The sequence below is a fragment of the Perna viridis genome, chromosome 4, assembly GCF_037379345.1.
Source record: "Perna viridis isolate PV_CMFRI_1.1 ecotype Kerala chromosome 4, ASM3737934v1, whole genome shotgun sequence".
Lineage (NCBI taxonomy): Eukaryota > Metazoa > Mollusca > Bivalvia > Mytilida > Mytilidae > Perna > Perna viridis.
Genome location: NC_142448.1, coordinates 24,644,484 through 24,716,572, shown reverse-complemented (window position 1 = coordinate 24,716,572; position 72,089 = coordinate 24,644,484). Strand labels below are relative to the sequence as shown.

The 72,089-nt window shown below is 34.7% G+C and overlaps 3 protein-coding genes across 3 annotated transcripts; all 3 read right to left on the bottom strand.

The window, feature by feature from the left end:
- Positions 1–19,891: 19,891 nt before the first annotated feature.
- LOC148619432 (chymotrypsin B-like) lies at positions 19,892–23,021 on the bottom strand. The gene is made up of 7 exons (XM_088576933.1): positions 22,963–23,021; positions 22,517–22,587; positions 21,909–22,066; positions 21,408–21,486; positions 20,861–21,035; positions 20,469–20,608; positions 19,892–20,094 (listed from the first exon to the last, which is right to left on the bottom strand). The coding sequence occupies exons 1-7, from the start codon at positions 22,994–22,996 to the stop codon at positions 19,945–19,947; spliced, it is 807 nt and encodes a 268-aa protein (XP_088433059.1). The 5' UTR covers positions 22,997–23,021; the 3' UTR covers positions 19,892–19,944.
- Positions 23,022–28,790: 5,769 nt separating this feature from the next.
- LOC148619431 (chymotrypsin B-like) lies at positions 28,791–31,955 on the bottom strand. The gene is made up of 7 exons (XM_088579301.1): positions 31,865–31,955; positions 31,416–31,486; positions 30,807–30,964; positions 30,307–30,385; positions 29,760–29,934; positions 29,368–29,507; positions 28,791–28,993 (listed from the first exon to the last, which is right to left on the bottom strand). The coding sequence occupies exons 1-7, from the start codon at positions 31,896–31,898 to the stop codon at positions 28,844–28,846; spliced, it is 807 nt and encodes a 268-aa protein (XP_088435427.1). The 5' UTR covers positions 31,899–31,955; the 3' UTR covers positions 28,791–28,843.
- Positions 31,956–42,248: 10,293 nt separating this feature from the next.
- LOC148619430 (aggrecan core protein-like) lies at positions 42,249–49,696 on the bottom strand. The gene is made up of 5 exons (XM_088579300.1): positions 49,483–49,696; positions 47,650–47,870; positions 43,417–43,638; positions 42,979–43,066; positions 42,249–42,484 (listed from the first exon to the last, which is right to left on the bottom strand). Exons 1-5 carry the CDS (start codon positions 49,613–49,615, stop codon positions 42,270–42,272), a joined length of 879 nt encoding a protein of 292 aa, XP_088435426.1. The 5' UTR covers positions 49,616–49,696; the 3' UTR covers positions 42,249–42,269.
- Positions 49,697–72,089: the final 22,393 nt, after the last annotated feature.

Genomic DNA, 72,089 nt, shown 5'->3' with positions numbered 1-72,089 from the left:
TATATTTCTATATGTACTTTCAAATGTGTACATTTGTATATAATCAAGTCTAACAAAAAAAATGCAAATATGTCTTTGTTTAGTTACAATGATTTGGTTTCTCGGATTCATTTTCCTTTTACTTCAACAGGTATTCTCGATAAGGTCATTTTGAATAAATTCTGGGGGTTAATTCTGAAACACGCACAAAGGCAAAAGTAATAAAAAAACACTAATGTCTGTATAGTACTAGGTACGCTTGTCACTACAAATAGGTGTTGAAGTATTTATTTTCAAATGGTATATCCAGAATAAAAATTTAAATTAAGACACAAAATTTAATAACTGTAGTGTCAATACCTTCAGTGTTTTTGCACACAGCATGGCTTTATTTTGCTTTTAAAGATTTGTAAATGTATAATAGTTACATTGTAAGACAAAATGTATCCATGGTTAACCGTTAAAATATAATTTATTCAATTCTAAAAGTGATATTAAAAATATGTTAGTTCGTGTACTAGTATAAAGACCCCATACATGTATTTGTTACAGGACAATGTCATCTATATTTAGCTGATCAACGGACAATTTGATAACGGTATCAAAGCTTTTATGTTTTATTACTGTCAAACGTGTTATTTTTCCGACAACTTTTGTGACTTTTGAGTTTATTACATTGCTTCAAGTGTTTGTTTGTTGGGGTTTAACGTCCGAGCAGCAATATTTCAGCTATATGCAGACAATGAACATGAAATGGATATGATAAAATGAACATGAAATGAAAAAAAAAGGATGGGTCACAAGGATAATAGGGTCGACAAATTTTGATTGCCACTGGAAAAAGGGGGATGGGTAAGGTCGGGCAATTTAGCCTCCTGTGGCGAAGCGCAAAGGTTCCTACTCCTATCGAATACCACAGCAGGGTTCTTTAACGTGCGAGGAACGTGGCATTTTTCCCAACACGGTGCACCACTATGGTTTGCGGTCAGGTTTTCCGTATTATAGCCTGACAACCCCAGCATATAACACGCCAGAGGTACCCCATTCCAGTTGCTCTGTGGGCAGAGCACCTAGCCCCCGGCTAGGTTTCTGAGCACTATTTAGTCGCCTTATACGACAAGCTTAGCGCTGCTGCAGGCCTATTCTTTTAACACCCGGACCTGCACGGGGCATTTAACCTTGGAACTAGATTCTAATAAAAGAGGAGGAAGTTCTCATAATAGCATTGAATGCAAAATATAGTGTTAGCATTGGAAGCACAGACTCGACAGCTGTCTTCAATTTGACAGGAAGCTAAATCCCGTTGAACATTTCATACAGAGCAAGTTAGTTTCGTATTTTATTCACCAAAATACATTTATTATGTGGCTTAATAACTAATACAATTCTAAAACTTTTTTCCCTGATACGTCAATGCAAAGTACGAAAACTAAGTAATACCGGTCGCACTTATTAGCATCAAGAAGTGACATGATGCGCCAATATGTCAACAAAAAGCAAAAAAGGCAAAAATAGATAGCGACAAAAATATGTTCTAAATTATACTATAGTTTCATTATTCATCTTCGTCCTCTTACTTGTTACATGTTTGTTTGTTTTGTTTGTTTGTTGGGGCTAGGTTTCTGAGCACTATTTAGTCGCCTTTTACGACAAGCTTAGCGCTGCTGCAGGCCTATTCTTTTAACACCCGGACCTGCACGGGGCCAGACCCTTAATGACATGCATCATTAATTTGATCCTCTATCATACATAAAAACACCTAAATGAACTGTCCCGTACTACCATACATCGTGTACTAAGTTACAACCCTTGATTAATCCTACGAGGAGGAATGACCCGACCAGCGAAAGCTATATTTTATATAGCCTAGCTGGCCGCGTGGTTTAGGGCGCTGGATTTCGTGCAGGCGGTGTTGCCATAGATGTCACAGCGGTACGAGTTCGAGTCCCGCGGAGGGAACGACCAAAAATTTGCATCGCAAATTTGACAGTTCTAACATCGTTGGGAATTTTTCAGACCTTTATATATATATATAAATTGTTAATGAATTTAATTTCTAAAATGATTGTTAAAATGGATATTCTTGTTAAATTTCAAATTTAAAATAGGGAAACACATTTCCAAAAGTATACATATTCAGTCCCAGTTCCACAAAATAACACATTCCTGCATATTGTTTGGGTGCAAACAAATTCAATTTCAATAATGGATTGATATTATTGTTTAAAATGTAAAAATTGTCAATATAAGTTTGATGTTGATGGCCAAATTCTTGAAAATGAAATATGTTTTGCAACTTGAATGAGTGCGAACACTTGAAATTACCTTTATGGTCTTATATTATTGTTTGAAATGTTAAAATTGTCAAAATGAGCGTCAGATGTGTGGCTGTGACACATTAATTTCAGTCCAATTTCCCAAAAATGACATTTCTGCAGATTGTAAGAGCGCGAACAATTCTAATTTCAATAATGGTCCAAAATTATTGTTTAAGATATTAAAAATGGCAATATTAGTATCCAGTGGATGGTTGCAACACTCATATTTCAGTCAAAAATCTTCAAAATGACATATTTTTGTAAAGTGTATGTATGCGAACACTTTTAATATACCTATTACTCTAAAATTATCTTTACAAAATGTAAAAATTGTCTATATCATTATAATGTTGATGGCTGTGATACATATATTTCAGACCAAATTCTTGAAAATGAGATATTTTTTTTGCAAATTGAATGAGTGCGAACACTTGAAATTACCTTTACGGTCTTATATTATTGATTAAAATGTTAACATTGTCAAAATAAGCATCATATGTATGGCTGTGACATATGAATTTTAGTTCAAGTTCTCAAAAATGACATATTTCTGCAGATTGTAAGTGTGCGAACAATTTTAATTTCAATAATGGTACAAAATGATTGTTTCAAAAATAATAAAAAAAAATAGCAATATTATTATCCTTTTCGAGGTTGCGACAAATGACATATTTCTGCCGATTGGAAGGGAATCGGCATTCATTTTTAATGGTCTTGTTAATATTGTTCAATATGTTTAATTGGTCAATATTAAAATCAGGCGAGTGTCTCCGAGACAAAATTATTTCAATCAAAATTTTCTAAAATGACATATGTTTAGAAATCGTATGAGCGAGAACATTTTAAATCTATGATGAGCAGAAATTAAATTTACTTCGCGTAATATTTAAAACAAAATGTCAATAAATAATGAACTGCATCACCTGTAATCATTTAAAATTACTCTAAAACAAGCTTTAAAAAGAAAAGAAAACAAAACAAAGAAACAAAATTAGTTAAATTGCTGTCATGAATTATGATAGGTACATTCTTGCGGAAAAAGGAAAAAAAAACAATTTTTTGATTGATTAATCAGAATTATTCCCTCACCGCATTCCCCATTGCCTTATTCATATATCCAATTCCCAATTGCCTCACGCCCCATTCCCATTGCCCCATACCCCATAAAAGTTCATCCGATACAGGTGAAAATGGACATGCCATCTCCCGAAAGAATAAAAGAAAGATACTTTGGCGAACTAAATGGTTGTCTTCATTGTTTATTCAGATGCAATAGTTGGTTTGCTATTTCATGTTTAAAGAACTTTTATTTCGATATTTTAGACAATAGTAAAATGAAGGAAATTTCAAGTTACCTGACTTGGTATAGATATTTCTAATGGAATTGGTGGGTTTAACCAGATCCAAAAGTGCCCTTATCTCCGACTTTCTTTACGATTAATTGTATTAGTAATATTGCAATACAAACAGACAGCATTAAATTTCCACCAGATATACATGTAGTTGGTAAAATTAGTTAACTTGCTAGCTATTATATACAGTGTAAGTGGCATGATTCGGAATGGTATATTTATCTTGATAGTTTTACAATAAGATCACTTTTGTCATACATGTATACACATTGTTTTTGCTCTAAATAAAAACTACGACAGTTAATGTCTATCCTCTGTATTTGTATGACATCACTTCATAGGTTGATACATTGTCAGTTTTTGTTACGATAAACTACAATTAAAAAAAAACAAAAAAACAAAACAAAAAAACCAAAAAAAAAAAAAAACTCCACGAAACCGATAAAATTTTCCTATTACATATGTAAAAGTATGCGAAATATTGGAGCGTTACTGATTTTAAATGTTTGTATGCATATATGGCCTTAACAAAGGAACATGTAGACTACAATACTAGTGGGAAAAAATCACAGAACTGCTCTACTTCGATCCTTTAATATATTATGACGCAAAATGTCGATACATCTTCATGCAATTGAGATATATGTACATGTAGATATACAAATGATTAGAGGTTGAAGTAGCTTCAGATGTTTGTAGGTATAGACAGGAACGCAGCTGCAGGAACGGTTGGCATCGAGCCAATATGTTTTGCTGGTATTGCACACTGTATCTAGTATGCTCTTTTTGCCGTACCAAACGAGGTTTGAGTGCTAAGTAACAGCTCTGGGTATACGTATATACAATGTAATACACCATCATTCATACCTTGAATGAAATTAAAAAAAAAAAAACAAGATACTATTAAATTGTCACAGGTGTAGCCATTAAAGTTCAAATTCACAATTTGAAAGGACTGTGCATCTATTTTTGTGACTCACAATCTTGCACAATATTGGTGACTCTGAAATGCTAAAATAGTGTCTAAAAAGTATTCTCAAGGAACAGCATATACTTTTAATGTCTATATGAACTCCAACGACTCCCTTTTTACTGCTTTAAAGATCATTGTAAATAACGTTGATCACAAATATTACTTCTACATATTAGGTTTATACAAACAAGATGTACTAAAATAATCTAAATTGAGAAACGTTAACGCGAAATGAAACTATATTGATCTAGGCCTTAATGACCTTTGAACCCCTTTGTTTTTGATTCCGTATAAATATTATCTGAAATATAAATAATAGTATAATTATTTAAAAACTTGAAATAAAAGTAGCATACATGCACAGTAAACAACAAGGCTAGGCTATATTTGTTTCGGCAATTGGTGGGGTATATAAACTTCTTCCTGAAAACTAGTTTATTACTCAACTATATTAAAGTGAAAAAATCTCCTCTAATAATTTGAAGGGGACAGTGTGATTTTGATATTACAGTCCCCGTATGGGATGAACTTCGCACTTGCCCCACACCCCACTGCCCCATCCTCTACTGCCTATAGCCCAATTCCCCATGGATCCATCCCCATTGCATCGACTTATTTTCCGTTGTCTAAAGCCTTTTCCCATTCCGAAAAGAAAAAGTAAAGTAAATGTTTTGTCAAGCAAATATAATGCATTGCGATGTAAAAAGTTTTGTGCAATCAATATTGATTTTAGAATCTCGCCAGCGATTTCGAGAATTACCAAAAACACACGATATTTGCATTGTTTGCATGTATTATCGCCACTCCGAGCTGCATGAAAAATAATCATGCAAAGTATTCTTAAAACTATGGACATATGTATAAATTGTGAATGAATTTCATTCTAAAATTATTCTTAAAAATGTTAAAATTGTCCATATAAGATTTTTGTTGATTGTTGTAATTCATGTACATATAATTCAAACAATATTCTTGAAAATGGGATATTTTTTTGCAAATTAAATGAGTGCGAACACTTAAAATATCCTTATTGGTCTTAAATTATTGTTTAAAAAGTTGATATTGTCAAAATAAAAGTATCATGTGTTTGGCTTTGACACATTAGTTTCATTGAAATTTCTAAAAAAAAAAAAAAAATACCCAATTCCCTACAGCCCAATTCCCCTTCGCTCCATCCCTCATTGCCTCGACTTATTTCCCGTTGTCCAAAGCCTTTTCCCATTCCGAAAAGAAAAAGTAAAGTAAATGCTTTGACAAACAAATATAGTGCATTAGGATGTAAAAAATGTTGTGCAATCAGTATTGATTTTAGAATCTCGCCAGCGATTTCGAGAATTACCAAAAACACACGATATTTGAATTGTTTACATGTATTATCGTCACTCTGAACTGCATGAGAAATAATCATGCAAAGTATTCTTAAAACTATAGACATATGTATAAACTCTCTGCGGGACTAATTTGCCATTCCATTTTCTTTATAATTTCAAAAATTACAAATGACATCTGATTTCTTTAGATTAATTTGTTTTAACCAAAGGTGGTAATTTTGTTACATTAAGAAAAGGGGAGATGATTTTGATGATTTGTTTTGTTTGTTGGGGTTTAACGTCCGAGCAGCAATATTTCAGCTATATTCAGTCAATGAACATGAAATGGATGATAAAATGAACATGAAATGAAAAAAAAAGGATGGGTCACAAGGACAACAGGGTCGACAAATTTTGATTGCCACTAGAAAAAGGGGGGATGGGTAAGATCGGGCAATTTAGCCTCCTGTGGCGGAGCGCAAAGGTTCCTACTCCTATCGAATACCACAGCAGGGTTCTTTAACGTGCGAGGAACGTGGCATCTTTCCCAACACGGTGCACCACTATGGTTTGCGGTCAGGTTTTCCGTATTATAGCCTGACAACCCCAGCATGTAACATGCCAGGGGTACCCCATTCCACCACTTGGGGCACACATCCCAGTTGCTCTGTGGGCAGAGCGCCTAACCCCCGGCTAGGTTTCTGAGATGTGTGCCCCAGGTGGTGTAAGGGGGTACTCCTGGCGTGTTACAAGCTGGGGTTGTCAGGTTATAATAGGGAAAATCTGACCGCAAACCAAAGTGGTGCACCGTGTTGGGAAAGATGCCACGTTCCTCGCACGTTAAAGAACTCTGCTGTGGTATTTGATAGTAGTAGGAACCTTTGCGCTCCGCCACAGGAGGCTAAATTGCCCGACCTTGCCCATCCCCCTTTTTTCTAGTGACAAACAAAATTTGTCGACCCAATTATCCTTGTGTCCCATCTTTTTTTGCATTTCATCATCTGAATATAGCTGAAATATTGCTGCTCGGACGTTAAACCCCAACAATCATTCAATCAATCTTATCCATGTTGAACATACTGGTACTATTATTATGGCAACACTAACTGCATGATCTCTGGCATCAGCTTTATAATACAGCAGATTTCAAGTTGATCTTAATCCATGTTATATACCTAAAGAAGAAAAAAAGGAGAAAAAATGAAAATTATCAATACGTGTGTAACATTACAGAAAATATAAAGCATATTATTAAGAGGAAAAGTAATATATATATATGTAAAAAACACATATACATTATATACTGAATATGTCAAAATCTGTATCACATATGGTATCAACCCTAAACCTTTGTCATCCCTTTGGCCGGTGTCTCTGGTTGACACTGCATGCGACACATATTTTGATTGTCATTTTCATTATATTCAGTATATATATTGTAAGATTTTTATTTGTGTGCTATCATATATGTCTACCAGTCCTTGTAATAATGTATCGACCATCTCTTTTTTTAAATTAAAAATGTGACTCTATTAGAAAAGTATGATACAACAATTAGTTCATGATATTTGATTCAAACTGCAGTATATGGACCTATTGGTTGCCGAAAAATATTCAAAAAATCTCAGCTGCACATGGCGCAGATTAATTTGGTTTGTTTGTTTGTTGGAGTTTAACGTCCGAGCAGCAATATTTCAGCTATATTCAGACGATGAACATGAAATTGATGACAAAATGAACATGAAATGATATAAAGAAAAAGGGATGGGACACAAGGACAATGGGGTCGACAAAATTTGATTGCCACTGGAAATAGGGAGAGGTGGGTAGAGTGGGGCAATTTAGCCTCCTGTGGCGGAGCCCATGGTTCCTACTCCGAAAGAATACCACAGTAGTGTTCTTTAACGTGCAAGGAACGTGGCATTTTTCCAAACACGGTGCACCACCATGGTTTGCGGTCAGGTTTTCCGTATTATAGCCTGACAACCCCAGCATGTAACACGGCAGGGGTACCCCATTCCACCACCTGGGGCACACATCCCAGTTGCTCTGTGGGCAGAGCGTCCTAGCCCCTGGCTAAGGTTCTGGGCACTATTTAGTCGCCTTTTACGACAAGCTTAGCGCTGCTGCAGGCCTATTCTTTTGTCACCCGGACCTGCACGGGTCCAGATTAATTTGGGGGCTATCCTCTAGTTTGTATATGGCTCTCAGCATCATGAACTATTTGCTAAACTGTATACATGCTTAAACGTAACAATATCAGGTATAGATCAAATGACAGGCATGTCTCGCATACACCTCCTGAAATGGGGGGAGGGGTGGTGGGGAATTGTGCAAGAAATCATAATTTTTCACAAATTGTACATCAAAAAACTTTTCTCACTTCAATCTGCATTTATTGCTATAAACACCCCCTCTCCCACTCCCTTCTAAAATCCTAAATCCACCCCTGAATATATTACTATTTTCTTACAAGAATACTGTAAATTAAAAAAAATATCATGATGTTTTATCATTTAAAAAAATATGACAGACTTAAATAAAATAATAAAGACTTGCATTATGTTTGTTATCAGGTCAGCATAATTACCACAATTTTCAATGGGGATTTGTTTCATATTGGATGAAATAAGGGTCTCAATTCTACCATATATACTCAAAAGCTACTGTTTAAGTGCTTCCATACACAAATGGTCATGTGGACATTTTTTTATAAAAATAAATTATTTCAGAGACATGCTTTTTTATCATTCAGTACACATCAAATAACCTCACTTTTTGCCATGCAATATTTCTGTGTTACAGTGCATCAGAGGAATAAAACAACAAAAGCCTTGATCAATGTTCTATTAATATCAGACATAATTGAAAACAAAATTCCAGAAAGAAGGGCAAAAAATCCAAGTTTGAGTTGAGTGAAAGTTGGATTTTTATCCAATTTTGGATTGTTTTTCCAAACATGAAAGTTAATCTGATGCTTGAACACACACCTTTCCTTGGGTCTTCTTTCGAGGCTAGAAAAAAATCAGGATGAGGATGAGGTTCTGCCTATTATTAGACCATTTAGCACGAAATCGAAAATCACAGCAGGAGATTTCAGCCCAGAACCCTTTTTTGAGTTGTGCCTCTGAAGTGTCTGGATTTTATTAATTACAGGCCTATGGACCAAGTTGGTAGCTATATCATTGGGATTTTATTATCATTCACACAAAATAGCTTTCATTTTTATTATACTTTTAGAATATCTTAATTTGAATGTAACTTTTGTATAGATTTCAGCAGGCGCCTTGTAGAAAATTAGAGAATGTGACGAACGAGCGAATTATCCGACATATGTGGTGTGGCAACTATAGAAATTGAAACTGACAGATACGAAGTTTTATCAATCGAAGATAGAATATGTTATGATTAAGTTTTTTTTATAGGAAACGAAAACACGTTTTACTTGTATGCCTTTTATATACCAAATTACGCAATGAGTTATTTAACAGAGCTTGTGATATTTGTCTGACATTACACAAGACATTACCCTCACACATTTTGTACCTTCTTTAATAAACTAATTAGGAAGTTAAATATCTTGTACAATGTATATGTACAAATTAACAGGTAATTTGACAGGTTGCAATTTTCTCAACTGACACACGCGAAAACAAACAAGTGCACACAAGTGATGATTAGGATGTATGGTTTAAGGAAAAGAACGTAGGACAAAAAGTAACAGGGAAGAAAGTCACATTCTGGTTTTATTGAAAATTAGGACAAAAGGTCTTACATAATTATATTTTTGGGAATTATCCACAAAATTATGTTATTTTATTAATTTTATTCAATACTTTTTCTTTCTTGAATGCATATAAACAAATGGTCGAAATAAATGATAATATTAATTTAACGGGGAAAGTTCTGTTAAAAAGATTATATGTTAAGCATGATTTTTTATAGATCAGGGTTCCGATCCCGAGGACACCCTCTGGACCCGCCACTGTGTTATTAAAATTAATTACAGGTATTGTATTACAGTACACAATCGAATGACACGTCCGTTAATTATAATTTAATAAACAGGAAATATGTACCGACCTATACCCGAGACTCTAATCAACAAATTTATACATGCGTGCACGTATTACAATAAACATTTTAGCATTCAATGTGAAATGGGTGTTTTTAAAATCATGATAGTTAGGATATTTGAGGGACTCCATGACTATGCATGTGTATGCATATGTGAGATTGGACATGGTCAGCTTCTGGCACATGGTATTCAGACTAATAAATTACAAATACCATATCAACATATTCGGATATTTTACATGTAATACACCCCATCGGAGTATAGTTTATTTACCAGGCGCAAATCCAGAGAATTTTGAAATAGGTTCCAAAACATATGCTGTTACCTACTCAACTTATGTTTTTATTAAAATTCAATAAACTTATGGTTTATTAAAATTTTCGAACCAGAAGGGCAAATTGAAAAAACAAGCAGTCAAAATCTACATGCATTTTTTGCTTTATTCATAAACTTTGGGTATGCAACCAAACTTTTCATACTATCAATATCTATAAATTTGAATTTTGCTTTGCTTTTGATATACCCTAATATTAAATACTCATATTTGACTCCTATTCACGCTTATGCACATTTTGACCATCTAACTCACTTCCAATTCTGAGTCCTGGGTACTACTATCTCACATTTAGCATTTATCTCCTGACTTCTCTAAATATTCCTCCTTACTCATACTGACATTTTTTTTCATCATTCTATCAATTTATAAAAGAATGATATACATTAATAAAACTAATTACAAGTTTATGTACATTGAAGTCCCTGTTTTATCTTATAAAATGTTAATATAGTTCAAAAACTAAAATCTAAAAAAAAAAACAAAAAACAACGAACAAACAAAAAAGGAACGTTCGCGGGACACCCGATACTGAGCAAAAACTATCAACGTAAAATCAAGATTCATGATTCGGGTATGTACAGCCTCTTTGGAAACTATTGTCAGACGGGCGATACTCGCGAGTGGCGAAAGAGCCTTCGCTAATCATAAGGAATAATTTGACTTTACACGTTGCTCCATTCCCCTTTCTTACATCCCGGTACTCGTTTCGCGCATAATAACTAAGAGGAAAACGACAATTTATTTGGTAAAGATAATGACAATTGATGTTTGTTTGTCTGTTTGTTGGGGTTTAAATTCCGAGCAGCAATATTTCAGCTATATTCAGACAATGAACATGAAATGGATGATAAAATGAACATGAAATGAAAAAAAAGGATGGGTCACAAGGATAATAGGGTCGACAAATTTTGATTGCCATTGGAACAAGGGGAAATGGGTAAGGTCGGGCAATTTAGCCTCCTGTGGCGGAGCGCAAAGGTTCCTACTCCTATCGAATACCGCAGCAGGATTCTTTAACGTGCGAGGAACGTGGCATCTTTCCCAACACGGTGCACCACTATGGTTTGCGGTCAGGTTTTCCGTATTATAGCCTGACAACCCCAGCATGTAACACGCCAGGGGTACCCCATTCCACCACCCGGGGCACACATCCTAGTTGCTCTGTGGGCAGAGCGCCTAGCCCCCGGCTAGGTTTCTGAGCACTATTTAGTCGCCTTATACGACAAGCTTAGCGCTGCTGCAGGCCTATTCTTTTAACACCCGGACCTGCACGGGACCAAAGTATACTGATAGTCAGGCAAAATGATTGCAACATAGTAATATCCTAAATAAAACAAATAAAATAATAATAATTCTAAATACTAGTACCACAGTTTCAAAATTTCTATTTCACATGAAATGTGAAAAAAAACTATTTTTCTGTCAATTAAACTTACACATTAAACATTGAATAGAATCAAAGTAATATATAACACCTGTTTCTACCTAGGACAGAATGTTGGATGGACAAACAAACAGACATGGTGATTTCAATATAATACCACCGATTTGTTGATGGTAAAACTATTTCTACTAACTTAAAATTTCAAATGCATCTGGTTAACTTTCACCTTCTGGTATGCTAGGTGTGGTAATTACTTGCAATTACACAGGTAAACCATTAAAGGTAAATCTGCCCCGTGCAGGTCCGGGTGTTAAAAGAATAGGCCTGCAGCAGCGCTAAGCTTGTCGTATAAGGCGACTAAATAGTGCTTAGAACCCTAGCCGGGGGTTAGGGCGCTCTGCCCACAGAGCAACTGGGATGTGTGCCCCAGGTGGTGGAATGGGGTACCCCTGGCGTGTTACATGCTGGGGTTGTCAGGCTATAATACGGAAAACCTGACCGCAAACCATAGTGGTGCACCGTGTTGGGAAAAATGCCACGTTCCTCGCACATTAAAGAACCCTGCTGTGGTATTCGATAGGAGTAGGAACCTTTGCGCTCCGCCACAGGAGGCTAAATTGCCCGACCTTACCCATCCCCCCTTTTTCCAGTGGCAATCAAAATTTGTCGACCCTATTATCCTTGTGACCCATCCTTTTTTTTCATTTCATGTTCATTTTATCATCCATTTCATGTTCATTGTCTGAATATAGCTGAAATATTGCTGCTCGGACGTTAAACCCCAACAAACAAACAAACAAACATCCTGTATAATAAGATTTGACAGGTTATGTATTTAGGCCATAAAGGTATATCAGTTACCAAATTTCTAGAAAGTCATATTTACAAGCAGAACATGTATAGACGCGCAAGGATGGAAAAATAGAATTGAAAATACAGGTTTTTGTAACTGCTCTATGTACAACAGAGCTAAAAATCAGGATAACAGGTGTCTGAAAGTCTTTGTAGTGAAAGAAATGATCGTTTTTCTTCGTCTTGACTTTTCACACAAACTGGTTTAAAGAGTCTGTGGAAACCAATATCCAAAATGATGGCAACAAGTTTGTATATTGATGAGGTGGGGTCAGAAATAGAAGTGTCAAGACTTGTTTTGTAAAGGGAGTGTAGTAGAGTGAGAGGTATAGAATAAAGTTTGGTTCTAATGTGATGAAGTCCAAGAGGTTTTTGTATGAAAGGAAGGAGACCATCTGTGGAGACATCATGTAACTTAGGTGACGTATAGTGGCGATGGCCATGACTCTTTTCCCGTCTTGGATTTTTGTCAAATAAATTCATCACATTTATGCTATTGTTATATTGGCTTGAAAGGTTTCCTATACTTTTGATGTTCTCATTGCATCCGTAAGGTAATGCAGTACATAGTCTGCGTATCCAGTACTCCTCTCTTTCCCTACGATAGTTTTTACTTAGAACGGGACTGCTCGTAGGATGGTATTTTTTTTTCTACAATACGAACTTTCATGAAGAGGATTGAATGATCTTGTTGAACACAATGTTGATAAACTGTCGGGAATTTGGTGGTGTTAATTCCCGAACGATGACCGCACATTATTTTCTTGAGTCGGTCTTGCGTTTCTCCGACATATATTAAACCACATAAGTTGCATTCTAATCCATTTATTATATTTGTTGATTTGCAACTTAAGTCATCGTGACCTTTTGTATGGAAGGTTTTGAAACTACGCAGACTTTTTGTATCGCGCTAGAACTCTAACAAATAGGCTACTGGAACAAGGTTATGTTGCTAAAAGATTGAAGTCATCACTACAGAAGTTTTATGGTCGTCATCATGAACTCGTGGATCGTTATGGTGTATCCATCTGCACCATGAAAACTGATTTATTCAACGGGTCATAGTTTTCCTTTCCTCGTTTGTCTACCCCGGACTTGACATTTTATAAGCAACTCGGAAAGTGTTTCTAGAAAAGCAGAGGACGCTTACCCTATCGGTGCACCTGATCCATGCTTCCAGAGCAAACCACGAAATCCAGTTCCCAACGAAAAGGAGAATCTCATTGATGTGTATACTGAAAACCTCAAAATCACGAATTCAAGAATCCACGAACTTCCCTAATCCACGAAAATTGGTATCTACGAATAAAAGTACTTTCACAAGCATTGTGACAAAAGAAACAAATCATTACCGTTTTTACTGTTGCGTAACTGCAATCTATACAGTGTTAAAATGACTATAGGTCAGTCAAAAAGCTATGGCGTACATAGGCTGAGTTAACCTCTCCGTGCACCCTCCGCCACACACTCATCAACCAAAATATGGTTGTCATGTACCCTTATAGCTCCCATTCACAAATCATTGTATCGCAAAAAAAACAAAACAAAAAATGATTTGCGGTTACACTAAAGGTTTTGGACTGAAATGAACAAAAAAAAATGTACACCTACCCCACCAAAAAATCGCTTAAATTTACATATTTTTTTCCAATTCAAAACCCCTAGAGTATTTATGTTTCAGTATGTTATCACAATTATTACTTCTGGGGTTCTTCGGCGATTTGACATCAATGAACCACGAAAAACAAATTTTCGAGAGTGCATCATCAAAAAATAATAAAAATATTACCCCTACCTCTGGAAAACTGGTCTCAGTATTAAACAGATTCCTCATTCATAGCATACTGCCAAACTAGAACTCATATTTTATAATAATTCATAATTAGGATAATGATGTTACTAACATATCTGATCAATTCAAGTGCTTAGATTTTCCTTTTAAGGTTACAATTACTGTTAAATCAAAAAATGGGCATTTTCAGAATTCTTCTATAATACCCGTTATTTATTTGTTTCCAGAATACCATAGACCAAACAAGGTTGTCTGTGTAACAGTACATTAATAGATTATCGTAGCTTCCAAGTTAGTAGACATATTGTCACCCCTTCCAATGAAAAAAGTACCTCAACAGAACTGAAATATCAATACAAACGGTGTACAATAGACATGTTTGGTATTATTTTTTTAATTATTGATGTATCAAATATATCTTCTCATTTCAGGCGCGTATTTTTCAATTTCAATGTGATAATAATAAGTATTTAATAAAGAGGAGAATTTTCGGAATTTCATATTTTCTTCCATTTTATCTCCAATTGGCATTATTTTTTTCATATACCGTACTTCAAACAATCTTTGTATATTCAAATAGAATTAAATAGTGTCTTAGTTTACTATTGAGCACGAGTAATAAATATTTGAACTTATCTAAGTCCAATTAGGTAAAAACGTGACACACCTACCACTGAAAAGAATACATCAACGTAAATCAAAGTACAAATTTTGAGCATATAACCATAACAAAAGCTGACAAATTTAATGCTGTCTGTTTGTATTGCAATATTACGAAAACAATTAATCGTAAAGAAAGTCGGAGATAAGGGCACTTTTGGATCTGGTTAAACCCACCATTTCCATGAGTTGGGAATGGGGCAATGGGGAATGGGGTGAGGGAATAATTCTGATTAGTCAATCAAAAAAACATTGTTTTTCCTTTTTCCGCAAGAATGTACCTATCATAATTCTATGACAGCAATTTAAAGAGTTTTTTTTTTTTTTAGAGCTTGTTTTAGAGTAATTTTAAATGATTACAGGTGTTGCAGTTCATTATGTATTGACATTTTTTTTTAAATATTACACTAAGTAAATTTAATTTCTTGTCCTTATAGATTTAAAATGTTCGCGCTAATACGATTTCTAAACATGTCATTTTTGAAAATTTTGATTGAAATAATTTTGTCTCGGAGACACTCGCCTGATTATATTGATAAAATAAACATATTAAGCAATCTTAACAAGACCATTAAAATGAATACTGATTCCCTTTCAATTGGCAGAAATATATCATTTGTCGCAACCTCGAAAAGGATAATAATATTGCTATTATTTTTATTTTTGAAACAATCATTTTGTATCATTATTGAACTTAAAATTGTTCGCACTCTTACAATCTGCAGAAATATGTCATTTTTGAGAAATTGAACTGAAAATCATGTGTCCCAGCCACACATATGATGCTTATTTTGACAATTTTAACATTTTAAACAATAAAACAAGACCATAAAGGTAATTTCAAGTGTTTGCACTCATTCAATTTGCAAAAAAATATCTCATTTTCAAGAATTTGGTCTGAAATATATGTATCACAGCCATCAACATAATAATGATATAGACAATTTTTTTAAAATAATTTTAGACTAATAGGTATATTAAAAGTGTTCACACACATCCATTTTACAAAAATATATCATTTTGAAGGTTTTTGACAGAAAAATGAGTGTCACAACCACCAACCGGATACTAATATTGTCATTTTTAATATTTTAAACAATAATTTTGGACAATTATTGAAATTAAACTTGTTTGCGCTCTTACAATCTGCAGAAATGTCATTTTTGAGAAATTGGACTGAAATTCATGTGTCACAGCCTGACATCTGATGCTCATTTTGACAATTTTAACATTTCAAACAATACTATAAGACGGTAAAGGTAATTTAAAGTGTTCGCACTCATTCAATTTGCAAAACAAAATATCTCATTTTCAAGAATTTGGTCCGAAATATATGTATCACAGCCATCAACATAAAACTTATTTGTTAATTGTTATTTTGTGGAATTGGGACTGAATATGTATACATTTGGAAAAGTGTTTCTCCATTTTAAATTTGAAATAAAACAAGAATATCCATTTTTTGCCCCGTGCAGGTCCGGGTGTTAAAAGAATAGGCCTGCAGCAGCGCTAAGCTTGTCGTATAAGGCGACTAAATAGTGCGCAGAAACCTAGCCGAGAGATAGGCGCTCTGCCAACAGAGCAACTGAGATGTGTGCCCCAGGTGATGGAATGGGGTACCCCTGGCGTGTTGCATGCTGGGGTTGACAGGCTATAATACGAAAACCTGACCGCAAACCATAATGGTGCACCGTATTGGGAAAGATGCCACGTTCCTCTCACGTTAAAGAACCCTGCTGTGGTATTCGATAGGAGTAGGAATCTTTGCGCTCCGCCACAATAGGCTAAATTGCCCGACCTTACCCATCCCCCTTTTTGCAGTGGCAATCGAAATTTGTCGACCCTATTATCCTTGTGACCCATCCTTTTTTTTTCATTTCATGTTCATTTTATCATCCATTTCATGTTCATTGTGTGAATATAGCTGAAATATTGCCACTCGGACGTTAAACCCCAACAAACAAACAAAAAAGAATCATTTTAGAAATTAAATTCATTCACAATTTATATATATAAATATATATTCTCAGCAAGAATGGGGGGATGGGGTATGGGGCAATGGAGAATAGGGCATTGGGCAATGGGGAATGGGGGATGAGCAAGTTTATCCTATACAGAGCATGTATATATGAATGGTTCATATTATCAGCCACATATCATACAGCAAAATTTTAATGTAGTTCCTTTCTAGCTAAACATACTTTGAGGTAATCTGGCTACCAAAATATAGACCAATGTCTCAGATATATATTTTTTTAAAATGTGTTATGTATATCAGGTCCGGGTGTTAAAAGAATAGGCCTGCAGCAGCGCTAAGCTTGTAAAAGGCGACTAAATAGTGCTCAGAAACCTAGCCGGGGGCTAGGCGCTCTGCCCACAGAGCAACTGGGATGTGTGCCCCAGGTGGTGGAATGGGGTACCCCTGGCATGTTACATGCTGGGGTTGTCAGGCTATAATACGGAAAACCTGACCACAAACCATAGTGGTGCACCGTGTTGGGAAAGATGCCACGTTCCTCGCACGTTAAAGAACCCTGCTGTGGTATTCGATAGGAGTAGGAACCTTTGCGCTCCGCCCCAGGAGGCTAAATTGCCCTACCTTACCCATCCCCCTTGTTCTAGTGGCAATCAAAATTTGTCGACCCTATTATCCTTGTGACCCATCCTTTTTTTTTTCTTCATTTCATGTTCATTTTATCATCCATTTCATGTTCATTGTCTGAATATAGCTGAAATATTGCTGCTCGGACGTTAAACCCGAACAAACAAACAAACAAACATTATGCACTGTCATTTCCTTTTGTCCTTGTACACCGAAGCTTCAAGTCTGTATGATTTGCCTTTTTATTTCGATAATTATTGGTTGGAGTATTTCTTGTGTATATTTTGTTTTGAATATTTAAGTCACTCAGTGTTTGTCTTCGATGCTGTTGAAACACGTGCACAGCATATCAAAATTTTCTAATTTAATAATTTTGTGCTTTTGCATGTATGACAAATGCTAGACTAAATATGTTTAAACTTTTATTTAATGTCAAGTAAATAACAAAAATGTCTTACAATAATGCAGGTATATATGTAACAAGTAAGAGGACGAAGATGAATAATGAAAATATAGTATAATTTTGAACATATATTTGTCGCTATCTATTTTTACCTTTTTTGCTTTTTGTTTATAAATTGGCGCATCATGTCTTTTGTGATGCTTCTTGACACTTCTTGACGCTAACAAGTGAAACCGGCATTAATTAGTTTTCGTACCTTGCATTGACGTATCAGGAAAAATAGTTTTAGAATTGTATTAGTTATTAAGCCACATAATAAATGTATTTTAGTGAAAAAGACAAGAAACTAACTTCTTCTGTATGAAATGTTCAACGGGATTTAGCTTCCTGTCAAATTGAAGACAGGCTGTCGAGTCAGTGCTTCCAATGCTAACACTATATTTTGCATTCAATGCTATTGTGAGAACTTCGTCCTCCTTTATTAGAATTTAGTTCCAAGGTCTCTTTACTGTTATGTGTTTACTAAATATTTATTCATGGGAAGCAGCAGTATGTGACATTGTATTTTATAAATTTAATTAAAACTTATATCTTATTATAAACTGATGTTCCTAATAATAGAAGTGCATCATTTTAACTTCAATATATTGACAGTTACAAATGCACGACAGAATATTGAGCCTTTTTAATAGTTTATGTTATTTCTGTAATGCACTATTATGTTGTATTAAAACTTAAACACCAAAGCTTCAGACCCCGTGCAGGTCCGGGTGTTAAAAGAATAGGCCTGCAGTAGCGCTAAGCTTGTCGTATAAGGCGACTAAATAGTGCTCAGTAACCTAGCCGGGGGCTAGGCGCTCTGCCCACAGAGCAACTGGGATGTGTGCCCCAGGTGGTGGAATGGGGTACCCCTGGCGTGTTACATGCTGGGGTTGTCAGGCTATAATACGGAAAACCTGACCGCAAACCATAGTGGTGCACCGTGTTGGGAAAGATGCCACGTTCCTCTCACGTTAAAGAACCCTGCTGTGGTATTCGATAGGAGTAGGAACCTTTGCGCTCCGCCACAGGAGGCTAAATTGCCCGACCTTACCTACCCACCCCCTTTTTCCAGTGGCAATCAGAATTTGTCGACCCTATTGTCCTTGTGTCCCATCCGTTTTTTTTTTTTTTTTCATTTCATGTTCATTTTATCATCCTTTTCATGTTCATTGTCTGAATATAGCTGAAATATTGCTGCTCGGACGTTAAACCCCAACGAACGAACGAACCAAAGCTTCAGTCCTGCATAATTTGCAAATATTGTTTTGAGTAATTCCTGTATATTGTTTTGTTTTGTTTTGTTTCGCTTTGTTTTTTGTTTTTTTTTTCTCTTGTTTTTGGATCTTGAAATTCTTAAGTATTTAGGTTTGATGCTGTTGATAAGATGTTACTCCTGAAAACACGCGTAAAGCTTATCGATATTTGCAATGTTTAGATAATCAGTACTTTTTCATGTATGGCAAATGCAGGAATAAATATGTGTACACTTCTTTTCTGTCATGAAATTAAGAGAAACTTCCTATTATTAGAGTCAAAGCCGCTTATTAATTTTTCTTTACAGTCATTTGTTCAGTAAATATTTATTCATGGGTGGAGTATTTATTTGTTTGTAGTGTAAGCAAAAAAGATATATATTTTTTATCATCTGCCACTCCTTTACAATAGGAATTCATCATTTTAACGTTTATATATATGTGTTGACAATTACGACAAATATCGAGTTTGTTGGCTTATTTTGATGCTGTTTATTTTGCACAAAAAATCGTATTTTTGTGTTACGTTACGAACATACAATTCAATAAAAAAATATTATCACAGAGATTCAAATTTATTTCATTAAATTTAAATCTAAATCAATGTCATTAAGAAGGACCCATGATGCTTTCAACCCAGGATTTGTAAACTGATATCCGTGTGTAGACACTAGGGGTTGTTCCAGGGCATCCATTGGCTCCCCATGAAGTTACACCAGCCAACTGACCGTTACATACTAAAGGTCCGCCACTATCGCCCTTAAAACACAGTAGTTAAAATTAATTGAAAAAAACTCTTTGACTTTTTTTCAATTTTTCTACTGAAAGAAATGTCTCATTGATTTTAAACAAAAAATGATAAAAATGCAACCTGACTTACCAAATTAACATTTGTGTGTATTTCAAATGATATATTTCAAAGATTGTATGATATAAAATATCATATATGTATATGTTAACCATTGTTTCTCCTTAGATACTATTAAAAGTAGTTTAATGGCAATTATGTCGTTTATTTTGTACGTTCTATTACGGTAAATATATCTAAAAAGTTCCAGTACTCAGTGGATCATTTACATGAATAAATTTAAGATGTTGACGACTACAAACTGTATCCATAAGTAGAAACTTACATTACAGGCACCATCTGGGGCATTCTCATTAAACACACAAATATGTCCATCTATGATTTGTGCTGAACTCCACCTGTTTTTACACTCAGAGTTTCCTATGGCCATAATATCAAGTCCTTTCAAATTTGTTGGTAATCCACCTAAAAACGTAGTAAGATTAAGAGTTCAAAATAAACATGCAAATCAATTAAATTTGTATTTATATTATTATACTTTCAGAAGATGTGCATGTAAAATATGGATAGTGTGCAAGAAGAGTTCAAACAACACACACTCTCGATTTCATAGGCAATAATAAATACAGAAAATGTATATAGACAATGTACATATCAACTAGTTTTCTTTCATTTTTCTGTGACTGCATTATACTATAATCTTATCATATAAATTACATGAGCCACAGGTACGTCCCCATCCAGTTATTCTGCACATTACTCCTTGGAAATTGGTTGTTCCATCAGCCAGATCAATGCTTCCGACGTCACCATTCAGAGAGAGAGGGGAACTCAATTTCAGGAGGGAGATATCGTTGGGAAAGGTTCCTTGACCCTGATTGTACTGTGGATGCTGTGGTCAAAACAATTTAATTCAGTAGGTCAACAACGTTTGTCAATAAAAATACGGTCCGTTTCATTCCTACTGTTTATGGAAGGTGCATTTAAAAAATGGTCATATTTTTGTTTGGTAAAACTGATCAATCAGATCGACATTTATACACTGCGTTCAACCGTAAGTTACTAACACATACATATACGATAAATTTGCTTCAACATTTACGATGAGGAATATTGTCATGGTAAATAGACATGCGATGTAAAATTATTCATATTCTCTCCTTATTTATTCTTATACTGTATTTACGAAAATTAAGTTTAAGCAGTGCATTGGCTTTACTGTATCACTTTTAAAGAAACTTTCATCAGTCCAATAAAAACCTACGTTGAAAACTTCGCTCACGCTCCTTATTTGACCACCACTTAATCTGGATGTTGACCCTGCTCTGATGCTGTAGCCACTTCTGCAAGACAAAAACATAACATATTGAATTTAATATTATTTATGGGTTTTTTGCTCCTCATTAAACATGCACAACATTGTTCCGTTTTGTACTATTGTTTTACTACTATATATTAAAATGCAGTTAAATATGAAAGTGTAATTAATTTGTACGCTTATTTTGTTTTGATGTTGAATGTTAGATTATAAGCACACCAACCGTATTGTCTTACAAAACAGTTTTATATTTTTAAGTTTGGCAACAGCATATTCAAGTTAACAAAATCTATAAACCAGACTGCACCTAGAAAGAATGATGTACTCCAACCTAATACTGCTTTTTATTTACTAGCAGGCATGTATGTTGGCTTATGATTCATAATGAATAAGGTTTAAAAAAAATCATATTTTTACACCTAATGAATGCCAATTGTACAAACAAACCCTTGTGTACAGTGAGCTGCGGTGACAATCCAGTTCTCGTTTACGATGGCTCCACCACAGATGTGACTTCCACTGGAAGATCTCAGGGAAACCTGCCATACGTTGTCCGAGATCACAGCATCTTCGCCACCAACAATTCTTCCTGCTCCTTCGTCAACCTAAAATAAATAATTGTGTGTATTTTACTCTTCTCTCCTAACATAATTCAGAGAATTGACACAAGATCTCGGGGCCAATAACTATTTTCTATACAAAATGCCTCCAATCTACCGACATGTATTATCATTTCCAAAAGATCATTTGCTAACAATACTGGGCCTACCATATAGAAACAAAATCATAAAAAAGGTAGATTGACGTAGATACTTACTACTATCAGAAATAATATACATCATCTCGTTCAGTGCTAGTTGCCCCTGACAATGGGTGTAGTCCAAAGTTTGTGCCTCCCTTTCTTCTTTTGATTACGTTTTATTTGTATTATTTTTGTATTTAGTACTTTTTTTTACAATTTAAATGTACATCATTTACTTATTATTATTATGTTCAGTTACATTTAATTCGTTGGATATAATTGTATGGTTATTACATGTAAAATTTTTACTCACAGGCCATTTAATTCCTCTTGCGTCGGCGTTTATCAAATCCTTTCCTGGTTGCCAAATTTCAACAGTTTGGGCTACATAAAAGTGATACTTGTTTACATAATTATGAACTGTGTAAAAATGTAAAAAAAAGCGATCCTGTTGAACGTATATCTAGCTGATATCACGAGTAAATGAGTAATTCGTGATAGCAATGATCACGAACATTATTGCCATGACTACATCCAATTGCATCATCACTAAGAGTTTTTGTCTAAAACGGAACATGAAATGTATCTATATAACACCATTCAAATTTTTATTAATTTCGAAAATACATCTTAAATTTGAAGTCCCATCCTAGTTATTCATTATGTCATAATTTGCATGAGAAAAGATTCGCACACAGAAACAGTCAATGAAAGAATGTATAAGAACCTTTATAGTTTTTAAAGTCTTATATATCTTACCAGTAGCCACTGCTAACAGAACATACAGGAACATCTTTGCTTTTTGTTATTCTGGATGTGCCCAATGCTTGGACTGATCGACTATACATACACATGTTGCTTAACGTTATAACAAGCTAGCAAACATCACGAATGGCCAAGGTCAAAATCGTGCAATATTTAGCTGATTGATCAAAATTCATGTTATCTTAAGAAAAACCAAGTACACTTGAAGAAAATAATAATAGTAATAAACTCAAAAGTTGTCGGAAAAAAAAACACATGTTTGACAGTAATAAAACAAAAACTTTGATACCGTTATCAAATTGTCCGTTCATCAGCTAAATATAGATGGCATTGTCCTTCTAACAAATACATGTATGGTGTCTCTATACCCCCGTGCAGGTCCGGGTGTTAAAAGAATAGGCCTGCACCAGCGCTAAGCTTGTATAAGGCGACTAAATAGTGCTCAGAAACCTAGCCGGGGGCTAGGCGCTCTGCCCACAGAGCAACTGGGATGTGTGCCTCAGGTGGTGGAATGGGGTACCCCTGGCGTGTTACATGCTGGGGTTGTCAGGCTATAATACGGAAAACCTGACCGCAAACCATAGTGGTGCACCGTGTTGGGAAAGATGCCACGTTCCTCGCACGTTGAAGAACCCTGCTGTGGTATTCGATCGGAGTAGGAACCTTTGCGCTCCGCCACAGGAGGCTAAATTGCCCGACCTTACCCTTCCCCCCTTTTTCCAGTGGCAATCAAAAATTCTCGACCCTATTATCCTTGTCTCCCATCCTTTTTTTTTCATTTCATGTTTATTTTATCATCCATTTCATGTTCATCGTCTGAATATAGCTGAAATATTGCTGCTCGGACCTTAAACCCCAACAAACAAACAAACAAACAAGTGTCTTTATACTAGTACACGAACTAACATATTTCTATTATCACTTTTAGAACTGAATAACTTGTATTTGAACGGTTAACCATGGAAACGGTTTGTCTTACAATGTAACCATTATATATTTACAAATCTTTAAAAGTAAAATAAAGCCATGCTGTGTGCAAAAACACTGAAGGTATTGACACTACATTTATTAAATAGTGTGTCTTAATCATAATTTTCATTGTTGATATACCATTTGAAAATTAAAAAAAATAAACACCTATGTGGAGTGACAAGCGCACAAATGTTAATGTACCTAGTACTATACAGACATTAGTGTTATGTGATTACTTTTGTCTTTGTGCGTGTTTCCGAATTAACCCCCCTTCAACAATTTATTCAAAATGACCTTATCGAGAATACCTGTTGAAGTAAAAGGAAAATTAATTCAAGACATCAAATCATTGTAACTAAAAAAAACATTTTTGCGTTTTTTTTTAGTTAGACTTGATTGTATACAAATGTACACATTTACAAGTGCAGATAGAAATATAAGTATGTACAGTGTATTGTGGTTCCGAGGTACTTCATATATCCATGCATATACAATTTCGAAAAGTACAGCTTTATATCTTAACGTATGTTCAAATTATTTTATCCATATAATTAATAAAGAAAAAAAACAAAAACCTTATTTAAGCAGTCTTCGAATAGAATTTAACTGTCAAAATCATGATTATTATTCTGCCCCTGTCAGTTTTATATCATTAACTTTTATTCAATACTCAGACGACTATATAGCTTCAGAAAAACACAGTCCTCAATACACAGACATATTTAGAATATCATTAAAAATATTACTACTATCGCAAAAATTTAAAAGCTCGCGAACAGAGTTGAAAAACAAACGAGTAAATTAAAACAGGTGCATCAGATATCTTAAGCTGTGTGAAAATCATTTTTAAATAGCGGACTTTCCTTTTAGACTAATTCTATTGACTTCTTAAATTAAACCGATTTGTTCAACTTGTAATAGTTTTCCTTTGTTCTACGGGCCATACCTTTCCTTTCTACTTTCATCTATCCCTGACTTGACATTCTAGAGCAACTGGGCGGTTGTTTCTGGAAACACAGAACACATGTGCACCTACCGGTGCACATGGTCCATGCTCCGAGGTTTTAGTGGAGTCCGAGTTGCTCATTTACCTTCTATGCTTTGAACGTAGTATTACGTTATTAGGTTATTTCATGTTCTTTCTTCGAGTATAAAGAGAAAGGAAAGGTATGGTGTATATGTCAAAGAGACAACACCACCACCCGGATGAAAATGTTCAATGAACAACGGGGAAACCCTCATACTACAAGGCAGGCTGCAGCTGGCCCCTTAACATTATTATAGATAGGAACAACGAATGAGTTGCCCCTATACACGCAATGAAAACAAAATGTGAAAGCGAAAGATGATGTACAGAGGACAGAAATTCCTGACTTTTGGCAGGCGCAAAAAACGCGGGGTGTTATGGTACAACCCCCACCCCCATTAAAATCTGGCCACTGTAAAAAAAGTATTACACCATTAAACACACCTAAAAATCAGTTCGAAAAGGTCTGAGTTCTTTGTTTCAACGGAAATAAGGAAATTGTACATAAATTAGACAAATTAGGGACTACTAGCAGTTTTATGACATGCCAGGTCCAGACCTGTTTAAACCTACACAAAGTTATATCCCCATCATATGTAAAATCAATCCTAATTCTTCCCATGCGGGGTTGAAAACCATGGTACCTCATATGTCATCCAATAAGAACACAACACATGTCATGCCAAAAGACCATATGAGCGAATCAATGCTAATAACCAAACTATGCTATTCTTAACTATTTGACAACAATATCATAAATATATCCCTTACGAATGAGCCTATTTAACGGTTTAGTTAACTTATGGTATGAGTACGAGCTTTCCGTGCTTTGTGTAGACTATTACCGTACAAGGGTAGGAGATACCCGCACGTATTAGGTGCCCCGTGCAGGTCCGGGTGTTTAAAGAATAGGCCTGCAGCAGGGCTAAGCTTGTCGAAAAAGGCGACTAAATAGTGCTCAAAAACTTAGCCGGGGGCTAGGCGCTCTGCCAACAAAGCAACTGGGATGTGTGCCCCAGGTGGTTGAATGGGGTACCCCTGGCGTGTTAGCCCCGTGCAGGTCCGGATGTTATAAGAATAGGCCTGCAGCAGCGCTAAGCTTGTCGTATAAGGCGACTAAATAGTGCTCAGAAACCTAGCCGGGGGCCTAGGCGCTCTGCCCACAGAGCAACTGAGATGTGTGCCCCAGGTGGTGGAATGGGGTACCCCTGGCTTTTTACATGATGGGGTTGTCAGGCTATAATACGGAAAACCTGACCGCAAACCATGGTAGTGCACCATGTTGGGAAAGATGCCACGTTCCTCGCACGTTAAAGAACCCTGCTGTGGTATTCGACCGGAGTAGGAACCATAGGGCTCCGCCACAGGAGGCTAAATTGCCCGACCTTACCCATCCCCCCTTTTTTCAGTGGCAATCAAAATTTCTCGACCCTATTATCCTTGTCTCCCATCCTTTTTTTTCATTTCATGTTCATTTTATCATCCATTTCATGTTCATTGTCTGAATATAGCTGAAATATTGCTGCTCGGACGTTAAACCCCAACAAACAAACAAAATCTGGCGTGTTACATGCTAGGGTTGTCAGGCTATAATACGGAAAACCTGACCGGAAACCATAGTGGTGCACCGTGTTGGGAAAGATGCCACGTTCCTCGCACGTTAAAGAACCCTGCTGTGGTATTCGGAGTAGGAACCTTTGCGCTCCGCCACAGGAGGTTAAATTGCCCGACCTTACCCATCCCCCCTTTTTCCAGTGGCAATCAAAATTTCTCGACCCTATTATCCTTGTCTCCCATCCTTTTTTTTCATTTCATGTTCATTTTATCATCCATTTCATGTTCATCGTCTGAATATAGCTGAAATATTGCTGCTCGGACGTTAAACCCCAACAAACAAAGAAACAAGAATCATTTTAGAAATTAAATTCATTCACAATTTATATATATAAATATATATTCTCAGCGAGAATGGGGGAATGGGGTATGGGGCAATGGGGAATAGGGCATTGGGCAATGGGGAATGGGGGATGGGCAAGTTTATCCTATACAGAGCATGTATATATGAATGGTTCATATTATCAGCCACATATCATACAGCTAAATTTTAAAAGATGTTATGTAGTTCCTTTCTAGCTAAACATAATTTGAGGTAATCTGGCTACCAAAATATAGACCAATGTCTCAGATATATATTTTTTTAAATGTGTTATGTATATTCTGTCTTGCATAGATCTTGTTCTTTTATGCACTGTCATTTCCTTTTGTCCTTGTACACCGAAGCTTCAAGTCTGTATGATTTGCCTTTTTATTTCGATAATTATTGGTTGAAGTATTTCTTGTGTATATTTTGTTTTGAATATTTAAGTCACTCAGTGTTTGTCTTCGATGCTGTTGAAACACGTGCACAGCATATCAAAATTTTCTAATTTAATAATTTTGTGCTTTTGCATGTATGACAAATGCAGGACTAAATATGTTTAAACTTTTATTTAATGTCAAGTAAATAACAAAAATGTATTAATATAATGCAGGTATATATGTAACAAGTAAGAGGACGAAGATGAATAATGAAAATATAGTATAATTTCGAACATATTTTTGCCGCTATCTATTTTTACCTTTTTTGCTTTTTGTTTATAAATTGGCGCATCATGTCATTTTGTGATGCTTCTTGACACTTCTTGACGCTAACAAGTGAAACCGGCATTAATTAGTTTTCGTACTTTGCGTTGACGTATCAGGAAAAAACGTTTTAGAATTGTATTAGTTATTAAGGCACATAATAAATGTATTTTAGTGAATAAAATACGAAACTAACTTGTTCTGTATGAAATGTTCAACGGGATTTAGCTTCTTGTCAAATTGAAGACAGGATGTCGAGTCAGTGCTTCCAATGCTAACACTATATTTTGCATTCAATGCTATTATGAGAACTTCGTCCTTTTTTATTAGAATTTAGTTCCAAGGTCAAATTTCTATTTACTGTTATGTGTTTACTAAATATTCATTCATGGGAAGCAGCAGTATGTGACATTGTATTTTATAAATTTAATTAAAACTTATATCTTATTATAAACTGGTGTTCCTAATAATAGAAGTGCATCATTTTAACTTTTTATTGACAGTTACAAATGCACGACAGAATATTGAGCCTTTTTATTAGTTTATGTTATTTCTGTAATGCACTATTATGTTGTATTAAAACTTAAACACCAAAGCTTCAGTCCTGCATAATTTGCAAATATTGTTTTGAGTAATTCCTGTATATTGTTTTGTTTTGTTTTGTTTCGCTTTGTTTTTTGTTTTTTCTCTCTTGTTTTTGGATCTTGAAATTCTTAAGTATTTAGGTTTGATGCTGTTGATAAGATGTTACTCCTGAAAACACGCGTAAAGCTTATCGATATTTGCAATGTTTAGATAATGAGTACTTTTGCATGTATGACAAATGCAGGAATAAATATGTGTACACTTCTTTTCTGTCATAAAATTATGTGTACACTTCTTTTCTGTCATAAAATTAAGAGAAACTTCCTATTATTAGAGTCAAAGCCGCTTATTAATTTTTCTTTACAGTCATTTGTTCAGTAAATATTTATTCATGGGTGGAGTATTTATTTGTTTGTAGTGTAAGCAAAAAAGATATATATTTTTTATCATCTGCCACTCCTTTACAATAGGAATTCATCATTTTAACGTTTATATACATGTGTTGACAATTACGACAAATATCGAGTTTGTTGGCTTATTTTGATGCTGTTTATTTTGCACAAAAAATCGTATTTTTGTGTTACGTTACGAACATACAATTCAATAAAAAAAAATATTATCACAGAGATTCAAATTTATTTCATTAAATTTAAATCTAAATCAATGTCATTAAGAAGGACCCATGATGCTTTCAACCCAGGATTTGTAAACTGATATCCGTGTGTAGACACTAGGGGTTGTTCCAGGGCATCCATTGGCTCCCCATGAAGTTACACCAGCCAACTGACCGTTACATACTAAAGGTCCGCCACTATCGCCCTTAAAACACAGTAGTTAAAATTAATTTTAAAAAACTCTTTGACTTTTTTTCAATTTTTCTACTGAAAGAAATGTCTCATTGATTTTAAACAAAAAATGATAAAAATGCAACCTGACTTACCAAATTAACATTTGTGTGTATTTCAAATGATATATTTCAAAGATTGTATGATATAAAATATCATATATGTATATGTTAACCATTGTTTCTCCTTAGATACTATTAAAAGTAGTTTAATGGCAATTATGTCGTTTATTTTGTACGTTCTATTACGGTAAATATATCTAAAAAGTTCCAGTACTCAGTGGATCATTTACATGAATAAATTTAAGATGTTGACGACTACAAACTGTATCCTTAAGTAGAAACTTACATTACAGGCACCATCTGGGGCATTCTCATTAAACACACAAATATGTCCATCTATGATTTGTGCTGAACTCCACCTGTTTTTACACTCAGAGTTTCCTATGGCCATAATATCAAGTCCTTTCAAATTTGTTGGTAATCCACCTAAAAACGTAGTAAGATTAAGAGTTCAAAATAAACATGCAAATCAATTAAATTTGTATTTATATTATTATACTTTCAGAAGATGTGCATGTAAAATATGGATAGTGTGCAAGAAGAGTTCAAACAACACACACTCTCGATTTCATAGGCAATAATAAATATAGAAAATGTATATAGACAATGTACATATCAACTAGTTTTCTTTCATTTTTCTGTGACTGCATTATACTATAATCTTATCATATAAATTACATGAGCCACAGGTACGTCCCCATCCAGTTATTCTGCACATTACTCCTTGGAAATTGGTTGTTCCATCAGCCAGATCAATGCTTCCGACGTCACCATTCAGAGAGAGAGGGGAACTCAATTTCAGGAGGGAGATATCGTTTGGAAAGGTTCCTTGACCCTGATTGTACTGTGGATGCTGTGGTCAAAACAATTTAATTCAGTAGGTCAACAACGTTTGTCAATAAAAATACGGTCCGTTTCATTCCTACTGTTTATGGAAGGTGCATTTAAAAAATGGTCATATTTTTGTTTGGTAAAACTGATCAATCGGATCGACATTTATACACTGTGTTCAACCGTAAGTTACTAACACATACATATACGATAAATTTGCTTCAACATTTACGATGAGGAATATTGTCATGGTAAATAGACATGCGATGTAAAATTATTCATATTCTCTCCTTATTTATTCTTATACTGTATTTACGAAAATTAAGTTTAAGCAGTGCATTGGCTTTACTGTATCACTTTTAAAGAAACTTTTATCAGTCCAATAAAAACCTACGTTGAAAACTTCGCTCACGCTCCTTATTTGACCACCACTTAATCTGGATGTTGACCCTGCTCTGATGCTGTAGCCACTTCTGCAAGACAAAAACATAACATATTGAATTTAATATTATTTATGGGTTTTTTGTTCCTTATTAAACATGCTCAACATTGTTCCGTTTTGTACTATTGTTTTACTACTATATATTAAAACGCAGTTAAATATGAAAGTGTAATTAATTTGTACGCTTATTTTGTTTTGATGTTGAATGTTAGATTATAAGCACACCAACCGTATTGACTTACAAAACAGTTTTATATTTTTAAGTTTGGCAACAGCATATTCAAGTTAACAAAATCTATAAACCAGACTGCACCTAGAAAGAATGATGTACTCCAACCTAATACTGCTTTTTATTTACTAACAGGCATATATGTTGGCTTATGATTCATAATGAATAAGGTTTAAAAAAATCATATTTTTACACCTAATGAATGCCAATTGTACAAACAAACCCTTGTGTACAGTGAGCTGCGGTGACAATCCAGTTCTCGTTTACGATGGCTCCACCACAGATGTGACTTCCACTGGAAGATCTCAGGGAAACCTGCCATACGTTGTCCGAGATCACAGCATCTTCGCCACCAACAATTCTTCCTGCTCCATCGTCAACCTAAAATAAATAATTGTGTGTATTTTACTCTTCTCTCCTAACATAATTCAGAGAATTGACACAAGATCTCGGGGCCAATAACTAATTTCTATACAAAATGCCTCCAATCTACCGACATGTATTATCATATCCAAAAGATCATTTGCTAACAATATTGGGCCTACCATATAGAAACAAAATCATAAAAAAAGGTAGATTGACGTAGATACTTACTACTATCAGAAATAATATACATCATCTCGTTCAGTGCTAGTTGCCCCTGACAATGGGTGTAGTCCAAAGTTTGTGCCTCCCTTTCTTCTTTTGATTACGTTTTATTTGTATTAATTTTGTATTTAGTACTTTTTTTTACAATTTAAATGTACATCATTTACTTATTATTATTATGTTCAGTTACATTTAATTCGTTGGATATAATTGTATGGTTATTACATGTAAAATTTTTACTCACAGGCCATTTAATTCCTCTTGCGTCGGCGTTTATCAAATCCTTTCCTGGTTGCCAAATTTCAACAGCTTGGGCTACATAAAAGTGATACTTGTTTACATAATTATGAACTGTGTAAAAATGTAAAAAAAAAAAGCGATCCTGTTGAACGTATATCTAGCTGATATCACGAGTAAATGAGTAATTCGTGATAGCAATGATCACGAACATTATTGCCATGACTACATCCAATTGCATCATCACTAAGAGTTTTTGTCTAAAACGGAACATGAAATGTATCTATATAACACCATTCAAATTTTTATTAATTTCGAAAATTCATCTTAAATTTGAAGTCCCATCCTAGTTATTCATTATGTCAAAATTTGCATGAGTAAAGATTCGCACACAGAAACAGTCAATGAAACAATGTATAAAAACCTTTATAGTTTTTAAAGTCTTATATATCTTACCAGTAGCCACTGCTAACAGAACATACAGGAACATCTTTGCTTTTTTGTTATTCTGGATGTGCCCAATGCTTGGACTGATCGACTATATATACACATCTTGTTTATTTAACGTTATAACAAGCTAGCAAACATCACGAATGGCCAAGGTCAAAATCGTGCAATATTTAGCTGATTGATCAATATTCATGTTATCTTAAGAAAAACCAAGTACACTTGAAGAAATGCAATAAACTCAAAAGTCACAAAAGTCGGAAAAATAACACATGTTTGACAGTAATAAAACATAAAAACTTTGATACCGTTATCAAATTGTCCGTTCATCAGCTAAATATAGATGGCATTGTCCTGCGAACAAATACAAGTATGGTGTCTCTATACTAGTACACGAACTAACATATTTCTATTTTAGAACTGAATAACTTATATTTGAACGGTTAACGATGGATACGTTTTGTCTTACAATGTAACCATTATATATTTACAAATCTTTAAAAGTAAAATAAAGCCATGCTGTGTGCAAAAACACTGAAGGTATTGACACTACATTTATTAAATAGTGTGTCTTAATTATAATTTTCATTGTTGATATACCATTTGAAAATAAATAATTCAACACCTATATGGAGTGACAAGCGCACAAATGTTAATGTACTTGTACTATACAGACATTAGTGTTATGTGATTACTTTTGTCTTTGTGCGTGTTTCCAAATTAACCCCCCTTCAACAATTTATTCAAAATGACCTTATCGAGAATACCTGTTGAAGTAAAAGGAAAATTAATTCAAGAAATCAAATCATTGTAACTAAAAAAAACATATTTGCGTTTTTGTTTTTTTGTTTTTTTTAGTTAGACTTGATTGTATACAAATGTACACATTTACAAGTGCATATAGAAATATAAGTATGTACAGTGTATTGTGGTTCCGAGGTACTTCATATATCCATGCATATACAATTTCGAAAAGTACAGCTATATATTTTAACGTATGTTGAAATTATTTTCTCCATATAATTAATAAAGAAAAAAAACAAAAACCTTATTTAAGCAGTCTTCGAATAGAATTTAACTGTCAAAATCATGATCATTATTCTGCCCCTGTCGGTTTTATATCATTAACTTTTATTCAATACTCAGACGACTATATAGCTTCAGAAAAACACAGTCCTCAATACACAGATATATTTAGAATATCATTAAAAATATTACTACTATCGCAAAAATTTAAAAGCTCGCGAACAGTGTTGAAAAACAAACGAGTAAAGTTAAAACAGGTGCATCAGATATCTTAAGCTGTGTGAAAATCATTTTTAAATAGCGGACTTTCCTTTTAGACTAATTCTATTGACTTCTTAAATTAAACCGATTTGTTCAACTTGTCATAGTTTTCCTTTGTTCTACGGGCCATACCTTTCCTTTCTACTTTCATCTATTACTGACTTGACATTCTAGAGCAACTGGGCGGATGTTTCTAGAAACACATAACACATGTGCATCTACCGGTGCACATAGTCCATGCTCCGAGGTTTTAGTGGAGTCCGAGTTGCTCATGTACCTTCCATGCTTTAAACGTAGTATTACGTTATTAGGTTATTTCATGTACTTTTTTCGAGTATAAAGAGAAAGGAAAGGTATGATGTATATGTCAAAGAGACAACACCACCACCCGGATGAAAATGTTCAATGAACAATGGGGAAACCCTCATACTACAAGGCAGGCTGCAGCTGGCCCCTTAACATTATTATAGATAGGTACAACGAATGAGTTTCCCCTATACACGCAATGAAAACAAAATGTGAAAGCGAAAGATGATGTACAGAGGACAGAAATTCCTGACTTTGGGCAGGCGCAAAAAACGCGGGAAGTTATGATACAAACCTCCCCCATTAAAGTCTGGCCACTGTGAAAAAAAGTATTACACCATTAAACACATCTAAAAATCAGTTCGGAAAGGTCTGAGTTCTTTGTTTCAACGGAAATAAAGGAATTGTACATAAATTAGACAAATTAGGGACTACTAGCATTTTTATGACATGCCAGCTCCAGACCTGTTTAAACCTACACAAAGTTATATCCCCATCGTATGTAAAATCAATCCTAATTCTTCCCATGCGGGGTTGAAAACCATGGTACCTCATATGTCATCCAATAAGAACACAATACATGTCATGCCAAAAGACCATATGAGCGAATCAATGCTAATAACCAAACTATGCTATTCTTAACTATTTGACAACAATATCATAACTATATCCCTTACGAATGAGCCTATTTAACGGTTTAGTTAACTTATGGTATGAGTACGAGCTTTCCGTGTTTTGTGTAGACTATTACCGTAAAAGGGTAGGAGATACCCGCACGTATTATGTGCCATGTGAAGGTCCGGGTGTTGAAAGAATAGGCCTGCTGCAGGGCTAAGCTTGTCGAATAAGGCGACTAAATAGTGCTCAGAAATCTAGCCGGGGGCTAGGCGCTCTGCCCACAGAGCAACTGGGATGTGTGCCCCAGGTGGTTGAATGGGATACCCCTGGCATGTTACATGCTGGGGGTGTCAGGCTATAATACGGAAAACCTGACTGCAGACCGTATTGGTGCACCGTGTTAGGAAAGATGACACGTTCTTCGCACGTTAAAGAACCCTGCTGTGGTATTCGATGGGAGTAGGAACCTTTGCGCTCCGCTACAGGAGGCTAAATAGCCCGACCTTACCCATCCCCCCTTTTTCCAGTGGCAATCAAAATTTGTCGACCCTATTATCCTTGTGACCCATCCTTTTTTTTCATTTCATGTTCATTTTATCATCCATTTCATGTTCATTGTCTGAATATAGCTGAAATATTGCTGCTCGGACGTTAAACCCCAACAAACATCCTTTACAAGTACATCTGTATTTGGGAATGCGTTCCTTGTATCGGTTAAACAAAATTGTAAATGTTTTTACAAGCTTCTGATATCTAATACACTGATTTAGTAATTTCTCGAAGTAATATCGTCCAAATATCTAAAGGTGATATTAATTTTTTCTACCAAATGTTGGAAACGTCTTTACTTATCCTAGCCATAAATTGTAATTCGTTACAGTACAGAAAAATATCCGCAATAAGTGGCGCACAATTCGTAGCCATGGCAATTCCAATACTTTGACAATACATGGTACGCCAATTGTACGAAAATATTGTCTTAAAGAAATTTGAGTGTTGTAAGCATATCAAAAGATGTCCAATTCACGTAGTATTTATGTTTTTCGGCACTAAAATGATCCAAAAGATAACAAATATATGCACATCCAGATTCATTAAATTACCATTTGATAAGATATGTGATTTTTTGTTTAATGATATTATGTGGCAGTGTAGTGTGTAAAGTTGAAAATTTCAAAACTGAACAGATTCGAAAGTTCCCACGTGGGCATGTAATTTATCAATCACTTCAAGCGAGTTTTTAACACTCCGAAATTAATTAATTCCACTATTTTCATAAATTTTAGTACAGTGTTTATGATAAGATTTTTTAGGATATTGCACACTCAAGTAAGTAAAATAGAAAGTCTAACTGTAGAGCAATGACTTGAATAGGAAATGAATCTATATTTTAATGTTTCAAGTGATTTGTGAAGTTTGGGGAGCCCGTACATAAAAGTAACGTCCATGCTTATCGTCTCAGCTTTTATAGATGTGGCGACGGGGTTGTGTTTGTTCACATTTCGTGTCTATTTTCCATGTCTAGTATGTACTTGGATTATATTAATATTTATATTAATCTGAATAAATATACCTTTTATATTATTTCTATGAACGAAATTCAATCTGGTAAACTATATCTCTATACTTGTAAATTTTCTTAATTTCTTTCTATTTCTACACAAATGGGGAGAATTTTGAATCGTCATTAAAATAATTAGTACACATACATCAATCACTTTGGGAAGATATTTGTAAATAGAATGACATAAATAAAACGAAGTTAAAATTACTAAAATAACGAATAACCATATGTTAACTTATCCCGACTCAAAAATATAATACATCGTTGTTTCTAAAAAAAAAAAGATGGTACACCTAGATATAATCATATAATTCTTGTTAGAGATTCCGTATATTTTGTAAAAAATAATTCCAAATCATCTTCCAAATTTACAGAAGATGTTTTCAAAATGCTGTAATTTTCGATCGACAACATATTTGTCCAGTGTGATTGACGCGTTTTTCAACAAACGGTCGGTATTCCAATGGGAACAAATTGTGCTCCTCTATTTGCTGATCTATTCCTACACTCTTATGAGGCTAACTTTATATAGCTGATTTGATCCAAAAGAAAGAACCTCGTTTAGCTAGATCCTTTAATCTCAGTTTCCGCTATATAGATTATATTATCTTTAAACAATCCTAGTTTTTGGGATTTGAAACATTGCATCTACCAAAACGAACTTGAGATAAATAATACTACAGACGCTGTGATTTTACCCTCATATCTTGACCTACACTTAAAGATCGATGGTAAAGGAAAACTATGGACAAAACTTTACGACATACGTGATTACTTTTCATTCAGAATTATCAACTTTTCTTTCATCTGTGGCAACATCTCTTCAGCATCTGCGTATGGAGCTTTTATATCACAACTCATACGTTATGCCAGAGCTTGCCGTAACTATGCATGCTGCTTGTATCGCGCTAGGACTCCTACAGTTAGGCTTCTGGAACAGGGTTATATTGATACAAGATTGAAGTCATCATTACAGAAGTCGAATGGTTGCCATCAGAAACTCGTGCATCGTTATGGTGTATCTATCTGCTCCATGAAAACTGATTTGTTCATCGTGTCATAGTTTTCCTTTCCTCTTTCTACCCTGGCTTGACTTTTTATGAGCAACTCGGCGGGTGTTTCTAGAAAAGCAGAGGACGCTTACCCTACCGATGTACCTGGTACATGCTTCCAGTTTTTATTGGAGTCCGAGTTGCTCATTTGCTTTTGTTACTTGTACGAATTATTTTAGTTACTTAATGTTCTTTGTTGTGCATGTCTGTTTTCCATGTTTGGTTTTTGTCCCTGGATTACTTTCGTTTGGTTTCGCTAGAACCCTGGTTTCCTTGATTTCACTAAAGAAAGTAAAAGTGCGGGTATAATGTTATATAATAAAATAGACACGAAAAACATTCATACAATATTAATATTTAGGGCAAGTTAACATAATCCTGCACGTTTTCGACTTCACTTGTGTTTTTTCAGATTTCATTCCCTCAATCTGGCTTTTTAGCTCACTTATTTCTTTGTCTTCTCTTCTTTGATTTTATCAAGTTCATCCTGTTTTTCTTTCGTCATTACAGTACGTCTTTAATACAATCTAGACGGTATTCAAAAATACTATAACTCAATCAAAAAGCTATGATATGTTTTGACATGTACATTTAAGTGTTCCTAATCTTGTTTTTTTTTTCTATTACAAAACGCTTATTATATCCATTCGTAAATGTAAATGGCGTACTTAACAAAAGAAATACTAAGCACATCTTTACTCGGATATTTACACTTCCTATTTTCCTTTCTTTTTAACATAAAAAATAAAGTACAATAATCATATGAATATGTCATGACGAACCTGCTTGATGTGGTACTACTCTTGGATTTCAGTTGGTTTCATGCAGTAGTGAGTGCCGTCTTTCCGATTAAACACCTCCCCATTTACCTCATACAGCTGGTAGCGGTTGCTTGTTCTCTCCACCGAAACCTCAATTACTTTGTAGGTTTCTGCAATCAAATGAATGTAAACTCTGCTAGATCTTTCAAGACGGGTAATATTGTTGATACATATCACCAATGATGGTGCATACATGTACTTTAATGTATATTTTCAGAATATTATCTATACATGTATATGCAATAGTTGGTTGGCTCAAACAATCATAGACGTACATTTTGTCAAAATTTCAGATAAAACATCCATCAATAGAAGAATATGTAAAAATCGTGCGAAACATAACACAACGACTCATTTTATTTGTATTGCTGTAATATTCGTGTGGATTTTACACAAATGTGCAATTCTCGAAAATCTACGTTGCTTTTTATATTAGCGATAGTATGTTTTAAGTAATATTTGAAGCATGTTTTGAAAATGTATCCATGCTTACGGAACTATACAGTGTCACGTGTTTGTGTAATTTTAGGAACATTTTGATCGAGAATCAATAAAAATGCCACTTGAAATGTAATGTTAATTGTACCTATTCCTGTTTCCTTGAGGCCCCAAACTTGTCAAGTACAGGCACTAATGTAACGTTGTATTCACGTGATGTTTTGGGCGGTTTGATCACTGCAATGGCCTCGCTGATCGTCTGCTGGATTATATCCTTAGATCTATCACATCTAAGGCCGGAGACGCAGCCTAGCTACAGAAACAGAATATATTATACACATATATCATCTTTCAGGTTGTGTGTATATGACAAAGGTGGTCTTATTTTAAAAATAGTAAGATAAATGTACCATTACAAATCTTGTCTTACATTACATAGAACATCAAGTTAGTGGAGTAACTACCATAGCCTGTGCCATGTACTGTTTTGATTACTAATTTTAACAACTATGCCGGGTAGAAATTTAATGCAGCCTTTTTATAGTGCAATATTAGGAAAACAATTAATCTTAAAGGAAGCGGGGGATGAGCGCTATTAAATCTGGTTTCCCCCACCATTTCCATAGGAAATGCCTGTTGTAAGTCATGACCATTACGGTTTTATCCGACTTTTCCTAGATATCGCCATATTTAAATAATATGGATTTTTTTTTACTATTCCTTATTACTATTGCCTAGAATTTATAATTTTGTTATTATCCTTAGAGTACCCGTAGAGTACATGTACTTGATCTGTCAACATTGAAGAAGTTAAAATCAATCATTTGGGGTAATAATATAATTCTTAAATACATAGTATACGTTTAGTGAAAAGATTCATTACATCATTTCAGTGCATATATATGACTCTACTTGGGGAAAAAACTACGCATGAGAATTATCACTTTCCGTCATCTGTCACACCAATATAGAGTGTTCCACTATGGTTACCGTTCAAAAACCCACAAACATATTTAGGGACAATGTTAACCAACAATTCAGCAATGCCACCTTCCCCGTCAACAAACGATCTTTCAAGACATTGTTTTCCTAACGTTTCTCCTCCCATGTAGCACTGTTCTTTTCGTATCTGCTCATTAGGACCCTGATTGCGAAAAGATGTTGTCTTAAATGATCTGACTCCCCATACATTACTCAAGTACTTAATGCTTTGTTTACTTTCCGATGCGAGTTCTGCTTTTCCTTACTTTTGTCTACAATTTTAATTTGTTTTGGATCAACAACTTTCTCGTCTGATTTTTTTTCTTTTACATTTTCTTTGATTGAGTTGTCGGTATCGATTGTATATGTTTTCGCCGTTACAACACAGTGATTTTCTTTTTCCGTAAATGACCTTTCATTCTTCTTAATCAAAGTTTCGGATAAACTATAATCATTTACAATCCGAGCTTTAATATCCACATCAGGATTTATAATAGAAAGAAACTTAAATTGCAACTTTGACCGCTCCTCCGGCGACGTCAACTTTTTAACGTAGGATTCCAAGTTTTCATCTTTTGCCACTTGTATTACAGCCTCTCTAGTTTTATTTCTTTTAATGACAAGGTCAGTTTTCTCCACGTTCAAATGAAACAGACGCTTGAAAAGGTAAAGCAAATTATTAGATATGTCCTCTTCTGAACACTCTTCGTTTGAGTTTTCGATTACAACATAGTGTTGCTGTTTCTCTTTCTCATTTATCGTGGTAAATTAAAAAGGCAGTATTTAATTGTGATTTGGTGGAACTCCAAAACTATATAGTGACTTTTACACACTTTTGAAATATATAAACGATTCTTTTCTATATGTATCTTCTGTTTCAAACATATTAAACGAAATACATGTTTACATTTTTTGAAAATGCTTTTCTGTTGTTCAATGCAATGTTTGTATTAAGATTCCCCATTTTGACGTTAAAAAAATGTAACACAACTTTTGTTCACAAATCTTGTCTTAATTTAATAAAGCGGATTTTATAACTCGAAAAGTAAACGCCTTAAGAACAATTAATTTACTGGTGCACTGAGTATAATTTCAATTTCATGATATATCTTAAGAAGAGTTAACAATGCCGGTCTCATGATTTGTTTGTTCCTCAGTAAGTAAGCGGTTCTATTAACCATTAATTATAGTTCATTTATGTACAACCTTTTTCTGTGTGTTGAAAAGAGGTGACCATTGAATAATACAGTAAGTACATGTAAGTAGATACATGTACCTTTGTTAACATTTATATGAATCAAACAACCGGGGACTTTAAAGCTACCATATAAACAATTGTATTCACATGTATTGGAACACTATGATAAAAACGGATTGTTAATAAAAATGTCTTCGACGTAATTGCAATGAAGAAATGATAAGTAGAAATATCAAAAATATTTTAGCTGATCAACAACCTATTACATGCAGATGTGAGATCAAGCTCGGACAATAAATTTCGCAACTTGCTTGTAGAAATTATACCGACATTGTAGTTAAGTAAATGATTTCTTACAGTCTCTATTGTCCAATCACACTTAGAGCGAGCTCTGAAAATGGAGGAAAAATAACGCCACCAAATGACTCTTTTGTCGTCAAAAGTCTGGGTCAGTAGCTGGCATTGACAAAATGATCGCGTGTAAAACCTTTCAATACATATATCATTATACAGTATTACCAAGTCAGCAATAACACACACATAAATGTACGAAGAAGGTTTGAAACATGAATTGTTCGAAATTGTTCTGTCAAAAACAAGATATGATGATAATTCGGATGTGATTTCTTGATCTTGTATTGCCGAAGAGCGGTGTTTATTATTGCTATTATAATTTTTAAAGGAAATCAAAGAAGCACACCGACAAGAATTAATTTGCTTCCCTTTAAAAATAATAATCATACACTTAATTACAAAGTTCATGGCTTTGTTTAAAATGTGATTCCATGTAAGACTTTTCGCTTTACCTTGATCGAGACAGCAGACATGTACAAAGGAAAAAAAACTATAAAGTTGCCACTAGATCTGGTTCTTATCCCAACTGCATCACCGTTGGGTGCGTTCGACTTTCATATGTATTGACAAAGATGACGTTTTGAATGACAGTCGACATACAAACATCGTTTGACTCTTTCTGAAACACAACTAATTGTTATTTAATCTTATACGTAATTTTATTTTAATATTAGCATCAAATATAGATAACGTGCCGATCTTTCTGGGCCGAACTGACAGATATTTTGTTGTGAACAATCTGTGCTCAAATTCCAGTACTCGAATAACACGAAGCCAGACAAGACACTTGGATTGAAAATTCCAATATCACTGTTTGAAATAAATTGTAGATTTAATAGTTGTCTAGGTGTACTAAGTTTTTACGGGCTTGGTTACTTGGTTATTTTGCATAATTTTATTAAACGCGTGTGAATTCAATTTGATGAGCAGAGCTAGACTTGCATTCGAAGTATAACTTAGAAATTCCTATTTTTTCTAAAGGACATATATGCCTGGTACTCCTATATCTGAATATACACGTGGCTTGGTTTTTCCGAATTATAAGATTGTGATTATAAGTGTACAATGTAATAAAGGGAGTATGATTCCACAATGTTCAAAAACTAGGGATATGCCCACTGCATTTATCAGTGATATAGTGCCTCAAAATGAAAAAAAGGGAAAATACTATCGCATGAGTGAAAGTGAACACGCCAAGAGCTTGGACCTAGACATGTCATTGCAACTGATTTTAATATGTAGTTAACAGGTGTCCCGATACTCTTATATAGTTGTCACATTGTTAAATAGAAGAAAAAGAAAATATCAGAAAATAAATTTATGGGTAAACAATACAGAGAATACCTGCATGTATTACTCCGATTCAGTGTCCACCTTTCAGTTTTCAGTGATACCTGCCCAATTACTCAATGCTGCTAGCTCTCTAAATTATATATCACTCAATAAACACTGTGACTCCAATATGAAAGTAGAGTGTGACAGGGACTTTAATGAACGGCATCATACGAGGAACAAATCCTACGTGTTTTTTTAAATAACGAACATTATGGACCCAACGACAGGTAAAAGCCAGTACATAAGTTTCTAACTCATGATGTATTGGAATTTAATGCTTTTTACATTTCTTAGGACATTTTCTACATATTTGTAATACATGCTCATTCTTATTCTCATGAAGGAACATGTCAATGTTGTAAGTGTGAAGTAATTTATTTTCCTCAAAGGAATAAAGAAGAATAAAGCCAAATAAAGGGCATAAAATGATACAACTTAATAAGACATTTAATGATTTTTTTTAGGAAATATGCTTTTCACAAATAAATCCCTCAACAATTGTGCAATACGTGTCGACCCAATTCCCGTCATGAGCGGCGCTCATCAACACGCATGTATCCATATTATTGGAATTTGGTTCATTTGCGTTCCAGTGAGTATATGCCATATCTTCCAGGTTTTTGTACCAGACAAAGTCACCGTAGTAACTACGGATACCACCAATCCAAAAATCATCTACAAGTAAAGTTAAATGGTTTCATGATGTTTTATTATAATTACAAATTAAAATAAAAGAAATATACATGACAGCTTTTAAATGTGTAAATATACATGTAACAATTGCTTACTAGTTGTTTTAGTGTGAAATTTAAAAAAAAGAACGAAGGAACTCTGAACAAATGCATCGATATCAAAACAATAAATATATGTACATGTATCATTGATAAACAATTCCTTTTTGTGATGCTTGCGCCAGAAGGGTAAGCATCCTGCATTTATAATATAAATAAATATTTTTCAGTTACTTGTTCGTGGCTTTGTTTTATTCACATTGTAAATGTTATCTTTTCTGATAAATCGAATGTTTTGGAATGGTAATTGGTCAAGTTTGCAATGGACTAGGTAATTAAACAAGTATCGCTTTAAATGACATGAATGTTATTGCAACAGATGTTAAAAGGGTGTATGCAAAAATGTACTGTGATACAAAATGTAAATGCTCGTATTACTTGTCTTGCTTTGGTGCTGGGAAAGCCAATCCGCTTCTTCTTCGGAATCAACCTTGACAAGCATGCTGTTTTCAGACTCACAAAAATCCTATCAAAAAAGTAAAATCATAGTTAAATGAAAATAACTTTTAATTTATTTAACATGTGTACTGCAGTATGAATTATTTAAATTTGCTTTATTAAGTTAGTCAGGGAAAACAAATAAATAAACCAAACATAAAGAAATTAATAAAGAAATAATCAACTTTAAGAAACCTAGCTACATGTAATTGAAATCGCAATGAATTTTAATCCAATATCTAGATACAGATCGCGATCAAGCATTCTATTTTCAGCATTTTTAACGTCTCCATAATAACTTTCAGGCGAATTTAGGCTATTTATTGTCATATAGTACACAACAATGCAATGAGGTTAATATAAATAGCTGATACGTACCCTTGCAGCGTACCAAGTTCTACGTTGCTTTCCGAAAAAGTAACTTCTGTCATTAAAAACTACCCATGCGTTTTCAACAGGAATCTGCATTGTACTAGTGTAAAATCTAGCTCTAAAAATTGAGTTATCTGTCCTTGGGTTTTTAGATTGAAATGTAGCTATAGCAATAGTTCCTTTTGGGTAGCATTCGCCGGTTTTAACTGTTGGTTTGCATGGCACATCCTAAAAAACAATACGATTCACAAATAAGAAGAAATACCAATGGTACACTCAAGTTATGCAAATCAATTGACAAAATGACGTCGGAAACGCCAAAAGGATCCGAGCAATGTCTGACGTTCAAAACTCATTATTAATATAAACGCTGTAGAAATGCCCAGCTCCGAATATACAGCGTTGGACCTTCGAAAGTCACTCTAGAAGCTGCAGCCCTCTCAGAAAATGTAAGAATCTTGCAATTGCAATGTCGGGAAAAAGTGAATTATTTCACGCAATGTTATTCGATTGTCAAACAACCATTGTTTTGTATAATTTCCAAGAATTTCGAAAGTTCGGTCTACAATGGTTACACTAAGGAATGAAACGAACGTCTACTGCTGCTTGGAGCCTGAAAAAAATGCAAGAATAATACAGAGTTAGGAAAAGTAGAGGATTTTACATTTTATATACAATGTTATCTGATTGTTGAACGACGTTTAAATTGCAAAGGGAGCAAATTGAACATTAGCAAAAAGAAACTAATTTTAAACATGTACACAGAAAAAGACGAACAACACAAACCATACAATAAACCAGGGCAAACTTAGGTGCTCTGAGTTGATGAGTTTGACAAATATCCAATAACCAGGCCATCTGCAGCAGCTTTAAAGAGATTTTACTTAACGAACTTCTGATGCTGCTTGAAGCTTGATAAGACAACATCTGTGCTGCTCGGTGAATTTACAGTCTGATGAAAGCGAAAGATTATCTTTGACAGACGGAGGTTTTTAGCAGACAGCATCTATGCTGCTCAGTAAAGATACAGTCTGATGGAAGTGAAAGAGTAACTTTGACAAACGGAGGTTTTCAGGAGACGTGTCGTTTATATTTTGATATTGATGGTAAATTTTTCCAAGCAGGTTAAGGATACGGGACGCCGAATGGGATTCTTGTGGTTTTGTACTCAAAATTATATTTGGTAGAGACAAAATTGAATTTTGTTCAACAAAAATGAGTTTAGATTTACAAAACATACTACAAATTTTCAATTTTGTGTCACAAAACTCAATTCTGTGAGACAAAAGTCTATTTTGTGCCACATAAGTCAATTACGAAATGAAGTAATCATAAAACAAGTCTATGGAACATAGTTTTGTACGACAAAAAATGATTTTGTTTTGACGGAATTCAATTTTGTGTACACAAAATTGATTTTGATTACAAGAAAGATCAAGTCTTATTCAGCGCCCCGTAAAAGAAAGATGAAAATGGTTTTCAATAAATTAAAAAAATTAAAATTATCAAAATTTCATTAAAACAATTTTGAAAACCAGAAATAATTTTCAAAATGTGTATGATAAAATAAGAAAAATGCAAATATCAAAAGTTCAATATTAGAAAAGACATGTAAACATGTTTAAATGATATCGAATTAAATCTAGACAAATCAATGGCTCCATTCAGTCACTGCATTTAGGATACTTCTTTCTTTTCAGATTATCATTCAGAATCGGCGGGTTTTTTCCAAGTGAATAATGCTTCCAAAATTATGACAGTCAGCTGAAATCTGATTGGTTGATAAAAAAAATTCATCAGAACAGAAAGTAGAATGATAGAATGTGATACATGCAGTAATTGCATTAAACAATTGATTGGTCAAATTTTCATTTGATTGGTTTAACTGTTATGTTGGTAAAATAAAAACAAACATAAGATCATAATTTATGTGTCAAAATAACTAGCTTCCGGTCGATCTTGAATTCACCATCTGTTTAATCGAAAAAATGGTTGGTTTATTAGTCCTGTAAAACATCAAGCTGTCATTAATATGGAAATACTGATCGACCAACCATTTAACGGTAAAGCATGTATTATAATGATTCAATATTCGGCGCCTTCGATTCATTTAAGATAAGATTGTTTCGAAGGGCGCTAATAAAAAAATTAAGAATCTTATATTGTAACTATTCGTCAGTAAAAGTTCTCAGATGGTGGAAAATGCGTTGCAAGTGCGAGGGTTATCTCAAACTTGAAATTACTACAGGCGACGCGGAAACGGGAGACTGTGTATTAACAAACTACACTAAAGTGCAATATCCTATTCTTCCGGCCAAAGGACTGATCGTACCAAGGCAATTACTAATGTGTATTTGTTTGTTTCTTGGTTTGTTTGTTTGTTTGTTGGGGTTTAACGTCCGAGCAGCAATATTTCAGCTATATTCAGACGATGAACATGAAATGGATGATAAACTGAACATGAAATGAAAAGAAGAAAGGATAGGTCACAAGGATAATAGGGTCGACAAATTTTGATTGCCACTGGAAAAAGGGGGGACGGGTAAGGTCGGGCAATTTAGCCTCCTGTGGCGGAGCGCAAAGATTCCTACTCCTATCGAATACCCCAGCAGGGTCCTTTAACGTGCGAGGAACGTGGCATCTTTCCCAACACGGTGCACCACTATGGTTTGCGGTCAGGTTTTCCGTATTATAGCCTGACAACCCCAGCATGTAACACGCCAGGGGTACCCCATTCCACCACCTGGGGCACACATCCCAGTTGCTCTGTGGGCAGAGCGCCTAGCCCCCGGCTATGTTTCTGAGCACTATTTAGTCGCCTTATACGACAAGCTTAGCGCTGCTCCAGGCCTTTGCTCATTGGGGTTTAACGCCCGAGCAGCAATATTTCAGCTATATTCAGGCGATGAACATAAAGTGGATGATAAAATGAACATGAAATGATGATGAAATGAAAAATGAGGTCGAGAAATTTTGATTGCCACTGGAAATAGGGAGAGGTGGGTAGGGTCGGGCAATTTAGCCTCCTGTGGCGGAGCGCAAAGATTCCTACTCCTATCGAATACCACAGCAGGGTCCTTTAACGTGCGAAAACGTGGCATCTTTCCCAACACGGTGCACCACTATGGTTTGCCTCCTGTGGCGGAGTCCTATGGTTCCTACTCCGGGAGAATACCACAGTAGGGTTCTTTAACGTGCGAGGAACGTTGCATCTTTCCCAACACGGTGCATCACTATGGTTTGCGGTCAGGTTTTCCGTATTATAGCCTGACAACCCCAGCATGTAACACGCCAGGGGTACCCCATTCCACCACCTGGCGCTCACAACCCAGTTGCTCTGTGGGCAGAGCGCCCTAGCCCCAGGCTAGGGTTCTGAACACTATTTAGTCGCCTTTCATGACAAACTTAGCGCTGGTGCAGGCTATTTTTTTTTACACCCGGACCTGCACGGGTCCAATTCCTAATGATTCATTAAATGTTATATTTTTTTCGAGTGTTTCAGGTAGTATACATCTCTCAATATAAGTACAATTTTCTATGTGTCTCCTCCGCAGACCTATATATCACGCGTTAGCTTTTATGCTCTGTTGCCTAGGATGTGAGAAGGCACTACTTTTACAAATCTGCGTTCCTGCATTAATTTGCATAAAGTGGTGGTGTTAGTCAACGAATTCAACAAACATGTAAAATTGAAATATCGAATATAATACCCTAAGCGCTTGACAATGTCCCGATAAAGCATTAACATCCGGTATGCTAAATATTATCATTTAAATGACTGAAGTGGCCGGCCTCTTTCGCTTTTTAATGTGACAATTCAGAACAGATCGTTTGTACTAGGCAGCTTTTGGAGTGATCCTAGATTTGTATGAGTTTTTTGTCATTGACTTTTAGTACATGTAGTAGTTTGTTTGATGCCCTTGAATATACTTACAAGTCGCATGCGAATGAGGTACATGTATGCATGTATAGCTACACAATGTAGACATATACAGTACAGTATGGATTGACATCTACTCCATTAGTTAGGGATAAGACTAAACAATAAGCGATTAAACTAAAATGCATTTTACTCAGATATTCATTTGTACCTGCATATGACCAAGCTTGCACTGCGCTTGTCGAAATTATATGGTACACGTTTATGCTGCTGATTATCCCTATGAGACTCTTTTGGTTGAAAATAAATACACATTACCCAATCGAACAGAACTTCGACATGTATAAACGTTAGTTTACCTCAATTTTGTCAGTTTGACCATAATGCTCTCGTAACCATAGTAACGGAATATTCGATTCACATGGAATATTCTGAGCCAGTATCTCAACACAAAATGGTTCATCTGTCTTAATGGTAAAAGAGCATGGGAAATAGACAGCGTCTTCATACCATACAGCTTCCAGAAGAGTATTCTTGTCTAAGGAGTATGTCTTGCAGTTGTCGTCGTTATCTACCAACACTATTGCAATGGGAAATAAAGCTCTACATTTTTGTAATATATGTAAGTTTGTATGTATATATATTATATAGATACTGCCCCGTGCAGGTCCGGGTGTTAAAAGAATAGGCCTGCAGCAGCGCTAAGCTTGTCGTATAAGGCGACTAAATAGTGCTCAGAAACCTAGCCGGGGGTTAGGCGCTCTGCCCACAGAGCAACTGGGATGTGTGCCCCAGGAGGTGGAATGGGGTACCCCTGGCGTGTTACATGCTGGGGTTGTCAGGCTATAATACGGAAAACCTGACCGCAAACCATAGTGGTGCACCGTGTTGGGAAAGATGCCACGTTCCTCGCACGTAAAAGAACCCTGCTGTGGTATTCGATAGGAGTAGGAACCTTTGCGCTCCGCCACAGGAGGCTAAATTGCCCGACCTTACCCATCCCCCTTTTTCCAGTGGCAATCAAAATTTGTCGACCCTATTATCCTTGTGACCCATCCTCTTTTTTCATTTCATGTTCATTTTATCATCCATTTCATGTTCATCGTCTGAATATAGCTGAAATATTGCTGCTCGGACGTTAAACCCCAACAAACAAACAAACAAACATATATAGATACTAGTGAACGTTATGGATTAGAGTTACAAATGTACAGAATGGAATTTCCATTATCAATAACAATTACCTAATAAACTTCACGAGGTAATTAACTGTACAATTAACAATGATATATTCTTTTTCTATTTAAATATGTGTCTCATAAAAAGTTTGAATCACCTTTACAGTTGTCAAGTGAACTACCCAAGGTCTTTTCCCTGATGTTAACTATGTTCCTAAAACATGTAAATTACACAAATGCACAAACAAAGGACTACCAGCTGTAAACTAACATGCCAACTCTAGACCAGTTTAAACCTACTAAAGTTATGTCCTCACCGTATGCAATATCCATCCCAGTTCTTCCCATACGGAGAACTATGTTTCTACGGTACATCGTAAGTCATACAATAAGGACATAACACATGTCATGGGTCATGGCAACTGTTTATAGTTATAGTTTGTCAGTTTCTATGTTAAAACCCTATGAGCGAATCAATGTTAATATCAAAAATGCTATATTTAACGATTTGACAGCAACATCATATATATTCCCTTTACAAATGAGCCTATTCGACGGTTTAGTCAATGAATCGGCCATGGATGAGTATTGAAGTTTTCATGGTTTGTGAAAAATATCACCATAAAGTATAGGATGGGAGATACTCGTACTAATTTATAGTATACAAGTACATGTACATCTATATTAGAGAATGAGTTCCTCGAAACTGTTGAAATATTTGTGAATATCTTGACTGATATCAAAAATCATGATGTATAAAAAAAAAATCCGAACATGTTACAAACACAAGCAAATGTAAACACCATATGACGCTGACAAAGGGACGTCACCATTTAAGATTGGATAGTTACTATAACAGTACAATATATGGAATGAGAAATCATCCCTTTTATCGTAAATTCTAGTATTAAGCTGGCCATTATTGAAATGAATACTAAAATCACGAAACTGACATTTTATTAAGAGCCAAGTTGATTTAAAGTACATGTGTATACAATCGTATTTATTACTTACTTTGCACATGGTAAAGTTTGTTATATTCACTAGCGCTGCGTTCTTTGGTCTTTCTTTCGTTAGGAATACTATACCCATGGCAGTATGTTAAAAGAAACACAGAATATCCGAATATCAAAGCGCCGTATGCCATCTTAACTGTCAGTAATGTTTTCTTAGAAAAAATGCTGAAGCCGAAACCTCCAATATTTTGTATAAATGTTCATGTGGCACATAAACATATGTGTATTTATTTATATGGCTATGGGTAATTTTCTATTGGACGTTAAAGCTGTTACAAATTAGACTTATCTGGAAATTAATCTAAAATTGACTTATTAAAGTAATTTACTTTTGAATTATGACAATTTGGACAATTTCAAAACATTTCTCTATTATTACATGATGAAACATTTAGTGACACATTAAAATAAAGATAAAGTATAATATTGGTCATTTTGGTTGAATATTGGTCACGATTTAGAGTAAGCTTGGTGTCCAACATGAATTGCAAGGTTCTCAATCAAGATGAAGACTCTGATAATAGTTTTATATTTGACTAAAACTTACATATATGTTACCGTCAATGGATATTCTCTGCCGATTTGATTTCAATCTCATCATGTACATTTTTAATGTAGGTTTATATACGTTTGTACTCCCCTTCTTGGTTCCTCTAACTTCACAGATATATTTAATAGACATGCACAAGTCACATGACCTATGCATGATGTCATGGAATGTTTTAGTCTGAGGCAGTTGGACCCTAAACAAATTTCAGTGAATTTCACTTGGTGAATTGTAGCTTTCGAAACTTCATCTTTATTGGGCTTCAATAGCCGTTTTACTATTATTTTGTGCATCTATTCATAGCATGTATTACGTAAATCACGTAGTATATTTATTATAACCCACGAACTATGCCTCCGAAGGCAAGCAACAGGGGTCATAATGTGCATCGCATTTACCGTATACTATACCAGAAAATTGGACTGCTGATCAGCTTGATACTGAACTTTCAAACTTGGAATGCCGATCCCACTTGGTTTCATTGCATAAATCTTATGTTCATACACGGGAGGTAACAGTAACAGCTGAAGAGCTAGATAACTATACCTGTGGGGCCGTAAGATGGAACAGCTGAGATAATTATGGCCGAAATGGAACATCCGGTAGTGCATGAAAAGAATAATATAAATAATGAACTTCTCAGTGTAATTCGAGAATTGTCAGCCAACGTCAACGTATTAAAGAAGGACATGAACTCTGTTACGAATGACATTCAAACGTTAAAAGGCACCAGACACGTGTTAGCAGCTGCAGAAAGCACAGACCAGGAGGGGCCAGGGCTAAGGATAAACATGACTATACAGCTCTGGGGTTCCCGAAGGACTCCAAGAAGACACAACACTTAGCATACTATATTTAAATCTTTTCCGATTTAAGATTAATTAAGATGAATTAAGATGATTAACTTCTATTTTTTAGAAACATCAGTTGATAATAAGATATATCTATATATATGCGTAAATTCAAATAATGCAATATCACATACTGCTTCCCACGGATATATGTTTACTGAAAACACAGCTGCAAAGAAAAATGAATCAGCAATGTTGCATTTGGAACTAAATTCTAATAAAAGAGGACGAAGTTCTCATAGTAGCATTGAAAGCAAAATAAAGTCATAGCATTTGGAGCACTGACCCGATAGCCTGTTTTAGTTTGACAGAATGTTACATCCTGTTGAACTTTTTATACAGAGCAAGTTAGTTTCGTATATAATTCCCTAAAATGCGTTTATTATATGGTTTAATAACTAATACAATTCTAACACTTTTTGTGTTTCTAATACGCCAATGCAAAGAACCTAAGTAAGACCGGTCTCACTTACTAGCGACAAGAAGTGTCAAGATGTATCAAGAAGTGACTTGGAACGTCTAAATGTCCAGAAAAAGCGAAAAGAAGGTAAACATAGATAGCGAAAAAAATATATTTCAAATACTTCTATATTCATTATTCGTCTTCGTCCTCTTACATGTTACATGTATACCTGCCTTATATAAGGAACTTTTTGTTATTTACTCGACAGTAGATAGAAATGTAGACATATTTAGTCCTGAGTTTGTCATAAATGCAAAAGTAACAATCATTTATTAGCAAATTTCAACATGCTGTGCACGATTTTCAACAGCATCAAAGCCAAATATTAAAGAAGTTCAATATTTAAAACAAAGTAAATTCAAGAAATACTGGGAACGATCATTAAAGAAATAGATTTTCAAATCATGCAGGCCTGAAGCTTCGGTGTTCAAAGACAAAAGAATATGATAGTGCATAAAGAACAAGATCTATGCAAGACAGAATATACAAAACACTTTTTAAAAATATATATCTGAGACATTGGTCTATCTTTTGGTAGCTAAATTACTTCAAATAATGTTAAGCTAGAAAGGAATTACATGCTATCTATGACAATTTTAATGTAGACTGAAAGAGTAATCACGGGAATCAATAGAATGCAATCCAGGGAAAAGGACCAGACATGGAAAACAGACATACACAACAAAGAACTTAAAGTAACTAAAATCATACAAAGTAACAAAAGCAAATGAGCAACTCGGACTCCACTAAAAAACTGGAAGCATAGACCAGGTGCATCGGTAGGGTAAACGTCCTCTGCTTTTCTAGAAACACCCGCCGAGTTGCTCATAAAAAGCCAAGTCTGGGTAGACGAACGAGGAAAGGAAAACTATGACCCGTTGAATAAATCAGTTTTCAAGGTGCAGATGGATACACCATAACGATCCACGAGTTCATGATGACGACCATAAAACTTCTGTAGTGACGATTTCAATCTTGTAGCAACATAACCCTGTTACAAAAGCCTATTTGTTGGAGTTCTAGCGCGATACAAAAGGTCTGCGTAATTTCGGCAAACTTCGGCGTGAGTTGTGATATGAACACTCCATACGCAGGTGCTGAAGGGATGTTGCCACAGATTAAAGTAAAGTTGACAATTCTGAATGAAAAGTCATCACGTTTGTCGTAAAGTTTGGTCAACAGTTTTCCTTTACCAGTGAGATTGAAAGATCTAGCCAAACGAAATTATTTCTTTCTGATCAGATCAGCTATAAAGTCAGCCTCATAAGAGTGAAGGAATAGGTCAGCAAGTACAGGAGCACAATTTGTTCCCATTGAAATGCCGTCCGTTTGTTGAAAAACACGTCCACCACACTGGACAAATATATTAAAACTTCCAGCATTTTGTAAACATCTTCCTCTGCATATTTGGAAGATGATTTGGAATTTTTCTTACAAAGTATGAAGAATCTCTACCAAGAACTATATATTTGTATCTAGGTGTACCATTTTTTTTTGGAAAAACAACTATGTACAATGTTTTTAAGTCGGGATTTTAACTGAGTATGTGGCTTTAACGCTATTATATTTAGATAATAGTCTTGAACTGATTGTCTCCAAACGATCTTTCAGGATCCACATTGAATTAATACCACTACGGGAGTAACAAGTGTTGTGGTAGGACTGTAGATCCCTTTTGATAGTTGTGAGTATAGAATTTAAAGTTTTGAAAGAGGATTTGTGGTACATTTTGCAGATCCAGCTATGAAACGTTGTATGGATTCTTGTGGAGTTTAGGAATCCAGTACATAGACGGGAAATCACAATCATCGTCGTCCTTGGTAGAGAGACCAAAAGAGGATAGGACAGATTCATGGTTTTTCACAATCTCCTCTTTGGAGAGTGTGGTAGCAGTATAGGTCTTATCACTGCTATTATTTTCTACGTCTACCTCTGATAATAAACATTGGATGTAAAACGTTTTGCAGACAAAAAAAAATGTTGTTTCGGGCTTTGTCTGCTGGTACGACAACATATGTTTCATGTATAGTAGACAATGTTTTTGCTAGATCGGGGTTTTTGAAAACTGATGTAGCCTTGGTACTCATTGACCTATTTAAAACTTTCATTTGTTTCAAAATTAAAGACCTCACGGCCTTTAACCACTCTGACAGAGAATCAATGTCTTCTTGTTCTCGTTTTATCCATTTTCTTGCATAGTCCTCGATGGAATCCATAAGAACGTTATAATTCCAATTTATGGAGCGTGGTTCACGGTACTTGAGACCTTTAGAAAGGATATTACGCAGAGATTCGTTTTCGATGATGGTTAAATATCCCGTAACGACGTGACCAGAAGGACCATATTTGAATGGAGAGGTTTTGCAAGAACAGTCAGATGGTTTAGCCTTGAACTCCTCAATCTCGAGGTTCTGCAATAGTGTTTTATAAATGAAAATTTTGGATGCAATGGGTGAAGTATAGGAATATGAAATAATTGGTATGGATTTGTCTTTGAAATATGGGGGAATTTTGTTAGTAACGTTTTTGTGATGGAGGATGTTAGCCAAATTAATTGCATCTATACCTTTGTTGACAAATGGTAGTCGAAGAAATGATTGTTTTTCTTCATCTTGACTTTTAACACAAACTGGTTTAAAGAGCCTGTTGAAACCAATATCCAAAATGATGGCAACAAGTCTGTATAAAAATGAGGTAGGGTCAGAAACAGGAGTATCAAGACTTGTTTTGTAAAGGGAGTGTATTAGAGTGAGAGGTATAGAATAAAGTTTGGTTCTAATGTGATGAAGTCCAAGAGGTTTTTGTATGAAAGGAGGGAGACCATCTATGGAGACATCATGTAACTTAGGTGACGTATAGTGGCGATGACCATGAGTCCTTTCCCGTCTTGGATTTTTGTCAAATAAATTCATCATTTATGCTATTGTTATATTGGCTTGAAAGGTTTCCTATACTTTTAAGGTATTGCAGTACCTAGTGTGCGTATGCAGTACTCTTCTCTTTCTCTACGATAGTTTTTACTTAGAACGGGAGTGTTCGTAGGATGGTAATTTTTTTTTCTAAAATACGAACTTTCATGGAGAGGATTAAATGATCTTGTTGATTAAAGTGTTGATAAACTGTCGGAAATTTGGTGGTGTTAATCCCATAACAATGACCGCACATCCTTTTGTTTATTTTTTTTTTTTGCGTTTCTCCGACATATACAAAACCACATAAGTTGCATTCTAATATATTATTAAGTTTGTTGATTTGCAACTTAAGTCATCGTGACTTCTTGTATGGAAGGTTTTGTTTGTAAGGGAACTGGAGAAGTTATGGTCGGTCATAAGAATGTTGCATGTTTTGCAATTTTTAATACCACCTTTTGATGTGGTACAATGTGGCTCGTCATCATTGTTTATCAAATATATCTTTTTAAGTGATGGAACATGGTTTGATAATTTTGAAATAGTCAGAATTTTTGTACTGGAATAGATGGTCTGCAGACTGAACGTGTGATTGGATACTTTTAGTTGAATTGGTCGGGGCACTTTCCATACAAGATGTGAGTGTGCTATGATTTTCATCTGGGGACACCACATACTTACAAGACAACAGAGTGTCCGATCTGCCGTCAGGTTCGAAAGTAGCATATGGTGCAAAATAAAAGCACGCCCGTTTTAGCTTTGATTAAGTGATCTAAAAATTTATCACTACATATTATCTCCACATTTGAACATATTTTGACAACGACAATAAAAGGATGTTTTATGTATTCACCGCATTTCTTTTCCATGGGTCAATTTGCCATTTTATTCATTTTATTGATATAACCAAGATTCAAATTTATATAGAACACTTAAGCTAACAAGGTTAATAAAAATCAATCATGAGCAGTTAAACATCTTCAAAAAAAACATACACGAGACAAAGAGTAATCAAGGGAACCAAGGTTATAGTGGTAATCAAAAGAATGCAATCCAGGGACAAAGACCAGACATGGAAAACAGACATACACAACAAAGAACATAACGTAACTAAAATCATACATATAGAAAAACAAAAGCAAATGATCAACTCGGACTCCACTAAAAACTGTGAGCATGGACCAGGTGCATCGGTAGGGTAAACGTCCTCTGCTTTTCTAGAAACACTCGCTTCATAAAAAGTTAAGTTCGGGGTAGACGAACGAGGAAAGGAAAACTATGACCCGTTGAATAAATCAGTTTTCATGGTGCAGATGGATACACCATAACGATCCACTAGTTGGTGATCACGATCATGAAACTTCTGTAGTGATGGCTTCAATCTTGTAGCAACATAATTCTGTTTCAGAAGCCTAATTGTAAGAAGTCTAGCGCTATACAAATGAAAGTAAACATTGTAGGTAATCCAACTTGCAGATGTGGATTCAAAGTAGGAAATCAATACCACTATTTTTTCGAATGTCATTTATACAGTCTCTTAAGGCAGAAATTAATGATCTTGTATGGTTACCGGGAAATTTGCCAATTAATCTAGAACTTTTTTATAAAGACAAAACACGTATGACAGAAACCACATATATCAACAATATTCATATTTGAATTTAATACATTGTTTACACTTATAAAACTAAAAAACTGTAAATGCATGTAATATAAGTTCATGCTCTGCGTTTTAGGGATGGAGCAAACATAATGCACTGTCCCTATAAGATAGATTATGAACCAAGAGTATGTTAAACGGTAAATGTGTATACAAAAACACTGAAATGGACTTGTCATCTCCCGAGAGAATAAGAGAAAGATACTTTGGCGAACTAAATGGTTGTCCTCATTGTTGACTCAGACGCAATATTTGGTTTACTATTCCAGGATTAAAGACCTTATCTTTTGATGTGTTTAAGGTGGCATAACACTATTATAAAAGCTAGTGTGTAGGAAATTAAACTCTACAAGCTAGACAAGGTCAAGAAGGATATATGTTTTATGAGGAAAATTCATACACAAAAGCTTCATTATAGAAATATCACTTCAATAACATAATTACACGAATTAATTGTGTCATTTATTTGGCATATACAAATAACCACATATGTGTGAAGTATTGAGTTTAGTAAAAGTTCATCTGTCGAATAATGATTATTGGTAGACTTTGATACTACCACTAATATAAAGATATAGGAATCCAGAGTTGATATTTCAAGGTGAACAAGTTTCCAATATACCATTGATTCTAGTGTCATTTGTTTCGATAAATATTTAACAGACTATATAATTCAGAGTTGATATTTCAAGGTGGACTATATATTGGACAGTTCATTCCTACTAGAAGACATTCATTTGTTTTTGCACTTCCTTTGAAATGTATTTCTTTACACTAGGAAGAATGAATATTCATTTATGTCTCCTGAATTAATTTGAACGTGTTATACGTCATATGTTTACAAGGTGTCGTGAATTCAATGAAATGTTCAGACGTTTGCATTACATAATCAAAGTAAAGTTGTCCATTCGACTTATTCGACAATATTGCAACAAAAATATATAAGAAACAAACTGAATAAAAAAAATAAAAAAAACGAAACAGTTCAAAACAAAGAAAAAGAAAGAGAACGCTAACAAACAAACTCCATCTCTCTAGCCATGCGCCGTCAAACGTTACAGATATCGTAGAAAAGTCATCTCCTTCACATTTCCTTATTCGTCTTTTCCTTTGCAACGAAAGTCTTTTGTGTATTCATTTTGCCTGCAGGGAAAGTAAGTTTTGATCTTTTTTTTAAACATTCGTAAAAGAACAGCAATTGGATCCTGGGTTCCGCATGTATTTATTTTCTTGTACATAAGGTGTTATTGTTGGCCAATACCTGATAAATGCAAAATTTGTATCATTAAATTATCACGCATTGTCAACATACTTGATATAACGAGAAATAGGTATGGTGTATATGCCGAAGAGACAAGAAAGTCAATCCCTCCGGGAAGGAAATGTCATCCCAGGGCCACCCTTAAACACCTATTCAGAATATATTGATACTTTACCACTATGGATAGATGCTATGTAGTGAATTCTGAATACTTTGTTATATTTCTGTAAATACATTGTCATAATGTTTTGACACTGCGTATTTATTTCTTGCCTTTCTTTTTATAACTTACTTGGTTAGGTTAAATTCTTCTGTAAGTGTCTCTTTACAAATAGTTTCAACTGTTGATTCCAAAATTTTCCCGATTTACCGTTCCCTCACGTTCAAAGCCTTTACTGATATTTAGTGTAGCACAATCACTACTCAATTAGTCTGGAAATGTTACACAGTGTAACACTGCTGAAAAACTTTTTTTTTCGTACTCAATACACAGTGACCATTGTCCATGTGCATCATACATATATACCTCTACACCAAAGTGATTTTTTATGAGCGATCTAGCGGACACGGAGCATGTAGTCGCCTATTTACCTGGTAGGCGACGTATTTTGCTTTGTTGGTCTTGTAGTGCTGCGAATAGGAATCAAAAAGTGCTTTAGTTTTCGAGTTTAATGGGCCTACAGGGTTTATACGGCTATATCATATGTCAATGGAAAGATAAATCAATGTAATGTTTTAATATCGTACTTATCAAAGTTAAAACACTTAAGTTATTTGCTATTAAAGGAGGAATTAAAGATCACTCGACCTCAATACATTTAAATCAGTTATTTAAGTGAAATCTTTTGTTGTAGGTATTGGGAAGCAAGTAACATGTAAAGATCAAATGAATAGAATTTCTAAAATGTTAAAAAAAAAATCTTCCGACAAAAGGTATTCAATCACAGAACAAAATTGCCTCTAAAATGACTCCATTTTAGTGCATTTTCAATGATTAAGAGATAATAAGACACCGTAGAATTTTACAATGTATATCTAGCCTCCAAAAATGATTGCATTTTAGTGCATTTTCAATGATTAAGAGATAACAAGACACCGTAGAAGTTTACAATGTCTATCTATACTAATCTGAGTGATAAGTAATACATATACTCAATGATTGTCTTATAAATTTAAGAACAGAAACTGATGTCGTAACCTTTTTTGATAACGTCCCACCACCTTAACTGATATAACCAATAAAATTGTCACGCTATTTTAAAAAGTAATCAAGGGAACTAAAATTCTAGGGGAAATCAATAGAATGTTATCCAAAGACCAGACATGGAAAACTGACATACAACAAAAACATATAATAACCAAAATACATACAAACTGACAAAAGTAAATGAGCTACTCGTACTCCGCAAAAAAAAAGTGGGAGCATGGATCAGGTGCACCGTTAGGGTAAACGTTTTCTGTTTTTCTAGAAACACCCGCCGTGTTGCTCAATAGAAGTCAAGACCAGGTTAAACGGAGAAGGAAGAAAACTATAACAAGTTGAACAAATCAGTTTTCATATTGCAGATGAAAACATACGTTAAATGTGAAATAAACATGTGCTAACAACCACGGCTATAATGTTTTCAGCGAGCCAATTACTTTCTTCATCGGCCCCGTGCAGGTCCGGGTGTTAAAAGAATAGGCCTGCAGCAGCGCTAAGCTTGTCGTATAAGGCGACTAAATAGTGCTCAGAAACCTAGCCGGGGGCTAGGCGCTCTGCCCACAGAGCAACTGGGATGTGTGCCCCAGGTGGTGGAATGGGGTACCCCTGGCGTGTTACATGCTGGGGTTGTCAGGCTATAATACGGAAAACCTGACCGCAAATCATAGTGGTGCACCGTGTTGGGAAAGATGCCACATTCCTCGCACGTTAAAGAACCCTGCTGTGGTATTCGATAGGAGTAGGAACCTTTGCGCTCCGCCACAGGAGGCTAAATTGCCCGACCTTACCCATCCCCCCCCCTTTTTCCAGTGGCAATCAAAATTTGTCGACCCTATTGTCCTTGTGTCCCATCCTTTTTTTTTCATTTCATGTTCATTTTATCATCCATTTCATGTTCATCGTCTGAATATAGCTGAAATATTGCTGCTCGGACGTTAAACCCCAACAAACAAACAAACAAAAACTTTCTTCATCGAATATATCCTTCTTGTTTTGAAGAAAAATCAAGACATTCGAACACTTATGAAAAATAACATAATCTAGGAAAAAAACGACTAGATAAAAGGCAATGACAACATGAAAGAACTAAAGAGGCTACGGGAATCAAGATTCGGGCAGAAGTCAAAAGAATATATTTCAAGGTAGAAGACCAAAGAAAAAGAAGTAACAAAAAATATTAAAAAGATAAAGGAACAAGGGCAAATGAGCAACTCGGACTAAAAAAACGGGAGCATGGACTAGGTGCACCGGTAGGGTAATCGTTCTCTATATCTCTATGAACTCCAGTCAAAGCAAGCACATAGATAAAAAGTAAGTGAGCTTCTCTAGAAACTTCACCAAAAACATTCATTAAAGGCCAAGTGGGCCCGTACGGTAGATGTCCTTTACTTTTTTAGAAACACCATAAATATTGCTCATGAAATGTTATGTCCGTCGTTTACAAAAGAGGAAAACTATAACACGGTGAAAAACGGTTCTGATAGTACATATGAATTCAACATAAAGAATGCAAGCCAAAAAGCGTTTAAAAGTTCTAAACTTCTTTTATTAAAGTACAAAATAATCATTAAAAGCAAATGAGAATCAAACTTAAATTATGATATATTCGCCAGTGTCTATCATTATAGCTTCGTTAATGTCAAGTTAATTGTTTTGATGAAGTCCAATTCTTGAGAACCAAAACCTGGTTATTGGAAATGCATATATACAAATAGAGTTAAACAATAGTATCGTACATTTGCATACATTTGTCAAAAGGATGGTTAAAATTAATAAACTGAAGAAATAAGCATAGATTGCATGGTACCGTAATAGATGGTGCAAAATCAGACGAAATCCACATATCGTTAATGTTTCTTAATGCTACCGATATATAAATATAATTCTACAGACTGCAAGAAGAGTAAATATTTTAATTATATGATTATCTTTGATTTGGCATTAACATGAGGAACATCCATTTTTAGATGGTGACGTTCCCTTGTCACCATCATATGATGTTAACATATCACAGGTGGTTTGATTTGCTTGTATTTGTAACATTATTTCAGATTTTAACGAAAGAAATCTGTATACAACCCAACAATTACTACATCAAGGTTTCCAATATCACAATAGCACGTTAAAACAATTACTAAACTTATATCTTAAAATAATATTATTGTAGTAGTTGGACTTGTCTGACCTCCAAAATATAAGAAATATTATTTATCTTATTGATCAAACTTTGCAGGATTACGTTTTTTTTTTTTTTCAAAATACCTAGACTATCTTGTATTACATATGGCGGTGTTGCCATAGATGTTACAAAGTTCGAGTCCGGCGGAGGGAACGACAAAAAAATCGCGAATGTGACAGTTCTAACATCGTTTGGAATTTTTCAGACCTTTCTATACGTTTACATATCTTCCCGTGTATCAATTGGATCCGATGGAGCAGTGTAGCGAATACAGTCGTCACATTCTGAGACGTTTGTATATATAATATAATATAATATAATATAATATAAAGTACGATATTTTGTAAATTTTGTATTTATACAAAAACAAATACAACAAAATCCACAACGGATTTATGAAACTATGTCAAGGGAAGTTGACCTTTCTTAAGATAACACACGTGTTCATTATTCAGCTAAATAATTCACAATTCCAGCCTTGGTCGTTTGTGATGATTTTTTGCTTGTGAGAAGGTTAAACATTTAGCATATGTATATACTGTCGGTTAGGTCAAACATTGGTTACAAAAACGGCCATGATGTGCCTTTATGTTCTGTTAGCAGTTGTTACAAGTATGATTTATACGACTCTTTTAAGTAGTTCATGCAAGCTTTTAAAAGCATACTATTTTGTATTGTCAAATACAATATTACATATCATATATATTGCAAATTTACATATGCTGTACATGTATTTCAAGGAGTAACCTCACATCATTAGCATTTGAAGCAAATAAATACAATTGTCGTTCAATCTATGGATATTTTAACCTGGCATATGGTCGACTAATGGCATGGGTAGCATGATTATGTTGTCTTAAACTCGTCTTGGCCTTTTTTGTTGAGGTTGATTTAGATTTTTAAATGGTGTAGGAACCGCAGTATACCTATTATTGATAAATGTACCACAATAATGTGTGTGTGTGTTTGGTTCTTAAGAGAAAAATAAAAAGACACAGCATCAGGGCAAATATTCGAACGTTTACACATTTTGTAAATGGATGGAAGTATTTGTTTTGGCTTTGTAATATTATGCACTTATATGAAGTAATTGTGTTTATTTGTTTGTCTTCGTTTTAATATCAGACGGTTTTCCTTTTCATCGGAAGTTACATTATAACACAAGCTTTATTATTATCATTGAAGTATTTTGTATTCGATAGTCTTGTTTTCTATTGATTGTTTAAATGTTTAATGGAATTAAGTTTCCGCAATTAAATTCGAAATTTTGCTGTGATGAAAAATCATTTTCTTTCATATCCAGTTAAGTAACCAAAACCAATAGTTTTTCATAAGTACATTTGTGTTAGTGCCTTTACTTGTATTTATGATATTTTGAATATGATGGTCGAGCACAAGTATTTTTACTTAGTCCGTGAGCTAGTTCAACATATTTAAGAGTAATCAAGGGAACCGAGATTCTGTCGGAAATCAACAGAATGTAATCCAGGGACAAAGACCAGACATGGAAAACAAACACAACAAAGAACATAAAGTAACTAAAATAATACATGCAAAGTAACAAAAGTAAACGAGCAACCCGGACTCCACTATAAACTGGGAGCATGGACCAGGTGCCCCCGTAGAGTAAGCGTCCTCTGCGTTTGTAGAAACATTCGCCGAGTTGCTCATAAAATGTTAAGTCTGGGGTAGAGGGAAGAGAAAAAGAAAAACAATGATACATTGACAAATAAGTTTTCATGGTGCATATGGATACACCGTTACGATTCATGAGTTTTTGATGACGACCATAAAACTTCACTGATTAGCCACAAAGTCAACCTAATAAGAGTGAAGAAATAGGTCAGCAAGTAGAGGGCACAATTTATTCCCATTGGAATGCCGACTGTTTGTTGCACAACGCGTCCACCACACTGGACAAATATGTTTGATAAACAATTCCTGCATTTTGAAAACATCTTCTGAATATTTGGAAGATGATTTGGAGTTAGTTTTTACAAAGTATGAGGAATCTCTAGATCTGCCAATAACTATACATTTGTATCTAGGTGTACCATCTTTTTATTTTGAGAAACAACGATGTATAATGTTTTTGGGTCGGGATGTTAACGAAGTAGAGGGAATAGAAGTATACAGTGTTGACAAATCATAGGTTTTTAATGCTATTTTATTCTAATAATAATCTTGAATTTAGGGTCTTTAAAAGATCATTCGAATTTTTCAGCAGCAGGATACACATTGAATTATTACCACTATGGGACTAACAAGTGTTGTGGTAAGACTGGAAATCCTCATTTACAGCTGTGAGTATAGAAATTGAAAGTTTTGAAAGAGGTTTGGTGGTACATTTGACAGCTATGTAACGTTGTTTATATAGAGTCTTGTGGAATTTAGGAATCAAGTACATTGACGGTAAATCACAATCACCGTCATTGGTAGAGAGACCAAAAGAGGACAGTACATATTAATGGTTATCCACTATCTCTTCTTTGGAGACTTTTGCATTTCACCTTTAGACTCTGATATATTGATAGTGTCGTCAGCATAAAACAAAACAAATAACTCAAACTTAATATGAAGTACATTTATTGTACATGTCCATTTTCGACGTCGGAATGCTGGTGGACGAAAGTTACGAAAGTTCGTTGATCAAAATATATGGTTGAAGTTCACGATAGCTTTATTAACGCGTCTTGCATCTAACCTGTCGACAAGATTCCGGGTAATTTTGTTTTTGACTGTTTTGTTTGTGTCTGTAAAAGTCAGATACTACATTGGCGTACGTGATCGCCATTTCTTCGTATACTAAGTACCCCTTTTCTCAAGTAAAACTTTTCTTCGGTTGTAGTACAAATAGCTGCAATTTCTTAGTCATTCTCGTTTGAATGAGTTCCTCAAAAATCACTCTGCTTCAATCCAATACTTTTACTTCATATCTGTATATGTCTTTATTGTTTAAATCTATGTGAAATTAATTTACCAAAGACCTTGGTTCAAGGGGGCCACTCTCCCCATCAAAGTTTATTTCTTCGAAAGAGGCGAAGGTAGTGGTAAACAGATAATATCAGTACCTGTATATACAAATTTCAGAGCAATAGTTGTTGCATGCGTACAGCAAATGTGCTAAAACTATTGTCAAAGTGTTAACTGGTTTTGGAAAACAAATTAAACAAGCATTCACATTATCGAGGCGTACAAATAAGATGTTATGTTCGTCTCATCAACAGAAATCGTAATGTAATACCGATAATTCTTAACGGAAAAATCGAAAATTTTCCAATTATCAAGAGGTGGATATCCAACAGTTTTGAAGGGACTTGGCATTAGAATGCAGGAACAGATGGAGCTCTCCACAAATGATATGTGGTCATCTTTGTGTATTTAATGAAGAAGTTTCAGATGAAGCTTGTAATGTAAGCCTTTTAAAACAATTACAGAATCGATAATTCTCATAAAATTGACTTCGACATGATCGATAAATTGATTTTTTCACGTCGATAAATAAAGATTAATACAAAATTACAAAGTTCATAATCGCGAATCCGAGAGACATATACAATGATACACAAGCTGGCAAAAAAAGGAAATAATCTGTACAAATGAATTAAGCTATTATATACCCGTCTTTGATAAGGCATTCCAAAGTGAAATGGTAGGATAAATAGATTTTATGGCTAGCCAAAATCGCTGCTTTCATAGTTTTCATAAGGATTCCGGTGTAGGTTTGTGTAAGCAAATGTTTGATTCTCAAAAGCAAGTTAATGTTCGAACTGTTTTTTATGATCACCAATATTTACTGAAGGGTTTGTATCATACATGAATCAGACAAACATTTACTAATAACTTAAGGTTATAAAAGATATACATTACACGATTGTATATATGATTTGCATGACTACTGTTTGCTCCCTTAAGAAGTATTACACATTTAATCTTTTTTGTCTTAAACTAACACTAAGATGTGTTAACATCCAGGTTAGCAACTAAATAACAAATAATTATTAAAGTTTGTTTTATTGTAATTTATACTTTGATACGTTTTAGAGAGACAGTGGTGGGCCTTTGGTGTGTAACGGTTGGCTGGTATAATCTCATGGGAAGCTAATAAATGTCCAGGAACAACCCCTAGTGTCTACAAATATATATATCAAATAATAAGTATTTGGTTGAAAGTACTATGGCATTCAACTACTTACTTATAATTTCCTTAATAGTATTTGAATAAATAATTTAATTTCAAATACAGTATTTGTTTTTATCATTTAAACTTTTTGAAACTGATATGTAATTTAAAATCTAATATTAAGGAAACCACAATTAGAACACGGCCAAATCCTTAACAAACTGTAATTAAATTTCAGCGAATACTAGTTTAGAAGACATCTTTCACATCTATAAATCCAATGGTAGCTATTTCTTTAACAGAAGACTCTTTACACATCTATACACCGAATTTTAATTGACAAACTCGATTTTAACAACATAAAAATGAATTAACATCTCAACAAACAAACTTTATTTTGTTATATGCCTACATTTACAGGAAGGGATGAAATCATATAACTTTTCATCGTTTTGCTTTCATTTGACCCATAATAATATTTTTGTGATAATTTGCACAAAGGTTCTTGGACTACACTTCTTGATAATGTTGAGATCAGTAAACCTATCTTATAACGAAATGTGTCAGGCTAGTTTATAATAAACATGTGCTAACAATCGCGGGTAGATCTTCATGTTTTCGGCGAGCAAATAAAAACAAACCTTAGTATCGAATACGTTACTTGCAAAACTACTTCGTTCACCATTGATGCAAGGGACAATTTCGAATATATTGCATCATGCAACAACAACAAATATCGTTGGAAGTTTTCCTTTTCAATGTATAACATTTATGGAATCATATGGCTTAAATTGTTGATGTGCTAAACAGACAAGAAGTGTGAGTAACTCACGTAGAAAATACAGTTATTCTACATAAGTACATAAGTTGTTAAGCCGTGTTTATAAGAATGCCTTACCATACACATATATAAAAATATTTAAAAAGAACACTATATCTCGCCAATGGCATCATTTTTAGAAAGGTAAATGGTCACTCGGCAAGCTATATCAAAAAAAAAAAAAAAAAAAAAAAACACTGGGACGTCAGACTCCACTGAAAGCTTGGAGCATTGTCCAGGTGCACAGGTAGGATAATGGTCCATTTCTTTCCTGGAAACAAAAAATATGTAAGCTTCCTTGTTATGTCCGGGGTAGACAAAAGAGAAAATACGTTGAATAAATCGGTTATCAGTGTAAAGATGAATGAAATATAATAAATTCAAGACCATAAATGCGTTTAAGATTTCCGACCATCCTACATCAAAGTACAAAATAAAACTTAAGAGTACACTCATTAAACCAAATATGAATCAAACTTGAATTATGTTGTATTTGACAGTATCTATCATCATCTCATCGCCAAGTAATCAATGGTTTTGATGAAGGCAATTCTTAGGAACCAACACTTGGTTATTGGAAATGGTTTTGTACAAATACAATTGAACAGTTTTACGTGCATTAGCATACATGTGTCAAAACAATGTTTAAAACTAATAGACGAAAGAAAACGGATGAAAATGAGCATAGATTGGTACTGTAATAGATGATTTAAAATCCACTTATCAATATATTGCCCCTTAAATAAAGTTCATATTATTCATGATTTATTTTTAAAGAGTAATCAAGGAAACCAAGGTTACAACGGTAATCAAAAGAATGTAACAAAGACCCGACATGGAAAACAGACATACACAACAAAGAACATAAAGTAACTAAAATCATACATACAAAGTAACAAAAGCAAATGAGCAACTCGGACTCCACTCAAAACTGGGAGCACGGACCAGGTGCACCGGTAGGGTAAGCGTCCTCTGCTTTTCTAGAAACACCCGCCGAGATGCTCATAAAAAGTCAAGGCAAGACAAACGAGGAAAGGAAAACTATGAACCGTTGAATAAATCAGTTTCCATGATGCAGATGGATACACCATAACGATGCACGAGTTTCTGATGGCAACCATTCGACTTCTGTAGTGATGACTTCAATCTTGTAGCAACATAACCCTGTTCCAGAAGCCTATTTGTTAGAGTTCTAGCACGATACAAAAAGTATGCGTAGTTCCGGCAAGCTCTGGCATAACGTATGAGTTGTGATATGAACACTCCATACGCAGGTGCCGAAGATATGTTGCCACAGATGAAAGGAAAGTTGACATTTCTGAATGAAAAGTCATCACGTTTGTCGAACAGTTTGGTCAATAGTTTTTCCTTACCATCAGGTTGTTTACTCCTCATTGTCATCATCATATATTGTTTACATATGACAATTCGTTCGATTTGCTCCTATTCCTTACAATGTTTATTGACGAAAAAAATCTTTATATAACAGTACATCAATGTTTTCAATGTCAATAGCTCGTAAAACATTCACAATGTCTGTTGATTAATTTGATTAATTGTTGATTAATACAAGTAATATAGTTTACAAAACCGTTGTGAATAGGCAACTTTGAAAGAAATATAGTTATAATATATGTCTCAAATCGATAAATGCAGCATTTTTTTGTAATTAACATTGACTCGCTCATAGAGTCTTTACATAGAAACAAACATTATATTTAAAAGCAGTTTACGGCATGAGACGGATTGTGTTCTTATTGTACGACTTATGATGTACCATAGTTCTCAACCCCGTATATTGGGATTTATTTTACATACGGTTAGGGTATAACTTTTTGAAGGTTTAAACTGGTCTGAAACTGTTTGATGTCGTACCAGCAGACAAAGCCGAAAACAACATTGTTTTTGTCTGTAAAACACACTTTATCCAATGTTAATTATCAGAGGTTGACGTATACTGCTATCCCACTCTCCAAAAAGAGATAGTGGAAAACCATAAATCTGTACTATCCTCTTTTGTTCTCTCTACTAAAGACAGTGGTTGTGAATCCATGTTAACTAGTTAATATAGCAGAATCTGCAAAATGCACCACTAAACCTCTCTCAAAACTTTTTTAAACTTCTATACTCGAGGCTGTCAAAGAGGGTCTTCAGTCCTACTAAGACACTTGTTACCTCGTAGTGGTATTAATTCAATGTGGATCCTGAAAAAATTCGAAAGGTCTTCTCAAACCTCTTCATTCAAGATTATTATGAGAAGACAATAGCATAAAAAACTATATTTTTTTTTCAATTCTTTATATGTCTACTCCCCGTATTCAGTTAAAATCCCAATTACTCAAAAATATGCAGTACCTTGAAGAGATTCCTCATACTGTGTAAACAAAGATTCCAAATATCCTTCAAAATATACCGTACACTTTTCAAAACGCTGGATTTTTTTTTATCGATAGCATATTTGTTCAGTGTGGTGGACGCATTTTTGAACAATCGGTTGTTATCCCGATGGGAACAAGTTGCGCTCCTTTAATCGTTGACCTATTCATTCACTCTTTTGACGGCTACTTTATAGCCGATATTACTCAAAGGACATCGTTTAGTCAGATCCTTTGATCACAGCTTCCGCAATATAGATATCGTATTATCGTTAAACTATCCTACTTTCCGAGATTTACATCGCATCTACCCCAAAGAACTTGAGATAAAATATTCTGCAGACACATTGAAATCAGCCTCATATCTTGAGCCACATTTTGAGCAATGATACAGGAATACTATTGGCCAAACTATACGACAAATGCGATGATTTTTCATCTCATATTGTAAACTTTCCTTTCATCTGTGGCAATATTCCTTCAGCACCTCCGTATATATATTTTTTATTATTATCACAATTCATACGTTATGCCAGAACTTGCCGTAACTAATCTGCCTTTTGTACCGCGCTAGACTTCTCGATTTAGGCTTCTCGAACAATGTTATGTTGCTCCAGGATTGAGATTATCATTACAGAAATTTTATGTCGTCATTCATCATGAACTCGTTGATAGTTACGGTGCATTTATCCGTGTCATGATAGCCGATTTGATCTACGTGTAATGGATTCCTAACCCGGACTTGACTTTTTATGAGCAACTCGGTGGGTGATCGGCCCATATTCTTGACATTTATTTACGTTTTATTTATATTACATTAGTATGAAGTTCAATTTTATCTTTTAAACTTGAATATTGTTCACTTTTTCATTTTTCCTGTTTCTCGAAAAGCAGAGGACGCTTGCCCTTGATGTACTTGGTTCATACTACCATTTTAATGGATTCCCAGTTGCTTGTTTTTTTTTGTCGCTTTATACGTATTATTATTTTTTTTTCTTTCTTGTGTGTGTGTGTGTCTGTTTTCCATATCTGGTCTTTATCTCAGGAAAACACTTTTTTGATTTCAGCTAGAATTTTGGTTCCCTTGAATACTCTTTCAGTTAACTGCTAGTAATCCTTTGTTAGTACATGTGGGTAATTTATAATCGGTTCCTTCATTTCTATTTGACAAAGGACTCAGGCCTGTTTGAACTGTTTTTAATCGTGAAATATTATATACTTTTCCACAATGACCTGATTTCAAAAAGTTTTGTGATTACGCCAAAGTACTTTAAACCTGCCGCATTTTTTGCAAAATTTCTGGCCATTGTACGTATTGTTTCGTTTTTATTTCAGTTTACTGTTATGTTTCTGGAGTATATGTGGCAACTGTTTTGCTGTACCTGTGTATTATGTTGTTTTGGGAACAGCTGCAGCCTATCTTGTGATGTGATGGTTTTCTCGTCATTCATTGAAGACTCATAGGCAGCCTTGCCCTGACATTTTTTCTATCCCGCTGGGGTAATTGTTTCTTTGAAATATTCATCATATTGTTTTGTTTTTTTTTCGTTATAAGAGTTCGAAGACAAAAAGGCACTTTTGTGTCTAATGTTATGACAATCCATCAAATCAATTGGGGCGTAATATTTTGTGTCGTGTCATTCACTTTGTGTTAAAAGTCAAGATGAAGAAAAACGGTCATTTTTTCCACTACCGTTTGCCAACAAAGGTATAGATGCAATTAATTTGGCATTTTAACATCCTCCATCAAAAAAAAAAAACGTTACCAGCAAAATTCCCCCATATTTCAAAGACAAATCCATACCAATTATTTCATATTCCTATACTTCATCCATTGCATATTCCTATACTTCATCCATTGCATCCAAAATTTTCAATTATAAATGGCTATTGCAGAACCTCGAGATTGAGGACTTCAAGGCTAAACCACCTGACTTTTCTTGCAAAACCTCTCCATTCAAATATGGTCCTTCTGGTCACGTCGTTACGGGATATTTAACCATCATCGAAAATGAATCTCTGCGTAATATCCTTTCTAATGGTCCCAAGTACCGTGAACCACGCTCCATAAATTGTAATTATAACTTTAAAGTTCTTATGGATGCCGTCGAGGACTATGCAAGAAAATGAATAATACGAGAACAAGAAGACATTGATTCTCTGTCAGAGTGGTTAAAGGCCGTGAGGTTTTTTATTTTGAAACGAATGAAAGTTTTAAGTAGGTCAATGAGTGCCAAGGCTACATCAGTTTTTAAAGACCTCGATTTGTCTAATTGTCTAATATACATGACAAATATGTTGTCGTACCAGCAGACAAAGCCTAAAACAACATTGTTTTTGTCTGCAAAACGTTTTACATCTAATGTTTATTATCAGAGGTAGACGTAGAAAATAATAGCAGTGATAAGACCTATACTGCTACTACACTCTCCAAAGAAGAGATTGTGGAAAACCATAAATCTGTGCTATCCTCTTTTGGTCTCTCTACCAAGGACGATGATTGTGATTTACCATCTATGTACTGGATTCCTAAACTCCACAAGAATCTATACAAACAACGTTTTATAGCTGGATCTTTAAAAAGTAGCATCAAACCTCTTTCAAAACGTTTTACTTCTGAAAGTGAAACGTTTTGAAAGTTATCAACTGTCAAAGAGGGTCTGCAGTCTTACCACAACACTTGTTACTCCCGTAGTGGTATTAATTCAATGTGGATCCTGAAAAATTCGAAAGATCTTTTGGAAACAATTAGTTCAAGACTATTATCTGAATATAATAGCATTAAAACCTATGATTTTTCAACAAAGTATACTTCTATTCCACATACTCAATTAAAATCCCGACTTAAAAATATTATACATCGTTGTTTTTCCAAAAAGATAGTAAACCTAGATACAAATATATAATTCTTGGTAGAGATTCTTCATACTTTGTAAGAAATAATTCCAAATCATCTTCCAAATATACAGAGGAAGATGTTTACAAAATGCTGGAATTTTCAATCGGCAACATATTTGTCCAGTGTTGTGGACGTGTGTTTCAACAAACGGTCGGCATTCCAATGGAAACAAATTGTGCTCCTTTGCTGACCCATTCCTTCACTCTTACGAGATCTGATCAGAAAGAAAGAATATCGTTTGTTTAGATCCTTCAATCTCAGTTTCCGCTATATAGATGACGTATTATCTTTAAACAATCCTAATTTCGGGATTTGATACATCGCAACTACCAAAAAGAACTTGAGATAAAGGATACTACAGACACTGTGAAGTCAGCCTCTTATCTTGACCTACACTTACAAATCGATCGTAAAGGAAAACTATTGACCAAAACGTTACGACAAACGTGATGACTTTTCATTCAGAATTGTCAATTTTCCTTTCATCTGTGGCAACATCCCTTCAGCACCTGCGTATGGAGTGTTCATATCACACCTCATACGTTATGCCAGAGCTTGCCGAAACTACGCAGACTTGACTTTTTATGAGCAACTCGGCGGGTGTTTCTTGAAAAGCAGAGGGCGATTACCCTACCGGTGCACCTGGTCCATGATCCCAGTTTTTAGTGGAGTCCGAGTTGCTCATTTGCTTTTGTTACTTTGTATGTATGATTTTAGTTACTGTATGTTCTTTGTTGTGTATGTCTGTTTTCCATGTCGAGTCTTTGTCCCTGGATTACATTCTTTTGATTACCGCTATAACCTTGGTTCCCTTGATTACTCTTTCAGTGCTTGTTTTCCGTGACGTAAGGAGATAATGGGATAAATGATAATTCCAAAGTTAGAGCTTTGATCTTAGTTATGTGTTTATTCTATCCAAATCTTATTCTGAGTTATTCATTGTAATCTCAAAAAAAAAGAGATAGAGAGCTATGCTTTCATTGGTATATTTATCAAAAATTTTGTTTTGCTTAATCCAGATACGTTATTGTTCAACTCTACATACTGGTCAGTTAATGTAGAACCCCAAATGCTGTACTGCAAAACTGGATGAACGTACTTATATTGTTGCAAGCAATAATTAACTGATAAATGCAATCAGATACAGATAAACCTTAAAAGTTGGAATTGAAATAAGCGTACAAACAAATATAAAAGGTCACAGTTAGTAATACATAGAAACTCACAACCAGAAACAATCAATGACAATATAAACAGGACCAGAGCATATCCCCAATAATGTTCATTTCTTTAAATATTGCCTAGACGTTATCT

Coding starts and splice junctions, on each gene's coding strand:
- LOC148619430 (XM_088579300.1), bottom strand. CDS start 49,615: ATGGCATACGGCGCTTTGATATTCGGATATTCTGTGTTTCTTTTAACA. Junction 43,067..43,416: donor GAACTTGGTACGCTGCAAGG/GTACGTATCAGC, acceptor CTTTTTTGATAG/GATTTTTGTGAGTCTGAAAA. Junction 42,485..42,978: donor CCAGCACCAAAGCAAGACAA/GTAATACGAGCA, acceptor CTTTACTTGTAG/ATGATTTTTGGATTGGTGGT.
- LOC148619431 (XM_088579301.1), bottom strand. CDS start 31,898: ATGTTCCTGTATGTTCTGTTAGCAGTGGCTACTG. Junction 31,487..31,864: donor TCTGTTAGCAGTGGCTACTG/GTAAGATATATA, acceptor ACTTTTATGTAG/CCCAAGCTGTTGAAATTTGG. Junction 30,386..30,806: donor GCAGCTCACTGTACACAAGG/GTTTGTTTGTAC, acceptor TTTGTCTTGCAG/AAGTGGCTACAGCATCAGAG.
- LOC148619432 (XM_088576933.1), bottom strand. CDS start 22,996: ATGTTCCTGTATGTTCTGTTAGCAGTGGCTACTG. Junction 22,067..22,516: donor CAAGAGGAATTAAATGGCCT/GTGAGTAAAAAT, acceptor TATTTATTTTAG/GTTGACGAAGGAGCAGGAAG. Junction 20,095..20,468: donor CCCCAGATGGTGCCTGTAAT/GTAAGTTTCTAC, acceptor CTGTGTTTTAAG/GGCGATAGTGGCGGACCTTT.